This window comes from Cupressus sempervirens, chromosome 2, assembly GCF_028749045.1.
Source record: "Cupressus sempervirens isolate cs-2001-9-10 chromosome 2, ASM2874904v1, whole genome shotgun sequence".
Lineage (NCBI taxonomy): Eukaryota > Viridiplantae > Streptophyta > Pinopsida > Cupressales > Cupressaceae > Cupressus > Cupressus sempervirens.
Window position 1 is genome coordinate 40,100,546 of NC_143119.1, and position 72,089 is coordinate 40,172,634.

At 33.7% G+C, this 72,089-nt stretch overlaps 2 protein-coding genes across 2 annotated transcripts; both read right to left on the minus strand.

Annotated features, from left to right (window-relative positions):
• Positions 1-13,701: 13,701 nt before the first annotated feature.
• LOC149570961 (uncharacterized) lies at positions 13,702-26,789 on the minus strand. The gene is made up of 7 exons (XM_089812508.1): positions 26,334-26,789; positions 15,427-15,507; positions 15,208-15,296; positions 14,888-14,962; positions 14,661-14,722; positions 14,490-14,561; positions 13,702-14,183 (listed from the first exon to the last, which is right to left on the minus strand). Exons 1-7 carry the CDS (start codon positions 26,454-26,456, stop codon positions 14,068-14,070), a joined length of 618 nt encoding a protein of 205 aa, XP_089668634.1. The 5' UTR covers positions 26,457-26,789; the 3' UTR covers positions 13,702-14,067.
• Positions 26,790-43,840: 17,051 nt separating this feature from the next.
• On the minus strand, positions 43,841-51,891 carry LOC149570962 (UDP-glucosyltransferase 29-like; the record flags this gene model as incomplete). Its single annotated transcript, XM_089815663.1, has 2 exons — positions 43,841-44,269; positions 50,589-51,891. Coding segments are annotated over 2 exons (1,497 nt in total), but the record flags the coding sequence as incomplete, so codon positions are not given.
• Positions 51,892-72,089: the final 20,198 nt, after the last annotated feature.

The following is a 72,089-nucleotide window of genomic DNA, read 5'->3' on the forward strand; positions in this document are numbered from 1 at the left end:
AAGAAATTTGCTTGAAAAGTCAATCTTTGCAACTTGGTTAGGGGTAAATAGAATGATCACCCTTAGGCATATTGGAGGATCAAGTGATCATTGAACTTTGGAACTATTACAATCAAGATAAAAAGACTTGACATCTCGATAGAACACTCTCAATGTTGGGCGGATCCCAGAGAATGAGAAGTTTGGAACTTGGTCAAAATTGTTATGGGTCTGATAACATACTCAATCGGAGAATCACCTGACTTGGGAACCATGGAAAATAACCTAAGTGCATGTTTATGGACTTCCAAAATAATCTGATAACCTGGCTCAACATAGAAATTTAGGATTCATGAGTTGACCTTTTGATCAACTGCTAAGTCTATCATTTATGGGGTAAAAATAAAATATTAAAATTGGTAAGGCTAAAATTTGGGATAACACCATGCTCTTTAGTCATCTTAGTTACATTGATCTCTTATTGATACACTAATTGCCTCCTATAAATCAAAGAGACATTTATGGAGTTTCTTCGAAGCCCTTTTCCTAATATTTTGTTCTTTTGGTGAGAATTATTTAGGATGAAGGCTTATTAGTTATAAGGGGTTCTAAAAACAAAAATAGGAAGAATATGAGTTTCTCATAAACAATAATAGGGGAGTTATTAGAATTTGGTAAACTTTCAAGAATTTTTTAAGCTCTAACACACTCCATAGCTAGACCCATACTCTAAATTTTTGCTAGAAATGTTGCAACCTATAAGCTTGGATGTCTCTCAAAACTTTTTATGCTTCCCAAAAATTAGTTTAGATCAATGTATCTAAATTTAGCATCTCTGAATTTTGGTAATGCACTAACCCATTCAAAAGCTCTTTAGAAACCCTTCACCTTACTTTAGATTGAGGTGTTAGAAACCACAAGGTTTCATAAAAGCTCTTTGTGGCTTGATATTTGACTTGTACTTTGATCTTGTTCCTTTATTTAAAGAGTATGTTGTATATAAAGGGTTGGATTATGAAAACCCAAAATCTTCCACCTTTATGAACTTTAAAAGTAAGTGTGACTGACAAGACTTAGCAAGTGTGATTGACAAAATTTCACTTTCAATAAAGTTAGACTTGCTAGAAGTTCAAGAGAGAGCTCAAGACTAATGAAGGATTGAGAACTAACACACTTGTATAAAAAAATTTAACCATTCTTTTGATGAAAATTCTCCCCCTCTATCTATTTCTTTTGATGTAAATTTCCCCTAGAGCTTGTGCATGTTGCTATTCTATCAATAAATGTTGAAAAAACCAAAAAAATATTATCCAAAATCCCTCTTGCATGTCACCACAAATATTAGCATGCACAAGCTTTTATCCTCCATGATTTGTTCACAAAAAAGCTATCTTGATGATGTTTCCAAAGGGCACAACCTAAAGAAACTCCTTTATTAATGGAAGACCTCTCACTATATCAAGCCAAAAAAATATTGATCCCAAAATACTACTCCATGTTGTACATATAGTAAAGATTGTATTGATTTTGTAGCAACATTCTAGTGCTTTCATTATGACAAATGGAAATAGTATTCCATTTCATCTTTAAATGTTCAATGGTAAATCATATGATTATTGAAGCATCAAAATGAAGAGCTCACTATTATCCCAAGACCTTTGGGATTTGGTAGAAACTAGATAGATGCAAATTAGAATACTTTGAAAGCACTGACTCAAAATCAACACAATCAATTGAAAGAAAATGACAAGGACATTACCAACTCAAAATCAACACAATCAATTGAAAGATAATGATGAGGACGACCAAACTCTCTTCACCATCTAATCTGCATTGGATATTTATGTCAAGAGGCGTTCTATACAATGGCAGCACAAGTGCCCAGCACGGGAATATGCCAAGATTCCTTGTCAATAAAAAAGAAAAGGCAGGAGTTACAAACTTCTAAATCATAAAATAAAAAATACTCCCAAAATAATAGCTGGCCGAAATAATAGGATGCCAAATGGAGGTTGAAATAATAGGCTCAAAAAAATAGGGCTCGAAAAAGTAGGACCCGAAAAAATAGGGCCCAAAAAATATGCCCCTAAAAAATAGGGGCAAAACAATTTCAATATGATATTTTTTTTTTGTTAAATATAATATTGCATGCAGATTCATGCTTTCTTTTTGTGGGGAGTGGGAGAATTTGAAATAAATTCGTGGAATGTGAAGAGACGTCTGTTGGGGGAGATGAGGAGTCTCTCACAAGCTATAAAACAAAGGCTCCTCATTTCATTTTCATTTTATGTTTTTGCAGGAAGGAAGAGGTGGAGATTATTGGAGGATTAGATTGAAGTTTTTGAACAGGAATAGATTGAAGTTTTGGAGTAATTTTTTTGCTGGTGAGATTTCTATTTTCTATTTAGATATAGATGTAAACGTAGATTCAGATACAAAATTAGTTATAATATTCTACTTTGATTTAGATTTCAATTTTAATTAGTTCCATTTAGATTTCTAGAATTATATTCAAAATTGTTTATGCTTACATTTAATAGTTTAGTCTTGCATGTTTGATTTAGATTTAGATTTGCATTCAAAATCTTTTGAGCTATATATTTTATAATACTTTTCATTTGCATATTTTAAAAGTACATGTTTCAAATTAGTTTTATATTTGCATGTTTCATATTAGTTTTAGATTTGCATATTTTAAAATAGTTTTAGTTTGCATGTTTTAGATTTGAATGTTTTATAATAGTTTTACATTTGCATGTTTCAAAGTATAATTTTATCATTTATGTGGATGACAATGTCACCATATCAATACAATTTATAATTTATTAAAGTTAATGATTTATTTAAAGTACATGAATCATATCTTTAGTATATATTTTATCATTATTAGATTGTAAAATATAGAAAAATTCTCCAAATAATAGCTAGCCAAAATCATATAAAGCCAAATGGATGCTGAAATAATAGGGCCTGACAAAAGGGGCCAAAAATAGGACCCGGAAAAATAAGGCCAAAAAAAATAGGGCTGAAATAATTTCATTAAATTTTAAATATAAAATATTTTCTTTTTGTTGAATTTATTTTTGCATGCACATTCATGCTTATTTTTTGTGGGGAGTGGGGGAATTTGAAACAAATTCATGGAATGTCAAAAGACATCTATTAGGGGATATGAGGAGTCTCTCATAGGTTATAAAACAAATGGTCCACATTTCATATTCATTTTGTGTTTATACAGGGAGGAAAAGGAGGAGATTATTGGAGTGGATTAAAGTTTTTGAAGAGGAGTAGATTAAAGTTTTGGAGTAATTTTTTGCATGTGAGATTTCTATTTTTAATTTAGTTTTGCATTTAGATTTAGATTTAGTTATGTATTTGGATTTAAATGTAGATTTACTCTCAAAATTAATTATAGTTTAGCCTTGCATGGTTGATTTAGATTTAGAATTCAAATTGAATCAAAATCTATTTGATTTAGATATTTGATAATACATTTCATTTGCACATTTTTAATGTGCATGTTTCAATTTAGATTAATATTTGCATGTTTCATATTAGTTTTAGATTTTCATATTTCAAAATGCTTTTGGTTTTTATGTTTTAGATTTGTATGTTTCATAATAGTTTTATATTTGTATGTTTCAAAATATTTATGTTTTTCATGTTTCATAATTAATTTTTATCATTAATGTGGATGGCAAGGTCACTTTATCAATAAAATTTATATTTTATTAAATTTAATGATTAATTTAAAATAAAAAAATCATATACTTAGTTTATATTTTATCATTATTTAATTAGATTAATTATGTGTCTTATTTAAATATTTTTCACAATATATAAATATTTTTGATTAATGTTTATGTTTGTAATGTTTGAAAAGTGGAAGACAATGCCACCATATTTCAAGCATTACAATCTAACTATTTCATTTGAAATAGTTTTGATTTTTATTTATGTTATTTTAAAAATTATTCATTTGAAAGAATTTGTGTTAATTATGAATACTTTTTCATTGTGATAATTTCTATATGTTGATGTTTGTTTATAAGTTTGCAAGTTACTATTTGAGTTATGAATGCCTCGAACAAAGAATCAAACATTATTTGGTACTAGCCCGACTACTTCAATAACCTCAAATGATTTCTTTGAGACTGAGTTTGACAAATGCCTACAAATAATTAAAGACATGTGCACAACTATAATTAAAGTTGTGGAGAATACAATATTTCCAATTGACTATGTTGGGGAAATAGAAGTAATGCATATGAAAGATGAATAAAAATTCATATGTAACACATCTACAAAAGTGGATGGGTTTCCCTCAATGATGAAAGAAGTCTTTCATGATCATTGTTCAAACAAAGGTCACAAAAGAATCCTAATCATGGAAGAATGTGACATGTATTTACACCATTACAAAGATTTTTATTTTTTGTATATGGTTCATTCTTGTCTCCAATTTTAGAATTTTACTTCTAATTAGTTGTATTGTCAGTTTTGTTTCCCCATCGTTCTATGTAACTTTCACGAAGAAGAGAACAAGAAAAAATAAATTTATTATTGTACAAAATATTTCTTTAATGGATGTGGCTACTAAATATGTTAATTAAGAAAGAAAATCATAAGTCTAAATAGATGTCCTTAATGATAAGTATATTTATTGATTAAAATTCTTAATCATTGCAATAAAAATTGCATTAGCATTATTAAAAATTCAACAATATATAATGATCTCACATTATCATGGAGAAATAATTTCCATAAAATTGATTCTTATATATTATTTCACACTTTTTACATCATCTAAATAGTTGTGTTGGGACTTATAATTTCCCTTTCATGAATTTAAAGGTTTGCACTATTTGAGTCATTTGTATAACATATATCCTAAATTTGACCATAGTTGTACTCCAAATACTCCAACACTACACCTAAATCTCATACTTCCCTTAACCATGTCCCTTATTTTAGTTTAACATTTAACCACTTACTAACCTTAACCATAACATTGAGTGTCATATAAATGAAATTGTAAACCTTGGATCCTAACTCTAACTCTTACTCTATATATGACTGTACTAAGCATTTAGTAAATTATATACCTTAAGCTAACCCTATATGTACTAGAAACTAGAAATAATATTATATTTTTTATAAGTGGAAATATATATATATATATATATATATATATATATATCTCTAGAGAGAGAGAGAGAGAGAGAGAGAGAGAGAGAGAGAGAGAGAGAGTCATATGATGGTGTATCTAGAGAGAGAAAGAGAGAGAGAGGGATTAGGAGTTGTATCTAGAGAGTAGGGGGAGAGAGGGGGGGAGAGAGAATAAGAGGTGTATCTAGAGAGCAGGGAGAGAGAGTGAGAGTGCGAGAGAGATTAGGAGGTGTATCTGGAGAGCATAGAGGGAGATAGAGATTAGGAGGTATATCTAGAGAGCAAGATGAGATAGATAAGAGGGTGTATCTAGAGATTACAGAGAGGGATTAGGGGGTGTATCTATAGACTAGAGACAAAGAGAGATTAGAGGGTGTATTTAGATAGGTGGGGATATTACTATGGGTAGTTAGAGAGTAGGGATAGAGAGAGAGGGAGAGGATGGGAGAGGTAGGGATTACATTATTAAAAAGATTAATAACTTGTATCACAATAGCACTAATCATGGGCACTATAATAGAGCTAACCCACATAAAAATTTAACCTGACAATTACCCTAACACTAAGATAAACTGCAATAATAGCACTAACATCAACTATAATATGATTAATAACCTAGAAATAACCTTAACCACAATAATAACACAAATTCTAATTCTAACTCTAACTCTAACTCTAACTCTAACCCTAACCCTAACCATAACCCTAACCCTGACTCTAACTCTAACTCTAATTCTACCCTTGACCCTAACCTTAACTCTTTATAACCCTAACTCTATACCTAATTCTAACCCTAATCCTAAGCCTTACTATAACCCTAATCCTAACTGTTATTCTAACTCTAACACTAATTCTAACCCTAAACCTAACCCTAATTTTAACCCATATTCAAACTCTAACCCTAACTCTAACTCCAACTCTATCTCTAACCCTAACCCTACCTCTAATTCTAACCCTAACACTAACTCTAACTCTAACCCTAACTATAACTATAACTCTAACTCTAATTGTAACCCTAACCCTAACACTAACCCTAACCCCAACCCTAACCCTAACCCTACCCCTCATCCTAACCCTAACACTATATATAATGCTAATCCTAACCCTAACACTATATGCAACTCTAACCCTAACACTAATTCTAATCCTAACCCCAACCCTAATTCTAACCCTAAATCTGACCCTAACTCCAACTCTATCTCCAATTTTAATTGTAACTCTAACTTGATCTCTAACTCTAACTCTAATTCTAACCCTAACCCTAACCCTAACCCTAGCCTCAATTCTAGCCCTAATTCTTGTAGACACCTAAAAACTTTTAGAAAATAAAGTATTTTTATTTTATGAAAAAGTCTTGATGACATCATCATTTATTAATTAATTATTTATTTTATTTATTTATTTATTTTTATGCCATTAAATCCCTTTATCTTAATTAAAAATATTTAATTAAGGAATCCCTCCCAAAAATGTTTAAATCTTATTTAAACATTATTTTCTTATTTATTAATTATTTAATAAATAAATTGACCAAAAAACCCAAAATAAATAAATAAATTATTTTTTGCCCAAAACTTGGCCAATTTCCTTAAGACCACTAACCTCTTCCAAAATCTTCTAACCCTTCTTTAATTTTGATTAAAGGCTAATCCCATCATTTCCTACCCCTAATCCCAACTCAAAATATTTAATTAAGATTAAATATTAATCCTCATGTTTATTAAAAAAGTTTTAATAAATATCTCCTCAACCCAAACCCTTGAAATAAATAAAACTTTATTTATTTCCTAAAAATCTAATTTATCCTCATCCTAAGAAGTTCTAGACTCTTCTAGAAAGTCTTCATCCTCATCCTAGGAAATTCTAGACTATTCTAGAAAGTCTTTATCCTCATCCAAAGTCTAGACTCTTCTAGAAGATGTCTTTAAAACTAATCCTAATCCCCTCCTAACCTTGTCACATTCCCTAAACATGAGTTAAAACTTCCTAACCCAAGCCAAAGTTAACAAATATCTCCTCCTTCACCCACCCTCATTAAATGCCATCCACTTGCCTATCCCTAAGCTAATCCTAAACCATCCTAATCCATCCTCTAATCATTTGCACAATCCTAAGCAAGCTTAAAACCCTCCTAATCAAGCCCAAGTCGAAATTGCTCTCATCTCCCTCAAAATATCTCAACCATAAAACTTTATGAAGCCCACTAGGCCATAAATGACTCTTCCAAAGCCCTTTGATTGCTCTTACAAGCCATTATGAGGGTCTTTATGAAGATTTTATCCCTTGAGCCTCCTTTGTTGATTCATCCTTCCCCTTTCCTCCATCCTCTCACCTTGTGACATGTGTCACTCCCTGATTGGTTGTAAGGAAGCACAATCCATGTGCTCTCTTCTCATGCAATCTGAGCCTTCCATAAGCTTTTTCCCATCCTTGCATCCTAACCCTTGATCCCTCAAGCCCTTGGCCTATTTAAGGAATCCTCTCCCAAGCCATTTTAACACAATCCATGAAGTAAAGTCATAATGCCATTTTAAGAAGCCATTTTACATCAAAACCATACACTCACACCCAAATTCCAACTCCATATGAAGCCCTTTTTGAAGCATAAAGCTTGAGCATACATCCTATCTATTTAGACAAAGCCACTCAACAAGAGAGCTTCTCATTGAGAGAGTCCATTAATGGCTCATATTCTCAATTGAGAGTTCATCTTAGTCTATCTTGAAGTTTATGAATTTTGTTTAGTTTGTAGAAGCTTTATTTAAATTTGGTTTCTATTAGCATACTAACATTGCTCATATACAATGCTAACACTAACACTAATGCTAACACTAACATTAATTATAACCCTAACCCTAATGCCAACCCTAACTCTAATTGTAACCCTTGTGCTAACCCTAACCCTAATTCTGACCCTAACTCTATCTCTAACCCTTCTTCTAACTCTAATTCTAACTCTAACTCTAGCTCAAACCCTAACTCTAACTCTAACCCTAACCCTAACCCTAATTCTAACCCTAGCTTTATTTGTAACTTTAATTCTAGCCCTAACACTAATTCTTACCCTTACCCTAACCCTAACTCTAACTCAATCTCTAACCCTAATTCTAACCCTAACCCTACTCCTAACTCTAACTCTAACTGTAGATCTAATTCTACCACTAACCCTAACCTATATATCCCTAACTCTAATCCTAATTCTAACCCTAATCCCAATTCTAGCCCTAACCCTAACCTAATTTTAACCCTAACTATAATTCTAATCCTAACTCTAACTCTAATAATAACTCTAATTCTCACCCTAACCCTAACCCTAACCCTAAAACTAATTCTAACCCTAACTCTAACTCTAACTCTAATGCTCATTCTAATCCTAACCCTAACTCTAACTTTATCTCTAATTCTAACCCTAACTATACCTCTAACTCTAACTCTAATTGTACCCCTAACCCTAACATTAACCCTAACCCTGACTCTAACTCTAAACCTACCCCTAATCCTAACCTTAACAATATATATAACTCTAACTCCAACCCTAACTCTAATTAAATCCTAATCCCAAGCCTAACTATAACCCTAACCCTGAATCTAACTATGTAACTCTAACCCTAACCCCAACCCTAACACTAACACTAACCTTAACCATAAACATAACTCTACCCCTTACTCTAACCCTAAATCTAACTCTACCATAATTGGACTCTAACCATAACCCTAACTCTAACTTTAATCCTATCTCAAACCTTAACCCTAACCATAACTCTAACCTTAACCTTGACTCAAACCCTAACCCTATCCCCACTATAACCCTAACCATAACCAAAAGGATAACTCTAACCCTAACCTTAACCATGAGTATTACTCTAACCCTAAACTTGACCATAAACATAACTCTATTCTTAACTCTAACTCTAACTATAAGCATAACTCTAACCCTAACCTTAACCATGAGCATAACTCTAGCTCTAGATCTGACTCTACCATAATTAGACTCTAACCCTAACCCTAACTTTAATTTTAATCCTAACTCTAGCTCTGACCTTAACCTTGATTCAAACCCTAACCCTAACCCTAATCCTAGCCTTACTATAACCCTAACCCTAATCATAATCATAATCATAACTCTAACCCTAACGTTAACCATGACCATAACTCTAACCCTCACCTTAACCATAAACATAACTCTAATATGAATCTTAACCATAACTCTAACAATAACCATAACCATAACTCTATCCCTAACCTTAACCATAGCTCAAACCCTAACCCTAATTCTATCCCTAAGGTTAACATTAAATGTAATGGTAACTTTGTCCCTAACCATATATCTACCTATGACTATAACATTTTACATTACAATATCCCAAAAATAAAATATTTTTTTTTTTATCTAAATTAAACTCCTTATATTAAATTTAAAAAAATATTTGACTCAAACCCTAACCCTATCCCCACTATAACCCTAATTATAACCATAATGATAACTCTAACCCTAACCTTAACCATGAGCATTACTCTAACCCTAACCTTAACCATAAACTTAACTCTACCCCTAACTCTAACCCTAATTCTAACTCTACCATAATTGGACTCTAATCCTATCCCTAACCCTAACTATAAGCATAACTCTAACCCTAGCCTTAACCATGAGCATAACTCTAACTCTAGATCTGACTCTACCATAATTGGACACTAACCCTAACCCTAACCTTAATTTTGATCATAAATCAAACCCTAACCCTAACTCTAACCTTAACCTTAATCATAACCCTAACCCTAATCATAACCATAACCATAACTCTAACCCTAACCTTAACCATGACCATAACTCTAACCCTAACCTTAACAATAAACATAACTCTAATCTGAACCTTAACCATAACTCTAATGATAACCATAACCATAATTCTATCCTTGACCTTAACCATAGCTCAAACCCTAACCCTAAATCCAACCCTAACCCTAATTCTATCCCTAAGGTTAACATTAACTGTAATGGTAACTTTGTCCCTAACCATATATCTACGTATGACTATAACATTTTACATTACAATATCCCCAAAAAAATATTTTTTTTATCTAAATTAAATTCCTTATATTAAATTTTAAAAAATATTTAACTCAAACCCTAACCCTAACCTATCCCCACTATAACCCTAACCATAACCATAATGATAACTCTAACCCTAACCTTAAGAATGAGCATTACTCTAACCCTAACCTTAACCATAAACATAACTCTACCCCTAACTCTAACCCTAATTCTAACTCTACCATAATTAGACTCTAACTTTGGATCTGACTCTACCATAATTGGACTCTAACCCTAACCCTAACTCTAACCTTAACCTTGACTCAAACCTTAACCCTAACCCTAACCCTAACCTTAGCCTTACTATAACCGTAATACTAACCCTAATCATAACCATAACCATATCTCTAACCCTAACCTTAACCATGACCATAACTCTAACCCTAACCTTAACCATAAACATAACTCTAATCTGAACCTTAACCATAACTCTAACAATAACCATAACCATAACTCTATCCCTAACCTTAACCATAGCTCAAACCCTAATGCTAACTCCAACCCTAACCCTAATGCTAACCCTAACCCCAATTCTATCCCTAAGGTTAGCATTAACTATAATGGTAACTTTGTTCCTAACCATATATCTAGGTATGACTATAACATTTTACATTACAATATCCCAAAAATAAAAAATATATTTTTAATCTATGTTAAACTCCTTATATTAAATTTTTAAAAATATTTTGAAGCATAATTTTATAGTAACTTCATACAACTCTAATTAAAAATTAATTAATAATTTTATAGTAACCTTATCAAAATAAAAAATAAAAAGTAAATATTTTTCCTATTGCGCCACGACTGCCACTAGCTTATATATACCTCTATATATATTACGCCGAGAGTAATCGTTCTCGAGGCGCCTTTTTTTTTTTACATAAATCCCAACTTTGATTAAAATAACTTTGGGATTAAATAAAAATAGGCTCCTCGAGAACGATTACTCTCGGTGTAATATATATAGAGATATATAAGCTAGTTCATTATTTCCTCATATTGTTGGTATGGAAAACTCAAAGGACACATGGGAGGCTCTACAGGCTACATACCAAGGATTTGACAAAGTAAGATTTGTGTGTCTATCGATAATAGAGGTTGAATCTATTCATGAATTCATTATTAGGTCTTACGATATTGTAAATCAACTAATAACTCATAGAGACTATCATAGAGCCAAAAAAAATACAATTTTTTTTTTTTTGAAATCTCTTCCTCAAAACTTAGATCTAACTGTGATTGTTATTGAGGTAAGGACCTAACCACTTTAAAATTTGTAAAATTGATTGGTTCTTTGCAGTTATAAGAGCAACATATGCAATGCTCCATGGAGAGCCTTGTGTAGGCTTTTTAGTCTGCAATAAAAATTGAAGATAAATCTATAGCCACTCATATCACTCCTACAACAAGGTGGTAGTAGAGGAAGAGGAAGAGGAAGAAACTCTGCAGATCATAGAAACATCCAATGCATAAAATGTGAAAGATATAGCCACTATGAATCTAATTATAGGAAGGAGTTTGATTTAAATAAATCTCAACAATACTGCAATTTCACTGAGGAACGTGAAAGGGACACTTGTTTCTTAGATAGCGATTGCTCCACTCATATATAAGTGAATCCGATCTTACTATGAAGTTGAATGACACTATAAGAAGTCATATTAAATTTGGATAAGCCATTGAGGTTGATGTTTTGGGAAGAGGTACCCTTGAGGTGAAAACTACCTTTATTCAAAACCGTTCACATGTGCCAAAGTTACAACATAATCTTCAGTATTGCGGTAAAAAATAATTATAAATCATTTAGAAATCATCTTGTAACAAAGGTTAATATGATGCAGGATGGGTTTTTTCTAGCATTAGTTTCTATTCAGATGCATGCCCTCAAGGCCACCACAAATATTCCATTGTTATGCAGCAACATTAAGGTCATCTCAATATTAAATGATTACATTGGCTTCACAATAAGAATATAAAGAAGTCTTCCCTTACAGTCCGTTTGGTTTGTGGAATTTAGAAAACCAAGATTTCTACAAAGCTTGGTTTAGCCAAATCAAGGTTTTGCAAACCTTCTTTCTGATTTTTGGGATTTTAATTAAACCATTTGTTTCACTCGGAAGACGATGTGAAGACACATTTTTATGCATAAGCTTGCAATTGAAGGCAAATTTCAAAAAGTAGTCCAATCTATTGTTTTTAGACTTCTTAAAAAAAAAAACCAAGTTTTGATTTTCCATTCCTACTTGCTAGTAGGAAGTTGGAAAACCTGGTTTTGAGGCAAAATTAGAAGTCAGTATGCTAATTCTATTTTGTCAATTTTGAAACAAACGCAAAAAATTTCAAATCCAATTTTTTAAAAAAGCCAATTCCTGTCATCTTCCAGAACCAAACCAAACGGACCCTTAATACAAGGCAAAGAGAAGGTTTGTTGAAGTTGCCCCCTCGGTAAGCAACATCGAAATAACTTTTCTATAAGCAAATCATGAAGAGCAAAATTTCCCAGTTTGTGGTGACGCAAGAGAGACAAAAACCGCAACGGAAGGCTTTAAAGCTGAATACTTGATTAGGCATTTTAGTCCGATAGGGCTTTTAAAACAAGCAACCAATACCAACAACATTTTCAAGTGTCCAGAAATATCACGGAGACTTAGATGAGTATGAAAAGGCTTGTTGAAGTCTGATGGAAGTTTTGAACCAAAGATTGAGATGACTCGAGTATGGAGACCTTAAGAACGGTGAATGAGCCCTTTCAATATCAAAAAAACATGAGAGATGGTTCAGATTCCGGGATGATATGCAACACTAGAAATTTTCATTCAAAGCAACCCTTATTAATAGTCTTAGTGTCTCGACATAGAATAGAAACGACAATGAAGATTCTCAGTAAGTCCAAACAATAATGATGAACATTTGCGAAGTGCCATTTTATAGAGACCTAAAACACTAACATCGTGCTTACATCTAGTCATTTTTGTTTACTTGAAAGATATATAACGTCTATATATTTAACAAGAGTTGAGCCAACTACACTGTGCTGCATTTCAGGTCCTTCTCTTCTCGTCTCTCTAACAAGTGATGAAAAGACACAGCGAGATGGGGTTTTCAATTGACTGGCATATATTTTCTTTTTCCGTTTGGCAGCTTGGGAGCTTTAAGCAAACCTTTCATGTTCTGTTGTGCTGCTCTCCTCTTTTCAACTCCAGTCTTCTACCAGATGTTGCCTCCCTACTGCTGCCGTATGGATATTTCTATTGTGCTGATAACGGATACAGCTGTGACGAAATTGTGTCTGTTTTCAGATGATAAATGGTAATGGTATCTGGAATATCAAAGTTTAGAATGCTGCCCTCTTTGTCATGCCATTGTAACACTGGTGTTACAACTATTCGTTGATGTTGCTAATGTAGCTTTGTATTTTGAATCTTAATCCAACAAAAGATAGGTTATAATGATATTTAGACTACCAAAAAGACTAATATATCTATCCATTGCTTCACCTCAAAAATTGTATAAGTATTCTATTTCAATCTTTGAAATAGTTAAACAATTATAGTAGCAATTGCACACCCACCAATTTGGGACAGAGCAAGTATAAACTTCACCTTTCATCAACCAAGTTAACACGTCTTGGTAGATGCTCATTCCATGTTAAAACATGGTTTGGCGGATATGACCTATTGTAATTCCCCTATCTCTTTCACATCGTAATTCCCCTATCTCTTTCACACTGCTACAAAAATCATCATTTTAACAAACCTTGACAAATATTTAAACTCTATCCTTGTAGACAAGTATCTGTATTAAAAAAATTGTCAACTTTCATGGGCTTATTCCCTGCCCCTGCCCCTGCCCCTGCCCCTGCCCCTTCCACGAAATATGCCACGCCCTCTACCACGACCAAAACCCACATACCATCCACCACCACCATAGTAATCACCATTCTCTGCAATAAGCAAACAAGAAAAGAATTACCGTTTCAGTGGAAGTCATAACCATAGTTGGAAAACTTGGACATGCAAAAACCCAGCAAGCACAAAAATAAAAACAACCCAAGGCTAAAACTCCACAACTTAAAAATTGTTAAAATTTCGTTAGAAACATTTATTTATTTTTCCAAAAATCAATGACAAAATATATCCAATGAGTACAGAAGTGTTTTGTATTAAATTTGATTCATTTGAGTGCAAATCAAAATGCCTTGCTAAACATTAGTATGTATATTGATAAATCAGTAACTTCAAAATTTTACCAAATCTTCCCCAGCCTCTCCCCAAGCCTCTTCCCCTTCCTCTTCCTCTGCCACGACCTCTGCCTCTTCCTCCTGAGACAATTATGTGAACACTCACTCAGCAATTATCCCTTCATAACTTACAGATAAGTATTAAGAAGTCCGTGTGGTAAAAAATGTTTAAATCCGCACCTCCATAAACGCTGACGCGGGCACTTAGCTTGGTTTGACTGGAAGGCAACGGAGCCTGGTATCTGTAGTCATGAGGATCCAGGTATTATACTTCTCAAATATGCCGATATATAAAAGATGGCGCAGACCAATTGTTATATTAAATCAGGGGTTGTGGAAAATATAGTAAGCTACTGAGTGTAGATATCAGGGACCAAGTAATTTAGATCTAATACGCAACATCATACCCTGCTGCAGTGGAATCCAGCTCCTTGGTTGAGAGAGTAATTGTAATCATTGAAACATGCCTTGTTGTCTCCAAGCTGAAGTAAACGAATAATCACAGAGTCATCAAACCATTCAACCCAAGCAGAAACAGGTATTCTATATTCTAGCAGCATCTTTGGTTTTCAAGGTCCACCATACACATCAGACTTTTCTTTTAACTTCAAATAATAAAAATATATGGAAATAAACAGCTCTATTAAAATCAAATGGACTAGATTTCCACAGTCCATAATCAATCATCTGTTTTTCTGCTGGATTCAACCGTGTGCAATTTACTTACGGAAGCAACCCCTCTTCAATTGGTTCCCAAACATCTGTAATGCTGGTTGAGCTGATTGAAGTAATTTGATGCAAACCAGGCACCCTCCGCTGCAAGTTCAAACATTTAAGATTAAGTAGCAGCACCTGTGAACAACTCTACTGCTGGAGTAACTTGAGCTTCAGCTTCTTAAATATAAAAGATAACATTTTAGCACAGAGGGAGAATGAATAAACTCACTTTAAGTATTTCTGCAATAGCTACAACCTTGCTAATGGCTTGGCCCATTGCCTTCAAGACGATTTCTGGGGTGGTCTTGTCCTGAAAATAAAACATAAAATATTGAAATTAGAAAATCCGGTTTATTTCACACTTCAAAAGCAAATAAAAATTATATCCAGACAAAAAAACCAACATGCATTCACAATCTCATACAGTTGTTACAGGGTAAATAAAGAAAGCAGAAACCACAGCATCTATTGACATAATTAAGTGATAATATTTGTTCATAAAATAATATCAGAGATTCTTAATTTCTTAAGATTGTGTTGATGTCCACAAATTACAAAAGTAGGTAAATGGGCATTGGAGATCAAAGATTGATAGATAAATTATGCTCCTTCAGTAATAATCTATTCAATTTTACTAGGCAGACAACTAATACACATTGGAGAGATTACAAGTTCAGACTGAAAATGAAAATTATGAAGAAAATAGAAAATTGGATGTGTATTAGTAGAATGTTAAAACATGTTGACGTAGGAATCAAGGAACATGGAAATTGAAATCATCCATATTTCCTTATATCATGTTTTATCCCTTGCAGCAACAACCAGATATTAAAAGTCAAAATTCAGGAAGGAAGTTGGAATAGCAGAAGCAATAATGGAAATTCGTCAGTGTCCTGAGGAGAACATAACACAAATAAAAAACAGCAGCAAAATAAACAGGGCAGAAGCAATGATTTTGTGATAAAGAAAAAATGTTAGCAACTTTGAGATTGGGCAATCATAATGACCTCAGAGCCCCTTCACAGTCTTGTATTGTTTCCTTGAAGGAGCTAAAGGCAAACCCAAAAGAAGGGGTCCTTTTACATATATTTCCTTGAATGCATGCAGTCATTAGTTCACTCCTATAAACCTATTAATTTCTCCCAACTGGTATGAGCTTAATGTTGATTGTTCCAACTGATTGCCCCAAAATCCTCTATGAGGTAGCCAATCTTCACTTTTCAAAGACTTGGATCAGTGGCCAACTTGACAAGATGTGATTAAGGATAAAGAGCTAATCACAGTCCTCTTCACTTTAGGCTCTGTGAGACCTAAGTGGGTGTACCTAAACTATGCCCTTATGATCCTGACTCCCTTTCATTCTGTGAATTGCAACAGATATGTTCTCAATGTATGTAATCAAATATATGTGCTATCTCTTACAAGTTTGGCTATATCCCTAATTTGGAAACTCTTAGAGAACTTTAGAACAGATGATTCTAACACTAAAAATTAACATTATCAAACTTAAAACAATATAACATGAAAGGGGGAAAAAACAAATTTTGGATTTTAAGACTATGCTGAAATTGCAGAACAGAGAAATAAGGCCAGTGCTAACTCTATATGGCATTCAGGGTCATTCATGAAGCATAATCATGAAAAGAAGTGCAATTTGATAGCCAGGAACATATACTCCTCACTTGATCAACACCTTGTATCAAGCAAGCCATGACAATTGAGTTACAAGCCATACTTGTTATCCCTGTTAGCACCTTACACAATCTGTGCGAATGATTAAAATTTTTTAATCCCTTACTTTTGGAGAAATCAAAAGCCAATCACACAACTACAACAAAGTACAAAAGATGAAAACATGTAGTCCTTAACAAATAATTTCAAGAAATTTTGGCCATACACATGGAGACAACCTAAAATTCATTCGATTTGATTTAAAGATTTTTATGAGATTATAACATTTTTCAAAATGTCAAATGTCACCAAAAAATTGCATACAAACACATACAACAACGACACCTTTCGTTCATGTTCTGAGAGTCTTATAGACAAAATACAACTTATAAAATGGTATACATGCCCTATAAGGACAACTTACATCCTTAGAATACAGTCTTGCATTCTCTTTTAAAAGATAAGGGAGCAACAAGCTTTGGGATTTTTACAATTTGACAAGAGCAGAAAGTAATCACTTGACTTGTTGACCAACTGAAATCCAAAATGATCACATACCCTCAGCCCCTTGAACTTCTGAATTTCTTGGAGATGCTCTTTATACTCTTCATCATCGATCTTGATCCTTGCGACCTCATTCTTGTCAGTCCTACATCTAACTCAGACAATTGGTTGAAGCATGAATCCAATATCTTCAAAATAGCAGTCTCATCCCAAATGAATATCTACTAACATGGATCCATGATAGCTATAAATTTTGTTCTCCATACTGATTTTGGTCTCAAGACCATTTCTCCTTCTTTATCACATTTCTCATCAATGAACAATGAAGGCATTTGAGAGGCAGTGAGGGCATAAATATCCGAATTTGCGTACATTCTTTGTTTTGTGTACATCCATTGTTTTGTTAACCTTTATGTACATACTAAGTTGTAAACTTTGAATCAACACTTTCAAGTTCCACCTTATATCACTGATCAAATTATACGCATTCTAGGAATGGCCTCCCAAAGGAATGATCAATCCATGCAGATACAAAATAGAACATTCAATACATCTTCACACTTGCAAGTGTTCTTGCTGAAAGTCTATAAATTCCCTATGCTCATCCTAAGTAATCTCTGCATGATCTAAAACAGCAGTTTTATCTAGATTGTAAGAGAAACTGCATCACCTCTATCATTGTCTTTACTTCTGCTCCCCTTATTTCCTTGTATAGTTGATTCATCTTTCCTTTTGGAGTAGAATTTCCCACACTGAACATGGCTAAGTCATTCCTCAAGGCCATCGTCTCCTCTAGAGTACCTTGAGAGGCTACCAAATGATATCCTCCCATAGCATTCAACTATTCTTTAAGCTTTTATTTTCTTCCCTTGAGAATTTATTCTAATCTTGGGTTCTCCTGGACACTTTTTGGGCCATTTCAGCCACATCAACCGTAAGACCATTGCTTGAGTTGTAGAAAGGTTTGAATCTCTTTTAAGGAATAGATTGTCATTAAATTCATCTTGATGGTGAACCATAAAAGGCTTGTTGGTGGGAGGATGCAAAGAAGAGATAGCTAGAATGTCTAGCTTATCATCAAAAGCTGACCCAAAATATAAACTTTGTGCTTGATTAGAATCTATAGTCTCAAATTAATATCATGTCTCCTCCTTAAGCTGTTAAAGGAAATTGCTGAAGAAAGTCCCTATCGTTAAAGTTCTAGGAGTAAAAACCCACTTCCTTTACAATTTGTCTTCCTTCCTCAGGTTGTGTGGCCTCCATTGGTTTGCTGCACATCACAAAACTTCATCCTTCAATTTCATTTTTTCTTCTTCATTAAGACTTTCAAATTAACGACCTTCTCTTTCAACAACTGATCAGTTTCATGCTTAAGCATAAACTATTTACTCTCTTAATAAAATTTTCATCAATCATGAAATCTTCATAAGCAACAATCCTCACATCATTATTGATAACTCCTCCGAATCTGAAAGCTGCAAATGACCTCTCAGGGTAGGTTCTTAAAATGGGACTTCATCCCCTAAACCAAACCTATTTGGTTGGAGAGGTTGCTCCATTTGGGCATCAAACCCTTCATGTGATCTAAAAGGTATCTACCTACCAGAATACACAGCTCGTAAAGGCATGACAGCTCCAGGGCTTTCATAGATGATAAGTTGTTGCAACCTTGATGAGGATTGAGCCTCCACAGTTCTCTTAGAATAGGGAAGATGATACTTGTTCAATGTGTCCTCAAGAACTTCAAAACCCTTCTTGTTCAAAAAGTTGTATTCTCCCATGATTACAACCTATATTGGAAAGAAGAAACACTTCTTACAGCTCCCTCTAACAATGGCCCTCTCTACTGCATATGGTTGATGTGTGATCTCTAAATCACAATTCTATCTGGCATTGCAATTGGTAGATCTCTCGGGACTGTTGTGCTACCAAAGATCCCGAAGATAGTGTTGTATTTAAAGTAGAACCAAGACCCCCAATTGTGATCAATCTTCTTATCTGGATCTAGGTCCTTTAAGCCTTAAGAATTTCTTAGCCCTTTCACTTAGCCCCTATGGGCCAAGTCTTCCCAAGTAACCTATCAGTTTCCTAACAAAATGAGTTTCAAAAAAAAATATAGGAAGAACCCTTGCCATGCATGTCCCAAATATAAGTACACTCTCGAATAAGGACATACTATCCATCAACTTGGGGCTAGACTTTAAGGTCTTCATGCTATACTTGAAGACCATTTCACAACATGATATGCATGAATATAGAATAAATATAAAATGAGTATTGTTACTCCTCTTCATCAATGCGGTATGCAACTTCTATGCTAGTACAACTGCATAATCAAAGGGCCCACAAAAATCACCACCCCACACATCTACACATACAATCAAGTTATCAACATCCAATTAGGAATTAAACTTTAAAAGTTTGGGCATCTTCACCATGTAGTCGACACAAGGCATTATGTGTCTTTTATATATCCTGCAAACACGTCAATGTCATAGGGATGTTGATCCCTTGGAATTAAAGCTCTCTCAACCTTGCTCAAGTGTGTAGGTCTAAAGAGTGAGACCTTGCTCCTGTATTTATTACAATGTTTCTCAAACTGACTAATTTTGCATCAAATGATGGCCAATCCTTATTCTATCAAAAAAGAATGTATTTTCTATGGTCTCCTTGTTGATATGAACCAATCTCTTTCCTTCATGAGATAGAATCTCCCAAGTAGCAAGAATATGCATACTAGCTGATTCCATCACCAAGTCAACATTGATGAAGATATTTGGAACTACCAACCTCCCAAGGTTCAAATCCCTTATGTTTCTACAAGGCATTAGCCTCCTTTTTATAACATCTATTATGCATTGTAAATCCAGTGCACTCAATTAGTCTCCACTAATGCCATTCAAGTCAATCACAAAATCATCTAGTCTACAACTAAGCATAGCTCTCTTTCGTGTTTCTTTGGACCCTAGGAGTTGTGATGTGATCCAATTACTGTATTTCCTCTCTTCCTTAGAAGAGCCCTTGGCCATTATATAACTCAAGTGCTAGGGTTTAACAGAGACTGGGTATTGTAATCAGGGTTTTTGAATGCAACTTCAATTACATCTTACAGGCCCTCTAGGTGGTTCCAAATGAAATGACAAGAGCAGGAAAAATTCTTGGAACACTTAGATAAGAAAAGAACATACAAAATTACTCGCAATTGAAAACCCTAGTTGCTTATAGGAAACCCTAATTCTAATAAATTTAGATCCAAAGAGAGTGGAATTCAATTCGCAATGAAAGAGAACACACTTACAAGCACTTATGAAGCCATTTGCAACAAAAAGTGACACAATTCAGCTCTAAATGCTTGCACATACCCCTAGTTTCTGGCACAAAGTAATTGTTGAAGTTCAAATCCAAACATTTAAAAGATTAGGAACTATTGAGTTGTTATATTAGCGGACAAAAAAAATAGAACACGTTGCTCAAACTCATCCTGTGTTAAGATTGGTGGTTGGTTAGTTCATAGACAAGGAAGTGAACTTAGCTTTTTTATGCATCTTTCCTTTATCATACAATTGTGCTTCAATCTCAATCACTGATTATGTTAAACCTACCCATTGAAGTTCTCAATGTTGAAAATGTAACCACACCCATGTGTCATTAGAAATTCAAGCAACTTAGAAATAATCATGCAGTTTCTCATGCAAGATGAACCATCAATCTTGTGCAACATGGTTACATGTTAAACACAGTGCATTTGAGGCGATGCTGAGGAGTTGATTCCACGTTAAAGAAGAAGAGTGTATAGTCAATCTTTCATTGGAGGATGCTTGTTTAAGAGAAGATGTTAGAAGAGAAAGAAGAATCCATTGGAGATACTACTATTGCAGCAGGGTTCGCTGAACCTTTTTGGCAATCTGAAAAGATAGCTCCTCCATCCAAATCCATTTGTGAGACCAATCTCACAAAATATCTCCCATCCCAAGTGTCTGAAATAGGACTATCTAGGGGTGCACAACAATCTTGCATCACCCATATACAATCATTATTTTAATTTAGATAGGGAGTCCAAATAGTTCAACATTTGTAGCCTAAGCCTGAAGCCAAATGTAATTTTCATGAGTATTACATGCTTTTATCACTTAAAATGAAAGATTAGAAAAAATACCCATCTCAGCATCTCATATGGAAGGTGAAGAGGCAAGGAGAATTGGAAAGGATCCCTTTCTAAGTGTCTATATTGAAAATTTCAAGTCACCTCTTTAGGTGCCTTTTTGGAAAAGTTCTAGGGACTTCTATGGTTTGTGTGTTGAATTTCTTGATCCCCATGTAATGCTCTCAAAAAGAAGGCATCACAAGAGGAGAGGAGTATAAATTGGCACTTAGTATAGTGGTTAATTCATTTGGAGTTGAGTTCTTCTCTTCATAGATAAAGAAAAATAGTAGCTAAGGATTGTTAGTAGTTCGTAGCTCCAGCTAGCAGATTTGTAAACCCTAGTGGTTACTATTTTGCAATTGATGAATTTGTATTTCATTTTATTAAGAAATAGGAGGCAAGTTGTTTCTTGCGAAAACCATTATTCTCTTTGTTATGCTATGCATGAGAAGTGGGTGGAGTAACTCTCATCTAGTGAAACAGAGCATGTGTTTGGGGTGTGGTATGTTAGGGGAGCCCCTTTTACCAATGGTGTCTGAACTGATAGTCCTGAGTGTGGAGATAGAGCAACACATGTGAGGCAAACACCCTCTATGATTGCTAGAGTGTGTGGGTTGTTGCAGACCTGTGTTCCTATGCGTGCAGAACGAGCATCAAAAGAAAGACAGTCTGGTCCATGATCTAAAGTGTGTGAGTTGTTGTAGAGAAGAGTTCACAAGTTTTCAAATAAGATGCTGAACATTAGGAAGTATTGCACCAGCATCTAAGGTGAAGTGTGTATGAGCAAGTTGCAAAATGAGCTATCTGGAGAAGTTGTGAAGCAAGCTTTCCTGTGTGTGTAAACAGATTGGCAAATGTGAAACAATTTACATGATGACTTGAGAGTGTTGAAGATTCAAAAATATGGAGGAAGAAAATGACATTTGTCATTGGATGGATTCTGAGGATTCCCTTTATTGTGAGAAGAGTAAGAAAATTAAGAGATGGGATTAGAGAAAAGATGATAGAAATGCAGTAGCAGCTAAAAGATATAAGACCAGAAATTGAGAAGAGAAATTAGAGAAGAAAAGAGGTGCAAGTGATTTTCTTTCTAATGATGTTTAGGTTACAGGAAAAAAGGATGATATAGCACAGTACCATGCATGTGGGACAAAAGAAGATGTCATAGTAGATGACTTGGAAGGTCTAATAGTTGATGGAGATAAAGAAAACTCTACAATAGAGACATGTCTATTGAAAGGCACTGAGAGCGAAATCAAGTAGGTTGTAGTAAGGACAAAAATGATGGGATTTGAGAATCATTTGCTCAATGAGAAAATCAACAAAGATGTGGATGTCATCTTGAAGGAGATTAGAAGACTCGATAGCTTCTCAAGAAAACGAAACTGAGAAGTAGTAGAGGCGAGTCTTTGCAAAGGCTTCAAGACATTAACAGAAAAGAAAGGTGAAAAAAGCGCTGCTGTAATGGATGAGATCACACTAGTAGAAGCAGGAATTGCTTGCATCAATTGAAGATAAAGGAGCATGTCTTCGAGAAAGCATGAAAGAGAAAAAAAAAAATGCAGCTAAAGGCAATTTTGCAATAAATGAAGATGTAACAGAAGTGATGAGATGTCCTTCCAAGGTCATGAGGCTGATGAGGAGCATGGAGCAACAGAGTATAGAACACTTAGATATAGTAAAGAAAGAAATTATTGTTGATGTTGGAGGAGAGGATGCTAGAGAGCTGTGCATTGAAGTGGTGAGTGCACAGGATATTGCAGAGTGTAATTTGAGAAGGTGGCCAGATTTAGGTGGGTTAATCCCCACAGAGAAGAGAAAGACAAATGCTGATGAGGAGGAGGTTAAATTATGGCGGAAATGATTCCACATTAAGCAAGAAGAGTGTAGAGTTGAGCAGTTGGAGTAGGACAATTCTTGTTCCAGCTAGGTACTCGAAGAGAAGGAAGAACCCATTGGAGGTACCAATTACAGTGATTAGGGTACTCTAAAGATTATTGGCAATCTAAAAAGGTTTCTCTACCTTCCAGATCCATTTTGTAAAACCAAGCTCACAAAATTTTCCTTTCCTAGGCACCTGATGTAGGATCATCCAAGGGTATAGAGAACTCCTGAATCATCGAGAAAAATATTAAATTCTTGTTTAAGGTTAGGTGAATAAAAATAAATGCAAACATTTATAGTTCCCCGTGTACTTTCAAAAGTGTACAAGGAACACATGAAATAATTTAATAAATGTGACCTATGTCTAAGACAAGTTTAATTTCCTAAGCAGAAATATGCTTTTATCATTTATAAGATAAAAATAATAATCATCTTCCCATGCGTCGAGGATGGATAGGCAAGATCCTACAACACAACAGTAAGTTGTGAGCCTCTTTTGTGTGGGAGGTCTTGGGTTCGAGTCTACTCAAGCTTAACACATAATAATAATTAATTTCGACAAACAATAATAAACAATCAAGGCTATGGCCCATTACCTATCAAAACAAGAGTCGAGGACAGATGGAAAATACACCTTTCTAGGTGACCAAATTGGAAATTCAAAAAGTTGCCCCTTGGGCACCCTTTTGGGAAAGTCCTAGGTACTTCTATGAATCATATTGTGTTTCTTGATTGCCATCAGTTGCTCTCCAAAAGGGTTCTAAGAGGCACAAGAGCACTTGAAATGGAGGCTTGGAAAAGTGGTTCTTCATTCGGAGTTAAGTTCTCTTCAGAGATAAATAGGAATAGCTAAGGCATGCAGAAGAGTAGTTTATAGCTCCAACTTGGAAAGTTGTGAAGCCTAAGTGGCTAATATTTTGCAATTGATAAATTTTTATTTCATTTTATAAAATTCCAATGTCAAAATAGCCACAAAAATGGTATTTAGCACCAATATAAGTTTCTTCTAAGAATCAAGTTTTGATCAAGTATTGGGGTGAGGAACAAATCACATGGTGTACATAAAAATCTGTTGAAATCTACGAAATTCCATTGCCTACATTACGATGATATCAGATTGCAGAATATACAAAAAGTTGCTAAAATGGACTATGAAAACCTAATATTCTTGACCATTATCCATAAATTTTAAAGAACACTTTGTCTATGATTTTAATATCTTTTTGCAGACATCAGTGTTAAGATTAAATACTGTGGAGTTTTTAACAAAAACACAAAAGAGAACTTTCCTACCATTACTATTGTTAAATTTAAAAAGGCACATTCAGCTACAGTTTGAGCTCTATTTCTCAATCTCTTGGAATATAATTCTTTACAAAAATCATACTATGACAACCTATGCCAATCCCAAAAAGCACTCTGTTTAACTCAACATAGAAATTGTTTTATGTTACACAAACTAAAGGGAATTAAATAAATCTATTCAACTATAAAACACCATCTAATGACAAAAATAAGAGGACGGCATAATTTACCCAAAACAAAAGTTCATTTATCATGGAGTTGTCAACCAAATCTTATAAATTGATCACAATCAAGCCCAAAAAAGAGGAAGTGCAGTTTTACCAAAGTTAGTAGCAATGCTCAACCCAGGAAACAGGACACTTCTAAATTGCGTAAGCTAGAGCAAAATATGCTCTGGTAAAGGCCTACAAAGTACCTGTTTAGGTAAATGGCCAACAAAACATAAGGTAAAAGGCAGTTTTATAAAGGTAGTAAGAATACTAAGCCACAGAGAACAGGGAACTTCTTCATAAACTAGGCCAAAAAAACATCAGGTAAATGTTCCACAAGTTATATGTTTCGCTATGAAGCCAAGAACCATTTTTTAAACATTAATGGAACCTAAATCATTCAAATATAAAATTGCAGGCACTAAAGATTTACAGAGTTTAATTCATGTAAATATAACATATATAGTCCACTCTAGAGCATACCCTCATGCAAAGCCTAAACTAAATCCCAAAATTCATCCTAATCCTGAGTACACCTAAATAAAGAAATCCACTTTGCTAAGATTAAAAAAGACGCACTAAAACCCAGAAAACAGAAAAATTGAAACTCATAATTCACACTACACCAAAAACAGAAACTTTTAGCTTAGGTGTTATCCAATGTTTTGTAAAACCTTCACTGTGACTCAAGTACGAGCTGGTTCCTTTCATATATCTCAGTCAAGAGAATACCTAAACAGAACAGCTGGACTAAAAAAATCCTAATGCTAAAACAGATAACAAACAAAAGAATCTGAAAACTGAAATCCATGATTCACACAAGACGTAAAAACAATCTGAAATGACTCAAGAAACAATTTACAGGCCTGAAATCCATAATTCAAGAAAAACCAAATATACAAAATGTCTTAACTCAAGGTCATATTCACAAGGATCATTAAACAACGTTAAAAGGCATAACAAAATAAGCTGTGAAAGATGAATCCCGAAGCAATCAAAAGAAACTGATCTGCACAGTTCAGGAAAACCAATAATAACGCATAGTTAAATGCCTAATTGGAGAAGATAAAAAAAGAAGTACAAAAATCCCCACAAAACACACAATAAGAGACGAGTGAATCAAAAACATCATCAAAAGAAGCTGAACTCCACAATTGACACACACACCGGATATGCGCAATGTCAAATCCAAGGCATAATTCTTCAAAATCAACAAGCAATACTAAACCCCACAAACCAAAACATGAAAACGTAATCAAGAGAACCTGAAATCCTTAATTCATTCAAAACCCGCGTACAAGATTTTTCATTTCAAGACTCCATTCATCAAGATCGATAACCATGCAGGCATTAAGTAGATATCTTTATCCATCGACAAGAAGAAAAAGCCAAACCAGAAAGAAAAAGAAATTAAATTACCAGCAAAAGACTGGATGCATAATTGACGTAGTTCCTGATGAGCCCCTGCGTGGTAACACGAATTTCATTCTGATTTATTGCAGTCTCTGTCTTGGGCTTTTCCACTCTCTGATACCTATCCATGGCTACCCTTTTTCCCCTCTTTCTCCAAGAATTTGCACTAAAAACTCCAATTGTGAGCACAATTTGATGATGTTGTTTGAGAAGTTGGAAAGGAAACAAGATAATGCACTCAAAATATAACCAAATGAGTATTTTCCACTTCCCCGACAACAATTCTGAAATGGATGTCAAGAAGCCATTATATTATGTGATTGCCATGCAAATGATGAATCTTCTCAAAGCTTCGCTGATAAGATAAAAAAAATTCTATTTTGGTGGTATGCACGTGTAATAAATTCGAGCAATTGGTACGACACAACGATGCACATCTTCGTTACCGAAGAGCTTCACTGCCTATTGGACTGTCCATTTGAATGTCTTTTATATGTATAATTTGTCGGTACTATTCAAGACATAAGATAAATAATATTGTACTCTTTTTTAATAAGTGAAGTCAAAGAATGCAATAGGAAATCTTCGTGAACGTTCTAGTCTAGTGTGGGTGACACCGTGTAATCATGTTTTTAGTTAAAAATTGAAAAAATTCTTACTTCCTTCAAGTAGGATAAAGTTGATGTTGTAAAGCATTTGTTAGGAATGGATTGTTGTAATGACAATCGAAGTGCAAATAGATTCTTTTATAGCTTATCTTTTATTGGGTTTATAAATTATTATTCCTATATTCCTTTTAAGATGTATTTAATTTTTTATAAGTATAAATATAGACATCATAAATATTTTTAATGAATTATTTTATATTTAGCTATTTAGTACAATTTCTTGTCAATAGTTCTCTAGTCAATTTGTGCAATTGAATGGTTCTAACTGTATCCACTGGGAGTCAAGTCAAGTGCAACACTCCAACATGGTAAAAATTGATGTGGGGATCATGACAACCTTAACTCGTCCTACCTAGCCATGTTGCCAACAATGTATTTACAAAGTGAGTTGTATCTATGAGATTAACGTGTTGATTACTTTCTAACCATTGTATCGGTTAAAAATCATTTAATCAAGGTTGACCTAACAGTCATTTGTAAATCCTTTAATCAAGGTGACATCCTAATGGAATGTTTTAAAGTTGTCTAACAATGTCACTTCTAACAAAGTGATTAAATCCTTTAACAAGACCACAACTAACATTGTGTTGTATAACTTTTGACAGGGTTGGCTCCTAACAAAACACACTTCAAAAGAGTAAAAATTTAGTAGCATCTCACAAGTGGTTTTTCTCAAATTGGGTTTCCATGTTAAATCCTGGTGTCATACTTGTGTGAATGTTGTTTGAAATGTTTTATTGTTTGAAATTTTTAATTCTGCGAGTTGATTATTGTATGAATAGTGAGTTGCATGTTATTGTATGTTATATTGCTACATAGAGACCAAGTTTTTTGAAGATGAGATCTAAGTTGTTTGAAGAGTTTAAAAGTTGAATTGGTACATCTATACCTGAGGATAACTGATTCTCCCTCTCAGTTATTCTAAATCATTCTAACAAACATCAAGATTCAATTGTGTACCTCCATTGATATAAAATTTAGTCTTGATTTTGGACATTGCATTTTTATAACATTTGTAACAATAAACTCCAATTAATCCTAATGTAAAAGAATATTTTGAATAGAAAAATAATTTTCTTTATCTAATACTCTTAAATACAAATTTCATTTTTCTTAAGATAAATAATATTATTGTATTTAATTAGTGATTATTCTTTTCTACTTCAACCAATTAAGTATTTTATTTTTTATTTTAAGTTTTTATTTTTCTAATATTTATATGTGAGATTTTTAAGTTTTAAAATCATTAAAATTATTTTACTTTAGCTTCATTGGCCATATATTTAGGACCCTATAAAGAAGAATTTATGATGCAGTAAAAGATTAATACACTAAATACTATAATAAGAAGAAGAAGATGATGAGTTAGAAAGTATTTTGAATTATAAATATTTTTATATTAAAGATGATTTTTTTTAAATATTTACAATATGTATGTACTTTAAAAAAAATAAAATGATAATTTATTTAATCTTTTAAAAAAGATATTTAAAAGTATCAATATTAATCATTATTAATTAATTAATATTAAATATTATCACTAAGATTAATGCACTAAATATAATAATAATAACAAGATGAATTAGAAAGTATTTTGAATTATAAATATTTTTATATTAAAAATGATTATTTTTCAAATATTTACAATATTTATGTACTTTAAAAAAAATTAAAAATGTTAGTGGGCTCTTGGTCCACTAGTGAAGTTGAATGACTCACAAAGAGTCCACCACAGATCAAGTCTTGTTGAGTGCAAGGCTCTAACGTCATAAAGGATGAGGCTGGGATCGTGCCCCAGGCAATTTTTGACAACGTGGATGCCCCTCAGTCTTTCGCTCTAAGCCGAAGAAGTTTCAGGCACGAGTGGGCCTATATCAGGGCCCTAAAAAGTTTATGTGGTCGCCTTCGCCTCCATTATATATATATATATATATATATATATATATATAATAAAATGATAATTTATTTAATCTTTTTTTAAAAATTATTTAAAAGTTTCATCAATATTAATCAATTATTAATAAATAATATTAAATATTATCACTACAACTAATTCAGTTTTTTCTTATAACTATTAAATTTTTATTTTTACTATTCTACTTAATTAAACTATTGTAACCCACTACTTGACACTTGTTTAATATTCATAAATACAATTTTTAATTTTGACTCCAAAGCAAAATTGACTGACAGAAATTGGTCAAACGAGTGCACCAAAATTGACTAAGTACTATCTATATCTATTAGAAAATAGGAATTCAAAAAAGATGTTACTAGGCTTTTACCTCTATCATCGATAGGAAAATTAAATATCTATAATCAAATAGTAAGCAATAGAATGCAAAATTTGATGTGAATCAAGGCTTGAACTAACATTTTCATTAGACCCCCCAATATCAATTTGATTGTAGAAACAAAATGTTAAAAACTAAAAAATTTGGATATGTATTTTTTAATTCAATTATAACAATCAATTTTTTTATTTTTCATTGGTCAGATACCAATTTCCTAGGTAGTAATCTCTTTTTTCAAATTGAGAAAGCGTAAAAAATAATAATAACTTGTGAGTGTCATAGATCGTCAATTTTATGTTGCTGAGAAATATTTGTGCAGCATGTCAGGAGTGACACCAATGAAAAATATTTACACGACATAGTTTGAGTGAAACAAACCCCACAATTGTATATTGGTAACTTAGCACATAATTCTCTCGAAGGCAGATTGTACTGTGGCATCTTCTATTGATCAACCTTGATTATGTAACGCCCCGCCAAGGGATCCAAAAGAATTAACCTAAAGTTTCACTAAGTTTGCTAAACATTTTTTTTTTTAAAGTAAGAAAGTATAACATACACATCAAACACATAGTAGCGGAAGCAATAACATGTAATCATCGACAAACATACATTGCAAGTTACATTTCTTAAAGATCCCAAGACGTTGAGTCACGTTTAAATTTAATTAATTCTAAGTCTAACAAATATCACATAAATATGAAAGAATAATCAGAAGTCCCATGTCCATTTTATACATTTGTTCCGAATGCTTCTTGGCAAATTAATTCGGAATGCTCAATCATCCACTGTACAAGTCACAGGGTATGAAAGGCTTAAAAGAATATACATATGTAAAGATCAAGATACAACATCCTCAAATCCATGATACAAAGTAAAGTAAATTATATGAAACTATTCACCATACATGATACATCCATAATGATAAAACATCTATCATAAAATCTAACCATCCATCATAATCATCCAAGAACATAGTGAAGGTAAATGCCAATCACGAAATCTCCAGCCACGGTGACCACGGAACGGATCTCAATGGTAAGAGTAAAAGCACTACCACCCGACCGCGTGGAACCTAAATGGTCCACTCCCACCGTGCTGAGGAGATAGTCTCAAGTCCCAAATAGGATAACAAAACCTATAATCATAAATACTCTCTAAGTCCAGGAAATCCTATAAGTATGCTAACTCAAGGGTTCTTAAAAAGATCGACATCTAAATCCTAGAGGTACCACAAGACACGTAGGAAACCTAATATGCAAGCGGGAAAGTGTCATCGCAAAAGTCACGTAGAAGTTACCCGAGCAATCCCTTAGGAATCCCGGGTCCCTACTGATCCTGCGGCCACTAGTATCCTCTCGTACTGACGAGGCATACTATGGAGTGCAAGGTCGTAACCAAGCGTTCTCTCTACCCCATCCTAGTCTGTACTAGCACTCAAGGCATGGGAGAGAACATACAATTATCTTGTTAGGTTCATTTTCTCTCATTTAGTGTAAATGTTTTCACTTATTAAAAATGACTTACAATGGGTTTCTCAAGGCAGCCTCTTAGGGCTCCGACCCCCATTGCAAGCCACTTCCCGACTCTACGCATAGATAACCTACCCTAGGCTCATGAAAACATAAATCAAAGAATCATAATAAAACCACCTCAGTCCTATACAAGCAACTGAAAAACATCATAAAAGATAAGCCACAAAATTACATCAGTTCTTCATGAGCAACAGCTAAGCATCAAATAACAATCATATGATCACGACAATTCTCTATCAGCAACTGAAGGTATCAATGATAGATCACAAAATCCAATGGTTCTCCAATAAGCAACCAGAAAGTATCCCAATAGTAAATTACAATACTGATAGAAGACTCCAAAATGGTCATCAAATATAACTGATCGAGACTTGAAAATGGTTAAGTCAAGTATCTCAAATACGTACATCTCAGCTTCACACAAGGAAACTGGAAAGCAATAACAAACAGTAAATACAATCATGTCATAGAGCACTTCATCACAGTACCATGGTCAGGTTAAGAAAGATCGAAACCAAATCATCATGACATCACATTCACAACCCCGAGCCTCTGGTAACAACCTAAACTGGTCAACGTTAAACCAACCCCATAACATTCAAAGCACAAAGAAAACATCAAAGTCTCAGAGATTGGATTTGAAAGTATATTATTGAGTTAAGGTAAGGTTTATGTTTCAGTTTCCAGTGTTTATATTCAAGTAAAAAGTTTTATAGTTCAATTTGATTGATAATATACTATTGAGTTAATGTGAGGTTTCCATTTCCAGTTGAATGTAAGTTTTAAACAGATAGAACCTTATCCCGTTCCTAACTCCAAATGAAACACCTAATTACCCTTAATTGATTTTAAGTCAAAGTCCTAAAACAATCTAAGGTAATAATTAAATTATTAATAATCCTTGTTGATTATAATAATCTATGCTTCCATCAAAATCGGTGTTATAATATTAAATTTGCTTAAACAAATTTTCAATTTAATTAATCCTAATTAAGTCAAACTTTAAATAAGATTAATTAATGATACATAAAAATCATATTATATTTATTAATAATTTATTTATTTATAAAATTATTAATAAATGATAATAAAATTTCAGTAAAATTTAAAATTTAATAAATTTTAAATTAAATAATAATATTAGTTAAAACAATTTTTTTTTAAAAATAATTTTTAAAAATAAATTCGATATATAACAAAAAGTAAATCGTAATTATCTTTTCGTTTTTAAAAAAAAACTTGGCGTTTTTAAAGGCCCGCCGGCCTGCCGGCCGCCTGCTGCGGCAGCGTGGGAATGTGGGGCGTGGGAAGTGGCGGCCCCGCCCCACTCCAAAACATATATTATATTTTTTTTAAAATTTTTTTTTTATTTTTAAAATTTTATTTCCATTTTAATATATATAACATAAATTATGTTTATTTTAAATTAGTTTTATATAATTTTATTACAACAATTTCCTTCAAAGGAAATATATATATATATATATATATATATATATATATATATATATATATATATATATATATATATATTATTTTTTTTAAAATTAGAACTTTTCAATTTCAAAACAAAACCCTTACCAAATTAAGTCTTAATTTCTTAATCTAGAAAACAAGGGTTTCTAATAACTCTTCCAGTCTCCATGGATATAGAAATTATTGAAGAGCAATTAATAAATTCACAATATTGAACAGTTAAAACTTTCTTCACAGAGAATTCAGATCTACAAACCCCAGACAGGAAGGGATAATTGCATATTTAATGGATAATCAAAAACACAAGACCCTACCTGATCCTGATGCTATTATGCAATCTCCAGGAACTGTATGCGAATTCGCTCCTCTCAATAACCTTCCTCCGGAAAACTTTCTTGGTATCAGCCTTCTGAAATTTGCTTCCAAAAATTGTCTCCCAAAAATTCCTGTCCAAATTCGTCTATTCCAAAAATGAACCCCCAAAGTTGTGATAAGCAATTTCTCCTCAATTCAGGGCACTAATTGTGCGTTTACCCGAGAAGACTCTTTGCACAACTCAGTTAACTCCAAATTAACCTTTATTATCTTTTCTTCTTCTTTTGCATTCAACTTTCATGCACATTAAGTTGAATTATTAAATAACTTTATTTAATATTCCACTTGACTTCTATTCTTAATTAATTTATTACTTTAATCTTATGTGCACTTTTGAAAAATTAAAATAACATAATTAATTTCTATAATTTAATCTTTTAATTTATTTCTCATATTTAAACTCATGCTTAGATCATGCGATCTAGAATTCTTAATAATTTAATATCTTTCAACTTTTAATTTATTTTAGAACTTAATTGATAACATATTTAATTAATTTAAATAACAATAATATTTAGCATTTATTTAAAAATGAACTCCAAATATATTATTATTAAATTAAATAAATATTACTCTATTCTAAATTCATCTTTGAATTTTAATCTCCAAATTTAATTATTTTATTTAATTAATTAATTAATTAAATATAAAGATATTATAATAATTCTCTATTAAATTAAATCATTAATTAATCTTTTTAATTAGACTTAATTAATAGAAAATACACCAAGGACTCATAAAGCAACATACGAAAACCCATCATAGAAAAATACATACCAAATCAAACAAAAGGGTTATAATCACGAAATTACATCATTTGATGCATTTGGAGGGTACTTAACTCAGATACTTGTCCTAATTATCAATTAGGACAATTGGCTAAAGGGTTTAGGATTTGGACTTAAGAGTTTATCTCCCCTCTCTTACCATTGAGACAGTGCGATAGGGTACGCTCATCCTGACAATTCAAGGAAGTTGATACCCAGTACCTGCAACCTGCATAAAATCCACGCATGTACAAACACAATATTCTAAGCTAAACAGACAATGGCAGGAAGTGGTGCATCGTGTAGATCCCGACTAGCAGGTGACTATGACTCCCTTCCTTAACCATATCAGAAACACCATACATAAATAAAACAACACGCACACCATACACATGCAGTATGTGGGGTAAGTATCCATAAGAAGCACACGGAATAATAAACCATCTAACTAATCATCATCGATAACTGAAACCATTGAATAATCATCATACATGCATGAAATATAGAGTACCAAGTAATCTCATCATATAATAAACTGAGTGTAAACATCATCTGATAATCTCTAAAATAATAATACTAATCATCAAACATAAATTGGCCTAAAAGAGTTTGGCAATGATATCAGAAATGTAGCTCGAAAATGTAAACTAGGGGCAGGCACTACAGATTATACTAACAGATTATGTGAGGAATACTGTGGAAATTCTCTGGAAGGCAGATTACACTGTATATGAAGGCAAATTATACTACTTATGTTTTTCAGTAAGCACAATTTTAAGGCACAGGGATATTCATGGAAAATAAGATTGAAAATATTTGAATAAAATGTCATCTAGATCGCTATCTACCTGCCTAATTAATTTTCAGTTTTGACAGGGGATTTTGTTGTTGAAGGAGGACCAATGAATTTGGTAGGTGTTAGCATGATCACACCACTTTTCCATTGTTTGGAAAAATACACAGCAAATGACAAAATGTGAGTGTGGATTTGACTCTTTCTTTGAATCTAAAAATTAAAAACAATATTTACTATGTAAAAAAATTAATATTATTTCTATTAATTTTTCTAATGATTTATATAGACAACCAATCTCTAAAAAGTTCAAAATTTTAAAGTAATGATAAATAATATTTTATTTTTTAAAAGAGAAATTCTTTAAAAAATCCAAGTATAGCTAATGCAAGACGATGGAAATAAATCTAGAAGTCCAACAATTTTTAATTACATGTATCATGATGACATCACATTTAACCATGGTTCAATAAACAAGAAATGAGACGTTGAATGTTAGGGATTTGAAGTGGAAGTTAGTCCTAGAAATTCTACCACCTCAAATTGTGCATGCCCCACACTTGTCTAACTCATTTAAACAGATAAACCATAAAAAAGGAAATAATGTGGAGAAGAGGCAACGAGGCATGGCATGTGGAGAAGAGACCATAAAGCACGCACTTGCAATGTGTCATGCTAATAAGAGATATCATTGTATAGGCTAGAGCACGTTGGCTTTCTAGCAAACACTCCCCTGCACAAGCCCATAATAAGGTAACTCACATTCCTCAATCTCAGATTTTTCCTTATGTGATTGTATACATTCTCATAGGATTCTATAAGGATTTCCTATTTTCTTTCCATGCATTTTTTGCTTTTATACCCTAAAATTAGGCTTGATGGAGTGTTAAGAGGAGATATTTGTAAATTCCAAAAGGACATTTTAGAAAATCGTAATGATCCACTTCTTTTGTGTATATTTTTGTATTTTTTGGATGAAACTAGTTAAGAGCATTAACACCAGATGATTTCATAGTATAGGACGTGGCTTTCAAAACATTCTTTCTATTGTGAAAAGCACATCCTCAGTAGGGATTTTTGATGAATAACTTGCACAGACATTATATCAAATGTTTAGAGTGATCTTTTAGGGTATTTCAAATAGTTATTAGGTATCGTTTAGATTTTCTTAAAGGCGGTGCACAACCTACTAAGGTATTTGATTTCAAATGAATTCAAAATATATTTTACTAAATTATTAATATAACAATCTTTGTCATGTTTGCAATTTCTTCTCTTAAAGAAGGACTTGACAATGTGCAAGATGACACCTATGATTTTAACCGTTCATTGATCGTTAACTCCTTGTCTAGCCTGCCCTCTTCAGACCGGATGCCTCTTTGGCCCTGAGAGGATGTGTTGTCTGTAGCATCAGAGAGTCGTGCCCTTGCATAGCCCTCTCCATCTACTGTCATAAATGGAATTCTAAGTTACAGATACTAGCCCTCAAAACCTAACATCAATGGTTTCAATTAGATTTTGCACATCTACCTTGACACCATCTATTCTTGCTGAAGAAAGATATCTAGGCAAGTCATCGTAAAATTGGGCAAACTTGCCAGGATTAATGATTCCAATTCTCTCTTTGCGTAATATGTTACTACCCATTGAGATGTGACTTTAATTTCCTCAAATATAAGGTGATAATCTAGAATAAAATTAAAGTAATTATCTTTGCTAAATAAAAGAATTGTAATTTCCAACAATAGAGTATGAATGGAGAGATATAGTAAATATAATAACAAACAAAATAGTGCGTATTAGTATTATAATAAACAAGAGTTCAAGTGTTTTCAAATTTCTTTGGATCTTTCAAAATATCCCTTTACAAAAATTTATAGTCTTCTTGATGAAGAGCAATGATGACTATGAAGTAAATAAGCCCTTAATACCTTGCAATAACAAACATCTTTATTGCATAAATTTTAATAAAATGTCTTCTTGACTGCTATTAGGTTATCAAGTGGGGCTCGTGATTGATTTTCTGTACAATTTGGTACTGATTATTTCATGGATCAGTTAGACATGCAAAAATTGGACATAACTCTTCTCAGGCATGTCATGATCCATGAGGTGTTGTTTGTATTTGCTTTTGAGATGGGTTCCAAACTTACTAATTCCCCATTATTTCTTGACAAGTTTATTTTGCACTGAGAGATTTAGCATACTCTGTCTTTGCCCGTGTTGGGCCATATTTGTGTGTGGGGAATATGACCTCATGGGATTCGAACTTCTAACCATTTTTTTTCAATTTAGGTTCTATTTAGAAAAAGAGGGAGTTGTTGTTGATACTTGTTGTGATTATTTTTTATGATATCATATTCTCCTTCTAAGTATTTCATCACGATGATATGAAATGTTGATACTAAAGCATGCACAGGATCTAATTCATAGATCTATGATAAATTCATATTATACTGTGGAAACTTAATGTTTTTTAAAATAAAGTTTCTCTTCTACTTCATTTGTGAAGTATTCTCAATGACCATTTAATCTCTGACAAGTACAAATAAGTAATTGTAGAGCAAGGAATTTAGAAATGATAGCATCCTAACATGCTTTAGATTACATGACAAACAAATAGATGAAAAGCATGGATTTCAGTAATGAAGTCATCCTAACACACTTATTTGTTAAAATGTAGTTTATAGTCCCAATAGTGATTGGAACTGTCAACCTGGGACTTGCATGGTGGTTTCTAGAATCCATTGAGAACATATGCCAAGAGTCTCTTCTCTCTCTAAGTAGTCCCCTGGACATGCCTAGGTGACTATGTATTTTTTGATGCTTCGGTCATATGGGGTCTACTGGTCCTAGAAGAATATTTGATACACTTGGAATTTATCCTCAGTTGAACTGGTTGCTAAATTGGTTCTTCTTAGGAGCATTAGTTGCTCCCATAATTGTTTGGTTGTTGCATAAAGCCTTCTCAACTAGGACATAGATTTCTCTCATCAACATACCAATATTGGTGGGATCAACAACCGTGGTAGGATTAACAACAGTGATGCCTCTAGCTACTAGCCTGAATTATAGAGATGAAATTTAAGGTCTCTCCAAACCTGGCCATGATAGTTATTTCATAACTTATCTACATCAATGTCAGCATCTTTTGTCCATACAACCATTTTGGGCATCTACCTATTGTATTGGAAAGTAATGATGATGGGCTAACCTAGCCAACCCATGAGAGAAATGGGCTACATAGAATGTTTTAGTAGGAAGATGATAAAGGTTGCTAAAGTAATGCTTTTATCATATGGATTCTAAATACAAGACTGATAAAGTCTAGGAAATCTATTAGAAAGAAATTTCTTCCCGATGGGAAGGGAAATATCCCTGATATGGAAGATCACAAAGATCCTGGAGGAAATGTTTCTTCCAATTTGTGATGAAGTGAATGAGTTGATAGAAAATTCCAAAATCGAGTCTGTTAGATGGGAGCATAATAAAAAGTAGTTTGTAGGTTCAAAGAACTTTGGCTAATGAATTTAGTGTCTTGTTAGTCAAGAAGCATGTTCAAGAACCAAATTCTTATTGTAAGGGCATTAATTTTATGGTGAGGTATCTATACTGAATGACCCATCACAAAAGAACTTTAGAGATTACTAGTGGTCATATGCGACCATTGTTAGTGAAATCGTAAGGGTGCTGGTAGGTGGAGATTTGTAAACATATTAAATTTGTAGGATTTTAGACTGTGGCACTGCCTTAAAATTTGAGGATTGAACTAGTGAATATCTCTTACGATTTCTTCTAGGGCTTATGAGCAATGAAGGTCTACACTTCACGATGTTGGTTTGGAGAAAAAGGATATGTTATCTAACTATAGTTCTATAGTAGGTTGTTTCTTTGTTTAAAGGTGTCCAAGCTTTGTCTTTGCTCTTTTCTCTACATGAACATTGTGTTATGGGTCGATGTACAATTTTTCTTTTAGATTCATGTAGTGTATTATGGATTGTTGTTTTCATATTTTCATGTATTTTTCCTTAATGTCTATGGAGGTTGGTAGCAATTCAATTTTGCAATATTGTTTAATATGGTCACAAGGACTGCATATAACACATGTAATCTTGTCACTAAAAATCGATCATTTTTACTACCCAAAAACTTCATTACCTTGTTCCCCTGCATGGGAAAACAATGCAAATTATGTAGAATTACACAAGATATGAAGGGCAATTTTGAACAACATCCATCACAAAAATAATGTCTTATGGGCATCAAAGTTAAATCCTGATAGCACCGAAACCAACGACTCAATAAAAAAAATAGTGTGTCTATACAACATTTATTAAAACATTGTGGCAATACCAAATTTAAAACATTGTATCAATACATAATTTAGAACATGGTGTAATTATGATAGAATACCAAATAATAGTAATTGCAATTGTAATATGCATAATAGTCTATAGCAAAAATATGAAATATGATGGCATCCATCCCAAGTAATCATCAATAAAATAGAATAAACCCTTTTATAGATACTGAAGAATAGCATATACTTGAATATGAAGTTTGGAGTACATTTTCCACATGTATTATTATAAATGAATAATATCCTAGAAATGCAAATACTTCTACCAGACATCCTAATACTTCTACCAGAGACATCCTAGAAAAGAAAATACTTCTGCCATAATTCTCTTTAGTATTAAGAGTGGCTTCTCTTTAGTATTAAGAGTGACATTACTTATGTTAGAGACATCCTAGAAAAGAAAATGCTTTTGCCATCATTCTCTTTAGTATTAAGAGTGGCTTCTCTTTAGTATTAAGAGTGACATTACTTCTATTAGAGACATCCTAGAAAAGAAAATGCTTTTGCCATCATTCTCTTTAGTATTAAGAGTGGCTTCTCTTTAGTATTAAGAGTGACATCACTCCAATAGGTATTGGATTTATAATTTTTTCAAAACATATATTACTTACTGTTAGTGTAAATAATTAATTATTATTATACTTTACTTAAGTTTACTTAGATCAATGCTTTAGCATATTAGTTGTCATGTAGACACTTAGGAATATGCATAGACACATGAGTTGTCTTGTTGACAACATAGGAGTTAGCAACTTATTTGAGCACATGGTGTCTACAAAATCTCTTTATGAGATACACCTATGTAAACGTATCCTCTCATCATCACACAAACTCCTGTGCTCAATGGAGGATAATCCACCTTTAGTGGACTTATGCTGAGTTGTAATCCTTATCTCTTTACTAACTCCAAGTCATTCTAGTTGCCTTTATATACAAGGCACTTCTAGTGTTTATTCATCTCATATCCAATTATCTGATTAATCCATTCTCCTTTGATCATAGCTTGTCTCTCTCGTGCTATCTCTTGAGCTTCTAGATCTTGGCATTTCATTCTTGCCTTAGACATATTCTTACATGGTATTAGAGCTATACCAAATTCTTACATGGTATCAGAGCTATAAGAGTTTCATTACATAGTTATTGGAGAGGTTTTTTTTGCAGGTCAAGATTGGAGCTTGCTAGTGCAAATCAGATATTGGTATTACATTCAAAATGTAAGAAAAAACCCCAAATCAACTTTTGTTTCATCAAAATCGGACATTTGAGGTGAAATCTAGAGTCAATTGATTTTTGGAGGTGCAACAACAGTGATTTAGGAAAAATAATTACAGAGGTGATTTTCAGAGAATGATATCTCCCTCATACGAACTCCTTTTTTCAAGCATTTCATGATCTACACATTGGTGCAAGTTGTTTGTGATCTCTATTTTTGAATTTCTCTACAAATCACAAATCTCAATTTTACAACTTCAAAGGCTTAGTTCGAGCTCATCTAGACACATATTTAGGTGCTATTTTTTTTGAGAGTGCATGATTGTTTGTCTACTTTCCAGATCTAGTATCAGTTTGGAGTAATTTTGAGTAGACATAGTACTTTCAAATTTTGGTCTCATTTTTGGCCTATTGGAAGTTGTAATTAATTAGATCCTTGAGAGGTCTTGTGTCTTATCTTGTTGAGTTTGATATAGCTTCATATTTGTTGTTGTAACCATCAAAATCAGCAGTCCACTTACGCCCTAAATTGGCAAGTGGCCATTGTAATCGCACTAAATATAGAGTACCAAATCATGCATTAGAGGGGGTTTCTTTGATTTATTTTCATTTTGGGGGTGCATACATTATTTGATCTCATGGAGTCATGTCAAAAGTGTCACTTTAGTCTAAGATTCAAATTGACAAAATATAACTATTAGAAATGGAGTGCTTTGATGATTGATCATCTAAGAGAACATAAGGAAGTGTTTCCTTATCTATATTCAAAGATATTTCCACCTAATACTAATTGGGGACATCTTTCTCTTCTTTTTTGCTTTATGTATAACAATATGAGTAAGGAATATTTTGTTCCTCTTAGTAAGACAAGTAGTCCTCATGATGTTTGGATGTGTCTTTGGGAAGCATATGGAGATCCAGGATTCCCTCCATTACCAAAGGACATTTTACCTCTAGTCACTCTAGTTGTGGTACCTACAACTCTAGTTGAGATCATACCTTCTGATGCTCTTTTTACTTCTACTGATCCAATTCCAGCCATCGATGCTCCTAATTCAGTGCAATAGGAAACACCATGTCTTCCTATTTTAGCTTCATCAGATGATTTCCTTCTAGACATTGAAGTGTTGTTTGTGGAGTCTTACATTGAAGATGTGGGAGACACTATTTATGACATCCATCTTCTCTTTGTTGAGGAGAATTCTTCTTCACTTGTTGTGAGGGAACACTATGACCCTCAACCACTTGATCTTTCTTTTGAAACTAACATGATTGTGGACACTTCTTTTCCACAGTTGGAGGAGGACTCTTTTACTTCAAAGGAGACATATTAGTCTTTGGAGATTGTCTTCCAGTTTACTCAAACATCATATCTTTTGAGGATTCTTCCTACTAATTGGGGAGCATTCTCTACTACACCTATGGCACCACTTCTTCCTACAAGGAGGAACATCATTTATTTTTCATGGCGCAGCTTCTTTAGTCATTAAGGAGCTTCTTTCATGGGTGTGCATTCATCATTGAGGGGAGGCTACATTGCTTCTCTTCCCATATCTTCCTATCAGGATGATTCCTTGTCTTTGGAGTTTGATTCAATTTCATACATGGGCATGTTACCTTGTTTGCCACCTTCTTTTGGGCATCCACCACATTAGTTTGTGGCATCTACATTCATCAAGGACTTGTCAACATATGAATAGACTTTAGAGGAAACATCCATAACATACTACATATGGATTCCTTATCCATCTTCCTATCCACAATGGGAAGTATACTTGCACTTGTACTTGGTGTATCTTCTTCCTAAAGGGAGAAATGCCATTTGTAGGCATTGGATACTTTTTTGTCTTTATGACATCCTTGTAGGAGATTATTCAATATGGGGGGATACCATCATGTATTTTTTCTTATGGGGGATATATGCTTGTACATGCATGATGTATGTCATACTAGGGGGGTCTTGATTACTCCAATCTTGCATGCATCTTGTATTTCTTCATCTCTCTTTTTGGAGGAAGATTTTCCCATGAGGTTTTCCCTCCTTCTTTGTTTTCAGAGAGATTTCTTTGCATAGCATTGTATGTAGAGCATTGCATTTGTACACGGGTACCTAACATAGCCTAATAGTTAGGACCCACATTGCATCTTGCATTTAGCTTTGTAAGCTTAAGTGCATTCCCCTAAGTTGCACTTAAGGGGGGGTGTTAGTGTAAATATTCAATTATTATTACACTCTACTTAAGTTTACTTAGGTTAATGTTTTAGCATATTAGTTGTCATGTATACACTTAGGAATATGCATAGACACATGAGTTGTCTTGTTGACAACACAAGAGTTAGCAACTTATTTGAGCACATGGTGTCTACAACATCTCTTTATGAGATACACCTATGTAAACTTATCCTCTCATCATCACACAAACTCCTGTGCTCAATGGAGGATAATCCACCTTTGGTGGACATGTGCTAAGTTGTAATCCTTATCTCTTTGCTGACTCCTAGTCATTCTAGTTGCCTTTATATACAAGGCACTTCTAGTGTGTATTCATCTCATATCCAATTATCTGATTAATTCATTCTCCTTTGATCATAACTTGTCTCTCTTGTGCTATCTATTGAGCTTCTAGATCTTGGCATTTCATTCTTGCCTTAGGCATATTCTTGCATGGTATCAGAGCTATACTAGATTCTTACACTTACTAATCCAACACTTTCTTGTGTTGTGAATTTTTTCAAAAGTGACCCAAAGAGGATCAACTTTTTCAAAACCTATATTACTTACTAATCCAACACTTTCTTGTGTCGTGAATTCTTTCAAAAGTGACCCAAAAAGGATCATTTAGAGTTTAGTTGACATGCTTCGACACTTAAGACTGGCATGCAACCTTTGAGAGATGAAGTAGCTGACAGTGACAGAGACATGATAATGACTTAGACATTGTAAGAGGAGATGCATAATGAAAATTAATTTGAGCCATACTATGGTAAATGAACCGGTTCATTGAAAAAAAAGAAAAAAAAGGTGAGTAGATTCTGTCATTTTGGTCAAAGTGTTTGTCTTGTTCTATTATATCTCAACTAAAAATATAAAGGCACCTAAGGCAATATAAAGGAACATATTTTTCATTCTTATTACATATATTTTTCTATTTTTAATATAGATGGATATTATTCTGCTTGAATGTTTGTGTCAATTTATTTTTTCCCTCTCAACCCTCAGATTTCACTTTACCATGCACATACCACCACCCTAAATATTTAACTTCACCCTACACATACCACCACCTTAATAGTAAATACCAGTTAATGTACTCATAGTGCCATTCATAGTGTTGATTACTAATAGCAATTGTACCTGTCCAAATTAACTGTACATGTAGTTGGACCCTCCTACCTAAATTCTTAATCAATACCTTGTTACTAGTTTTCTTGTCTAAGAGATTGTTGCTTTGTTTCATTTCCTTAGATCAAGTTCTATATAATATAGAAAAAGTAAGTATTTACTCCTTAGGCTATAACCATTAGGTCTTTCCTACTTAATAGTTTTCTCTCTTCTAGTTAAATTAATGATTTTACTATAACAAATTCTTCGTTGTACCTATTACACCCAAAGGTACGATTGCTAGTAATAATAAAAATGGACATCACCTACCTAAACAATTAATTATAAAGATAGTACTATTAATATATTTAATCAAAGTTAAGTTGAGGATCTCAAATTTAGCTCTTTAGCTCTTCAATGGGTGAACCCACACTAAGAATCTATTTAAATTGATATCATGCTTGATTTAATTTTTACTTTTTATGTCATGAAGATTGAGATGTCATTTGAATTGTTCCACAACTCATTTCTTCTTTTCAATTTATTTGAATTGACTATGCTATCAAGCCTTCATTCTAGATTCAGTAAGTTATGATGATTTTTGCCTTCATGGCTCTCCCATTTCATGACTCTCCCATTTCTTCAAAAGAGAGGGACCCCACTCTTGTTACAAAAGCATTCAGATAGACTAAGTCAAACCTATACAAAATCTTAACCAAAACCTTCATAAGTAGCGAAAGCCTTGACTTCATTAATTGATGAAAAGATAATATTTACAATTAGAAAGGAACACGAGGAGTAATTGGTTATACCTGGGACAGAGCACCACAATTTTGATTTACAACACTGCTAACAGGAACTCACATCCAAATTAGAAGAATAAGAGCTGGACAGACATACATAGGTGTACCATTTCTAATAGCCACGACTGAACATGAGAAGAGGGTCAATTAATGGCTTGGATTTTTAATCCATGAAGTAGTTTCGCCAAATCAGCTACATATTTTTTCTGAGATCCTTGGCTTCTCTCATCATCCAACAGTTTCTCCTTGAACAAATCCGCCATTTCTGAAGCTTTAGACCTCACAACTCTTCCCTCCTCTTCATCCATCACCATCTTCACAGCTTTGTAGACATCTGCTCCGCTAACAGTGTAATGCCCCGCCAAGGGATCCAAAGAATTTTACTAAGTTTGCCAAACAATTTTTTTTTTAAACATGAAAATAAAACCATTCATAACATTTGCAGAAGCAATAGTAACAATTCAAATGAAAGTAAACATAACATAGATACATAACAGATTACATTCTTTGAAGATCCCTTAACGTTGTATCATATCTAAATTATCTATTCATCTAACATCACATCCTTAGCAATGTTACATCCAATATTCCTAAACAATATACAAGTGTCTTTTTAGAATTTACATCTTAGTTTAGCTCAATCATCCACTGTGCATGTTACAAGGTATGAAAGGCTTGAAAGAATAAACATCCATGTAAATACAATACATCATCATCCAATATTAATCCATGATGCAAGTAAATGAAACCACATGTCATACATGATACATCATCGCAAAAGATATAAACATCCATCATAAGAGATAACCATACATCACAAACATAAATAACTAAGTGCACGGTTCCTCCCAACCATTAATAGCATCATTAGACCATCGTGGATCCTAGCCATCCCTCCGTGCGTAACATTCCAAAACATCGAAGAGATCATCGGTATTAATATAGTAGGAATGTCACTCCTAAAACATCCTACTAACATGCAAAGTAAATCATCAATATAAGAAACATACCAGTAAATACATCCATCATAAGGTTTATCATTTATCATAATGATCCAAGATCATAATGAAGATAAATACCAACTAAGAATACTCCAGTCACGGTGTCTCAGATGGATCTCAAATGATAAGAGTGAAAAAAACACTACCACCCGACCGCGTGGAACCTAAGTGGTCCACTCCCACCGTGCTGAAGAGATAATCTCAAGTCCCAAACAAGATATCAATTCACAAAACACAAATCTCTATAGTCCAGGAATCCTAAAAGTATACTAACTCAAAGGTTCCATCACACAAAATCAACATTTATTTCCTAGAGGCACACAATGACATGTAGGAAACCTACTCTGCAAGTGGGAAAGTGTCATCGCATTTATCACGTACAAGTTACCCTGGCAGTTAGCTAAACTCCACGGGTCCATACTGATCTCATGCGGCCACTAGTATCCTCTCATACTGACGAGGCATACTACGGAATGCAAGGTCGCAACCATGCGTTCTTACTACTCCCATCCTAGCCTGTACAAGCGCTCAAGGCATGGGTGAGAATATCAAAACAATTATCTTTTTAGGTTCATTTAATCCCCATTTAGTTTGTAAATGTTATCACTTATTAACAAAACTTACAATGAGTTACCCTGGCAGCCACTTAGGGCTCCGACCCCCATTGCAAGCCACTTTCCGACACTACAAGTAGATTACCTACCCTAAGCTCATGGAATCATAAAATCACCACAGTCCTGTACAAACGACTATAAAGAAAATTCAAAAGATAATCCATAAAAAAGAATCATCAAATATCCACAATATAAGCATCAAATATCCATAATAAGAATAATCAAATCTCCAAGATAAAAATCATCAAATCTCCATGAGCATCCAAAAAGCATCCATAGAAAATCATGACCACAACAGTTCTCTATTGGCAACTAAAGGCATCACTGATAATCATAAGTATCAATTGGTTCTTAATAACCAAAATATATCTCAAAATAAATCATCATATACATTGGTTCTCAACAAGCAACCAAGAATATCTCAAAATCATACTGATCGAAGACTCCAAAATGGTTGAGCCAAACATGTCACAACATGACATCATCAACATTTCAGTCCCATCATGGCGACTAGAACATAATCCAAAGATAATTGATCGATGACTCAAAAATGATCAACTCAAGTGTCTCAGATACATAAGAATCTCAACTATAACAATCAGTAAATACAAACATTTCATAGAGCACACAATCACATAACCATGGTTGGGTTTATAAAGATCGAAACCAAATAAGATCAACATGCCAACACATTTCATAACCCCCGAGCCTTTGGCAACAACCTAGGACTGGTCAACACTAGTCAACCCAAAACCCAAAACAAGAAGCATATAGAATACACGATGCAAACACATGTTTTGGTTTACTAGATTCACATAGTTGAATAATGTGTAGGAGTTTCCAGTTTTCATTTCAAGTATACTTCAAGTGTCTAAGTTTCATCATATGACCTACAAGTCAACCCAATTGTTCCCCGATAGCATTATCCTTCCATTATTAAGAATTACAGTCTAATAATAACTTAAGGTTAAATATTTATTTTTTAATTCATTTGACACCTAATAAAATCATTCGCTTTATTTTGCTATGATCCATATTACTAATTGTATAACTCTTCCTTAATGTTATTTCTACATTTCAACGTAATCAAATGATCATTATTCATTTATAAAAGAACCAATTGTCAATCTTCGAATAAGAAGATTATAACTTTATTAAAATGATCAATTAAATGAATCAATTCTCATAGGTGCACAAGCCATGACCTATTATCATTCTAATAGTTTTCAATTAGAAACTTAATTAAGTATTACTAAAGTTGAGTCTTTTAAATTAATCGTTATCATTGTTGACAACCATATAATATCTAAAGTCATACTTCAAGTCATAAGACTTATCAACTTCGACATAGACAATCTACAATCTCGTTAACAGAATTATATCAATTAAATCTCTATTACATAACTTAATTATTAATTAGATCTGATTAACTCTCATCCATTGATTTAATTAATAATTGCATAACCATAGCAACGTTCTAATTAATATCAATTAACTAATAACTAACTCAAATGATCATATTACTAATTCAATCATAATTACTCTATAATGACCACATTCATCATGATAATCATTTCAAGTTAAAACTCCATCACATATAATTATATTGACAACTCAATAAACATTAATGGATTGAAATCAATTATAATCCAAATCTAAAAACCAATGTCTTTACAAAACTTCAATCACTAGATTAAATCTAATCGAATTTATTGATAACTATTTAAACCATTATTTATTAATAGTTTGTTAGTCCCAATAAACATTAATAAATAATAAACTCATCAAAACTATCGATATAGAGAATCTTTACATAAACTTCATTAGTTAGTATTTGACTAACTCTTAACACCATTAAGATTTATCAATAGACTATTTAATAATTCAAACGTATTAACTAATAATACTTCAATCTTAATCCAATAGCATTTTAAATCAACATAATATAAATTATTATCTCATAATTATTTAATATATATTAAATGGTATTTAATATACATTAAATAAAATCAATATTAAAAGTCAACCATTAGACTCCAACTCGCTAATATTTATACTGATAGTGCAATAACTACTTGCATTAGTCTTCTTAATGATAATTCTATTATACTAAATTCATTACTATGAATACTAATGCCTTTATTCAAATCTAATTGACGGATTATTATCAATAATCCATATTTAGCACCATTGTGATAATAATAACCAATGTAACATTTTGAGCATAACATTTAATATTTGTAACTTTACAAATATTAACGTTAAGTCATAACTTTATATACCTATTAAATAATACGTAATAACATATATTGCCATTGATAGCTATATATATTATTAAATATATTCAAATTAATTAATACTTAATACTATTAATGTTAAGTAACAACCTTCATAATATCAATTATAGTAAAATCAAATTAATAACAATATTAAAAAGTCAACTAATGTTAATGAATTACAATCTAATATTAAAGCTTAATCGAAATTAAAACTTTATAATTTAATAATTAATAATCTTAATAATATAATAATTATTATAAACACAAAATACTATTAACTAATTTACATCATATATCAAAATTGAATTACACAATCATAAATTACATAAATATAAAATAAAACTTAAATAACATACACTTACCTTATACATACGAACGCAGGCTTTTAAGCCGCTAACACACCTCATCGTGCGGTCTGCGGGTCGCAGGTCCTCTGCGAACTCGTAGGCCTGCACAGTACGATGCTGCCGGAAATAAGGGAATGGGGGGTGCGGTGGGTATAAACCCCGCCCCCACCAAATGTTTTATATATATATATATTTTTTTTATATAACGTTTTTAATAAAATGTTTTCTTGATGCGAATTTATAAAACGATTTTTACACCATGCGATCCAGATTTATTAATAAGGTTTCTCATTTTAACTTACACAAATATATACATATATGTATATATATATATATATATATATATATATATATATATAGATTTACAAAAGAGCACATTTACTTAGATTAAAACAAAAAAAGGCTTTTCTATACAAGAATTTTTTTTCTTTTAAATAATTGTTCTCAAAACGTATCCATCAATCCATCTAATAGGTTTAACTATAGATTTGAAATCAGCTTTTCTCAATTTGATTCTAATTCAAACCCAGACCCGATTCAAATCTAATTTCCTCCTTAATTGGATCTAGGGTTTTCTAATATTTTCTTCTCAACCAATAAAACATCTAGATTCTAATTTAATTGTAGATTCAATCACAAGAGTACTCAGACACATATAACAGACATGATGAAGACAGGAAGAGTAATAGTGCAAAGACAATATGCGAATATCACGAGTGCACCTAGACACTGATGCTAATTTTGTCATGCCTCAGAAGTCCATAGAAAGTCCCTTCCTTCTCCATCATTCGCAATTCCTCCAAGATCCAAGCCAACTGAAAATCTCCAAGTGACTAGAAGAGCTAGAAGGAGCATAGAAGCATGTAGAAACATATGAGTATATGAGCTTCTCCAATGCATGTAAGCTTTGAAGTTTCCATTTTAGCTTTTGAAACTTGTAGCTTCCATTCAACTTGTCCAAACATACTAAGAGAGCCTCTATTTAAAGGCCTCTAAGATGCATCTAGAGTGTCTCTAGAAACAACTAGAAGATAAGCATGACAACCAAGCATGGGTCTTCTCCAACCTTCTAGATAAGTCTTAAGGCTGTAGACACCATGTGCTCAAATAAAATGCTAACTTCTAAGTGTAAACAACTTAGTGCATTCTTAGAGTGCAAACTCCTATGTTATCTACATGACAACTCTCAAGAATTTGCAAACTCTTATGTGAGCAAATATTAAAATAATGCACATTAATTAATATAATATTTACTTTACTCTTTCCAATTTTATTTATTTATTTATTTATTAAATCTCATGCACTTACTTTAATAATTTCACTTTTCTATCTTAATATATTTATATTTTAGTCACATGAAATCTAGAATCTTTTAATAATTTAAAATATATTTTCTACTTTTATAAATTTCATTTTCCAAAACTTAATTGCTAAAATATTTATTAGCTTTAATAATAATATTATTTAGTCATTTATTTAAAAATGAGCTCCAAATATATTATTATTAAAATAAAGTTGTCACATTCCAAATTTTAACTTTTAACTTTTTATTTTCAAATTTAATTATTTTATTTAATTAATTTCTCAATTAATTAAATAAAATAAATATTAAAATACCATATTAATTTTCTATTTAATTAAACCATTAATTAAATTTTTTAATTAAGCTTAATTAATAGAAAATACATCAAAGACTCACAAGGTAAAAATATGAAAACTCATCATAGCCAAAATACATACAAAATCAAATTAAGGGTTTTAAATCACGAATTACGTCATCTGACGCATTCGGAAGGTACTCAACTCGGATACTTGTCCTAATTTTCAATTAGAACAAATGGCTTAAAGGGTTGGGATTTGGACTTGAAAATTTATCTCCCCTCTCTTATCATTGAGATAATGTGATAGGGTACGCTCATCTTGACAATTTAGGAAAGTTGATACCCGGTATCTGCAACCTACATAAAAACTACGCATGTACAAGCACAATATATACAAGCAATAGCAAGAAGTGGTGCATCGTGTAGATCCCGACTAACAGGTGACTACGACTCTCTTCCTTAACCACATCAGACACGCCATACAAAAGTAAAAACGCAAAGCAAACACACACACCATGCACATGCAAGTATGGGGTAAGTATTCATAAGAAAACACATATGATAATAAATCATCTTACTAATCATCATTAATAACTGAAAGCAATGTAATAATCATCATCAATAATTGCGAACACTAAAAATAATCGTCATACATACATGAAATGTAGAGTCTAAGTAATCACATCATATAATAAACTGAATCCATAGCACAATATCTAATAATCTCAAAAGAATGCTGCTAACCAACAACATAAAACTAGCTCTAAAAGAATTCAGCAACGATAACAAAATGCGAACTAGACGCAGACACCACAAACAGATCCATCACTTCCTCTCTCCACTTCCACACCCACCTTGAATTCATTCACAATGATCTCAACATTCAATCCTTGGTCCAACTTCATAGGCACAGCAATGAGTGGCAATCCAGCACCCAAACCCTCCAGTAATGAGCTCCATCCACAATGAGTAACAAAAGCCCCTGTTGATGGATGACACAGAATCTCCTTCCGAGGAGCCCATCCGCTCAATATCATTCTTCTTTCTAAAATCCTACGTTCAAACCCTTGAGGCAATGAATCTGAAAACCTTCCTCGAACTTCATATGATCCTTCATCGAAGGATATTGGTGAACGGAATACCCACAAAAATGGGTGAAGACTGGCCTCCAATCCTAAAGCTATCTCCTCAATAAGCCTCTCAGACAGAAAACATTCACTACCAAAGGATACATAAACAACAGATCCAAGCTTTTGGTTCTTCAACCATTTCAGACAATCAGGTTTTCCGTCATCAATCTCAATCTGCTTAACAGGGTATGGACGAGGAAGAAGCACACCTACAGGAACCACTAGACTTCCTGTGACCCGCCGGAAATAATCAATGAATTTAGCCTCTAATTCAGAACAAGTTTTGATGGCCACGGCAGAGCAATCATAATAACAGTCAATCAATAGATCTATGTATTTTTCACCGCTGGAGTATGTGAATGTGTAGACGGGAAGCAAAGCCGCCATTGCAGATTGTCGATTTGGAGGTGGAGTAAAGGGGACAGCCGGCGGTTTAAGTAAACCCTCGGCTACGATTTTCTCGGCCTGAGATCGTCTGGCAGGACCATCAACATAGCCTGCATAGGCCGCGCTGTAGGTTAAAAACACTATTGAATGGATTTTCAATTTCCGTGTTACCTTGGAAATCCAACATAATATGTGGTCGAAAATGACAATATCTGGTGCGATTTGTTGCAGTAAGATTTCCAAGGGTTTCTGCAATCCTTTGACTGCGTTGTGGAATAGAAGTGTGAGATGGGTTGGAAGATGAGATTTGTTTTCCACGCCACGAGGCAATCCATCCACGCAAGGCAATTGAAGTTCTAGCAGATTAAGATCTTCTTTCTCTGTAAAGAACAGCTTGATCGGAGCAATATTCAGAGGTGTTGAAATGATTGATATTTTAATACTGCCCTTGTCTAGAAACCTCTTTGAAAGCTCAATACATGGGATGATGTGGCCCTGCGCGAGCCAAGGGATCATCACAACGTGAAGGCGACCGCCATTGCCAGGCTGATCGGACCTGGTACAATTCAGGGACTCTATTAAACTGAATGAATAAATGATTCAATCAATTATTAAAGAGAATGAGAACTTGAAAATGAGGATTGTTTTGCACTTCACCTTCTACCAGGTATTTTATAAGAGGATTGTTTATCCTTTTTGGCATTTCATTGTGTGGCCTTTCTTGCATTAAAAGATGCTTTTAGTGCTTAAACTGCATTATTATGTTTTAAATTTTGTGATGGTCCGATGCATGAAGAATTGTATCTTATTTCTAAGCCCTGATGATTTACATTAAAAGTCTACTTCTTATACTCTTGCATTTTCATGATAGACTATGTATTATGATGTTAAAATCTTATATATAATCTAATTTGAAAAAAGCATCGGTTTCATTTGTTAAATTATGGAAAACTAATTTGACTATTTATTTCATAATGTATTGTTGACATATTTTGACTAGTCTACATCTGAAAAATATGGAAAAAATATTGGTTTCATTTGTTGAATTCAAAAACTTATTTCTTTGTTATCCCATAAAGTTAACTTGAATAATGTTTTGAGTTTTTATAATTTGCTTGATTTCCACTCTCATGTGAGTTCTCGCTATATGCCAAGGTTTTATAATGTAAAAAAACATGCGTTATTGTTGTTTTCATGTGAATATTAAAAAATTCATGTATACTTCAAAATTTCCCTATTTTCATATAGTTATCACCATTGTCGTCCCCTCTTGTCCTTTGCTTCGAAGGGGGAAAAAGTTGTCCTAGAAACTTGTTCTCATTCTAAAAATCTAGGCTAACATAGTTCGTGAGTGAAGTTCAATACACATGAAGAGATTTTGAAAAGAATGTAATTGTTGAAAAACAAAGTTGCAATTCTTGTCAATGCTAAAACAATTACGAAGAAGTTTTGACAAGATTTAGTAGTTTAAAAAATTGTAAAGGTATTATTCTTATCTACTTTTAGGTTCCTATCCTTTGTCTTTGAGTTTCTATTCATACATGGACCAAAGATTGAGAATACATATAAAGTTTTGTCATATATATACTTTAAAAGACTTTGTAATTGTTTTTATACAATAAGTAAAAGATAGGTGAGGGTCTTTTATTTGGTATAAATAGATTTATCCACCACTTTCATAATGCACAATTAGAAGGAATGTGACCCAATAGGCCTCAAGTGTTAAGTTAATGCAATGATACTTTGTTGTTATGATTATGAATTAAATTGATTTGGGAAAATGATGTATTGATGCAAATAAATGATTAAATTGAGCTCTAGTAGATAGTTTAAAAAAAAAACACATTTTGATCTAAAAACAAATAGGAACTTCTAATAACCAAAAAATAAAACCTAAAAACTATACTAATCTAGTATTTGAATTTGAAGTTGTTTTCGGTGGAACACAATGCCCTAGGCATTCTGTTCAAGAGAACACAAACCCTGAGATATTTTTCCCTAGAAATCCCCACAAAAACTTTGATTAGAAATCCTACAAATCCCAACCTTTCTAGATCTATTTTGAAAGTTGCATTGTTTGTACTTGCACATAGAGAAATAAAGAAAAAGTTGTGGAAAATAGTTTGTCTTTGTCAAAGCCCATTTTAGTATAGGAAAGTAATTCTGAATGTAAATATTAGATCTAACTTTCCAATACTAACATGTATTGAGATCACACATATTCATGAAGATGTTTGAATGACACTTGAATTAAAGTTGTTGATTTTTGAAATATAGAATAGAATCAACGATTCCCTACAAAATGCATGGATCTATGAATGTACCTTCTCGATCTTCAAGTTGTTATGCTTAATGGATAAATGATTTCTTCCTTGTTTGAGAATCTCCTCTACTAGGCCATCATGGGAGAGAAGATTGATATAATGGAGAAGATTGCCTCCAAATTTCTTTGGATGCTTGGAGAGAAACTAGATCTTGATGTTTGCCTTTTGAATCTTAAATTCACCTGAATGCTTGAATGCAAAATCTTGATTATGATTTCTTATAATGGACAATGGATTGTGGGTATGAAAATGATGAGAGATGGGGTGGTTGTATACCTCATCACACATTTCAGGATTCAAACTTAAGCTAGGTTGACCAGAGGATCAAACTTATAATTGAAATACTACAATAGAGTTCCAATTTAAGTTTGGGCACACTACTTGGGGAACAAGGAAAATTCACCAAAAATCAAAAGGGAAACTAGGAAGATAGGGTAGATGTCAAATCAAGGGAAACAAGTAGTTAGATCAAGTATAATGAACATGAAATCTCAAAATTATCAAAAGGAAGCCTAATTGAGCATGCAACTATGGATGCTAACATTTTAGGAAAGTACATTCAACATCCATTTTAGTAGGAGTATGAGACAAACTCGTGCTCATGGTAATGTGGATTAATGCATTTGAAAAAATATTTAGCTTTCCTTATGATTGCCTTGGATTCTTGGGGAGAGACTAGATCTTGGATGTTTTCTTTCAAATCTTGAATTTAGTTGATTGTTGTAATGCAAAATATTGATCATGATTTTTTCTAATAGATAATGGATCACGAACACTAGAATGATGAGAGATGGAGTGTTTGATAACCTCATCACACATTTCTACTCAAAACTAAGAAAATTTGACCAAAAGATATTAATCTCTTAGCAAAACAGTGCAACAAGGCTTTGCTTTCACTAGCGAACAAAATACCTTGGATGTTTTGTTTTTAGGAACAAAAAGCATTGGACATTTTGTTCCTAGGAAAAAACACCAAAAATTGAAAAGGAAGCTAGGAAATAGGGTAGATGCCAAATCAGGGGGAAATAGCTAGCTAGACCAAACATGACAAACAAGAAATCTTAAAATCACCATAAGGGACCTAAATGAACACCCAATCATGGGTGCAACTTTTTGGGATGGTAATGTTTTTTTATGTTAACGTAGTTTAAAACTTATGTTTTAATGAAGTATGGTTTAATAAAGAAGTCCTATTCTCAACAAAAACATTTATCTATATGGTTGAAGAAAAAAATGAAAATCATAAGATATACCTTATCTATTGCATTGTAATAAAAACCCTTATAATAAATTGCATCTCTCTCTCTCTCTCTCTCTCTCTCTCTCTCTCTCTCTCTCTCTCTCTCTCTCTCTCTCTCTCTCTCTCTCTCTCCCTCTCCTCGTGTGTGCGTGTATGTGTGTGAAGGATTCAAAAACTCATCTCCTACTTACAATATTAACCTTGAAGGATAGTTTACGAGAAAATTTGTATTTTGATTGTAATTTGGAGATAATAGAAGTGTGTCCACATGTAACCTAGAGCACTCTCCAATCACTACCCCCATCAAGACTACTATTATGCTTAAGAATGAAAAACCCAAAATAGAGATCATTATAGGATTTATTTTCAATTGAACATAGGGTTGTGTGTGTGTGTGTGTGCATGTGCTATTTATAGCATGTGTGCTAGTACACCATCTTTTGGGTTTGGTCCCCACTGAGGTGTTTCCCTTAATTTGGTTTTCCTCAAAAACAAAATACTAGTATTATTTGTCACAATGTTATTTTCTTTGTATTGCATTTAAGTTTTCAGATTTGATAAGTTTTGTATAGTTTAATTTTTTGATTTGGTCACACTTGATTCAACCACACTCGGTTGTATTTGGTGCATTATTATTCCTAACACTATTATTTACCCATCTTAGAGTGTTTTCTAGAGAAAGACCTCATATGACATTTAATGGACACTAAATTCAAATAGAATCCCACTCTAATTTCAGTCCTATTTAAAATCAAGGATAGCCATTATTTCTAAGTGTTTTCTTCTATTTTGCCTGCTATCATATAATTCAACGTCTGCACCCTATATCACTATTTGTGTCCTTTGTGTTTTGTCTTGACCTCAAAATTAGTTGTACTTGATTATCCTACATTTACTGTATCTTGTAGATACCTAATCAAAATTTGGTTTGGTTTTCCTAGGTACAAAATGTATCAAATGTTTTGTGCCTACATTTTTGGTCCAAATTTGGCTCAAAGCTCCATGTTGATGTTTTATTTTGAGATTAGATCTCATGGTTGACCTGTTTGAGTTTTAATCTGCAAACTTTTGCGAGTGTTATATGAATGCCCTAACCCTCCTAATTTTAGTAACCATGATCAACTTTGTCAAGCATTCATATTCATCATTAAGAAGTTATAATCAATATATTAAGTACAAGGAAGAAAATCAAGTTTAAGAGCTACTAACTAGTCAAGTCCAAGCATTCAATATCTAGCATCCTTCTTTAACATTCAAGGTTTTTCTCTTTCTCTCCTTATTTAGATATTATTTTCCCATTAGAGGTCAATCAAAATATTTTTATGTCTGAAGGTATGCCAAATCTGGGAAAACTTCCGAGGAAATATGGGGGAATCCCAGAAGGATCATGTGCCATGAAAAGGTTCGGGCCTGAAAGGCTTGAAAAATCATGGATCCAGTGCCAATAATTCTGAGCACGTTTGCAAAACCAAAAATTGACTTAGGTTGGCCATAGAAGGGGCATTTGGGGTCAGGAACCCCAATGTGCTTGAGCCAAGGCCCCAGGGGAAGACCCCAGATCCTGCGGATGTTGCTGATGGCTGGACTGTTCCTAGTCCACCTCACAATCCCACCGATGTGTGGGGATAAAGATGATCCTCCTCCCTCTGCTGGTACTGCCTTGATGAATAGTTTATAGTTGCTGGCTGTGGCCATGTTGTTTGCTCCGACTTCGGCCGATTGAACTCCTTCGCGGGGTGATCCTGTATCCCCCGGCCCTTTTTGTGAATTGTAATCTTAGTAAATTTTATTAATTGAAAAGGACTATTCATCAAAAAAAAAAAAAAAAAAAATTATGTCAAGGAAGAATATACACTTACCTCTTCAAGTCTTTTTCCTTCTCTCTCAATCAAATATTGCACACTGAGTTACAACATATGTTCCACGAGGCTTTGTCCTTTATAAATTATTTTTAGGCCAAGTTGAATATATTTTATCAACATATTTGATCACTTTTAAAGATGTATTTATGTTATCAAGGCATGATATAATTCATTGATTTGATCTATCCTATACTACATGACAACATGCTTTCTTTATTTTATTTCATTTCAATGCCAATTCCTAAAAAGGGGTTTAACTAAAGAAAGTGCCTTTATCCAACCTTCTTCATTTTTCTATTTGCAAGAACAAGTTCTAGAATACAAAACTATTTTGGATATGGCGGGAGTTGTGAGAGCATGTTTAAAATCTCTGGGCATAAATGCAAGGTGCAAAATGTTTCAAACACCTGATACTTGGGTATAGAATGTTTTAGATTACCTTCCCTCAAATGTGCAACATATTTCCTATTTTGATTCTAAATGCATATAGATCTTTCATAATATGTATTTCTTATGTCATAATTATTTCTTCTTTCGGATTCACACATTTTGGTGAAGGATCATTGACACAATCAACACTTGGAACCTTTCTAACATTGTGGAACATTTTTCTTCCAAATGTGCAACTTTGAAAAGGAGAAGTGATCTACCTCTTTGTGTTGCTTCAATTTTTGTATTGTATGTAGGATATTATATTACATGGAAGTCATATGGATATCATCAAAGCATTAAGATATTTGGTTTACTTGTATGTTTATAATCCTTGCACAATATAATTACTCCTTATATGACTTGTGCATACTTCTTGTAGGAACTTAGGACCCTTCCAGCTTTTATGGCCAATGAACTAGTTGCACCTAAAAAATTCACAAAGAAAACCTTTATTATTACCACCACATCATCTTACTAATACCTCCTTATATTTTGTGGTTTAGCCCATCTTCTTATCTATCCGGGATGGATTAATTCCTATGCCACCTTAGGAAAGAGAAATAAAGACCTTCAAGTACAATCCTTCAAAGAGTTCAAATTAGATCAACACAACCCAAGGTAGATACAAGGGGTGCCAATACCAAATCTAAGTCCCTAACCACAATCTATACTCAAAGGATGACTTTCTAACAATTTTCCTTCCCTTAGTTGGAATAATGTAAATGATTTGAATAAGGTGATTATGAAGTGTTATACAATTGTTCAATTAGATACAAACAATAAACAAACATGTATGATAGAAAAGGGTATATAATGATTAGATCTAAAGCATCATGATAGACTTTATAAAATTAAAAAGAAGAAAATCCCACCTTGGAATTCAAAGAAGAGAATCCACTCAGATTTGAAAATTTATTGTAAAAAACTATCAAAATATGAAACTGTTCAGGATCCAAGATTTTTGGACTAACATAAATGGACTCTCCAAATTTGAGGATTAGACGACATGAATGAATTCTAAGATCTAGGTCAAATGGGGCCAAAAACAACCTGGGTCAGGATCAAGGCCAACCTTAATGGCCATAAACAACCTAGGTTAGGATCAAGGTCAACCTTAACCTACTATGTACGAAAACCCTAAATTCGAGAACTTTTTCTACAACTTAAAAAACTCACCTAAAAATTTGAATCCTACAGCTTTAAAACCTATAAATATGAACTTGAAAGAAAGAGAAAGGTATTTTTTTGTCAAAATATGAAACTGTTCAGGACCCAAGACTTTTGGACTAACATAAATGGACTCTGCGAATTTGAGGATTAGACGACATGAATGAATTCTAAGATCTAGGTCAAAATGGGGCCAAAAACAACTTGGGTCAAGATCAAGGCCAACCTTAATGGCCATAAACAACCTGGGTTAGGATCAAGGTCAACCTTAACCTACTATGTACAAAAACCCTAAATTCGAGAACTTTTTCTACAACTTAAAAACCTCACCTACAAATTTGAATCCTACAGCTTTAAAACCTATAAATATGAACTTGAAAGCAAGAAAAAGGTATTTTTTTGGGGGTGAGGGAGAGGGGGGAGGGCTTTCCTTAGTCAATCACTAGTTGAGGAATCAACCTTAAATGATAAAGTATGTAAAAGAAAGATAAATATTAATATTAACCTCGCTTTTCCAACCTTTATGGATAGATTTGGATCCATTATCCACAAAGATGTATCAATGTTTGTCTGCATATGAAGATAATGTAGGATGTCTCCACAAATGCAAATAAATTTGACAATACCATATCATAGATCCTTGAATGGAGACATTCTCTTGTAATACTCCTTGAAAGCTTTCTTGAATTAATGATGTCTTGGATGAATCTTGCTCTAAAATAGATACTTGCATATGATAATGGATGCCCATAGATAACTTTCACACATAATGGATGGATAAAATGAAGTGAGTAAGCCTCCTTTTATACCCATCTTTAGAATCTAAATTGAAAGGGGCAACTACACTGGGCAAAAAAATAAATTGAAAAACCCAGAAATAGGCTCAGTATCGAATGAAATTCCTTCAAGTAAAGGATAGACTCTCCCCTTTCCTTGGGGTAAGGGACAACCTTCACCCTTATGCTAAGCATTTTGGGCCTCATATTACCTTTTGAGGTCTTGGGAATGCAAAATGGGATGTTAGAAATGGGGAAGAACTCGAGAAGAGGGAGAAATAAGAGCATAACTACCTTCATGAATCTAGGAGATCATTAAAGGGAGGGCTAAAAGGCCTTACAAAGGAAGATCTTCCATTTTTATATGGTACATTTGTAATGCCCCACTTGGAGATCCTTGGAACAAGGATTCAATACAAGCCAAGATAAATTTTTTTTTTAACAATTATGGATGTTCATGACACTCAACATACAAGGATCACAAAGATCACAACGAAAGACTTAACCACAATCCCAACAACCAACAAACCTCCAAATGCCACTACCAAACTGACACACACAAACAAAGAAATGAAGACCGAAGACAACAACAAAACAAAGAATGTCAGATCTATTTAAGCATGGAAAATTAAGAAAACCCAAAGGAGTATCGGATCTATGAATCAAGGCATAGACAATCGAATACCATAATTGCAAGAGGGGTCTACATCCTACCATCTACAACAAAGTAGTAAAAGAACGTATTTAATGCAATGTCACAGTACACAGAAGCAACATCACAATATACAACAATACCCGAACTCATGTGCGGTTCCTTCTAACTATAATAGCATCATGAGACCCTGAAGGTCCTAGCCATTACCCACACGTAACATCCCAAACTACTGACTAAATCATTGTAACTATTAAGAGGACATTGTAGAAGTTGATAAAATCCAACTTCACAGTGCACTAAGATCACTTGCATACAAATAGCTTGCTGAAGATAAAGCAAAGAAGAAAGGAGCAAGAGCTTAAAGCAATTCAACAAATCAAGAAAATATATTTCATAATAAGAAAATGAAATTGCTATGTGAATGATGTGAATTTACAACGAGAGAGTCTGAATATAAAGGCCTTAAGGAGGCTTCTAGAACAAGCTAGAAAGCGCTAGGAGATAAGTGTGACAACTCAACATATGTCCACAAAAGGTGGGACATCCTTGATCAAAGTGAAAGGATAAGTATGACTAGATAGGAACAAACTCCCCTATTGTCAACAACTCTACAACTATTAAATAAATGCATTTAACCTAAGTAAACTTAAGTAAGTGAATATATAATTAATAAATAATTATTTACTCTAATAGTCCCCCTTAAGTGCAACTTAGGGGAATGCACTTAAGCTTACGATAGCTAAGATGAAATGCATAATGGGTCTCGACAACAAGGCCATGTTAAGTACCCATGTACAATGCAAAGAAATGCAACCTCTGAAAATAAGGAAAGAGGGAAAACCTCATGGGACAAACTCTCCCCCAAAAAGAGGTAAGTACAAACATGCTAAAAAAAGAAGGAAGGAAGGAAGGCCTCAACAAGAACCCCCAAGGACAACTTCCACCGGAAATGTTTCAAGAAACTCTTTCAAAACCATAAGTACAACCAGCACCCCAGTGAGAGATAGAAAAGATAGCAAAGCCCCCCAAAAATAATGGAGCCCCTAGAGAAAGAACCAAACCAATGAAACTCTAATGTGGAGGAAACAAGGGAATAAAACAAGGGAACCCCTAAATGAGACGAAAAACTAGAAGGCCTAGCTGATGCTCAAAGGAGAAAATATGAGGATCCTGAAAAAGAATCCCCAAGGCAGGTGTGATGACACTGTCATGAATGTCCACTGTAGAATCTGTAACAGGTGCACCTAGAGGCTCGATGAAAGGAGCTAGAGAAGAATCCTGCTAAAGAGAAAAGACATCAATTGGATGTGGTGTGGAAGTCAAAATAGGGTTCTTAGAAACAATACAAAGGTTCAAGTATCCTAATTGTACCACATGATGCTCCTGCAAAAGAGAAGAAGTGTGCTCTGACAATTGAGATGGTGCACCAAAGTGTGAGAAGGTGTAGAGATGAGTGGAAGGATCAACTACACCTATAGCAATAAGACCTCCTATTGCACGATCCCGAATGAAGACTGAATCAACAGTGAACTCAACTGTCTTCCCTGATCTAGTTCGTGTAATCTAAGAAATCAAGAGAAGGTTTGCAGACAGAGATGGAATATACAATACATTATTGAATATACCATCCTGGTTGCAAAATTGAACCTTTCCCACAAACTGGTAGGGTAGTGTTATTCCCCATGAGAATATGAGGAATGGGAGAAGCCTCAATAGTGGAGAAGACATCTTGAGAAGACGTCATATGGTGAGAAGCACCTGAATCCAGTATCCAAGGGACTTGTGAAGGGGATGCAATGGAAGCCCGTAATGCATGACCCTTTCTAAGATCCGGTGTAGATGTCGAAGAGGTGGAAGAAGCCTGAAAAGAAGACCCTTGTGAGGTAGAAGAGGATGGAGAGGAGACAATGTTCTTCTGAAGGAGAGCTTGCAAATTGGCAATCTGTTTCTCATAGGGCCATCAAATCTCTTCTGAAAACAACATGACTTATCATGAGATCCTTTTTGACAATAGGAACAGGTAGGAGTCTCAGTCTCCTTTTTCTCCTTCTTCTTAGAAGAAGAGGATGTACCAGTAGAGTGCTGAGAGGAGGAATTATATATCTACTTCAACTTCTGCTCCTGTGTATCCTTGGCAAGCAATTCTTGTGATTGTGAACTTGGAAGTGAATCCATCTGAGTGATCTTGGACTATTCCCATGTCAACCGATCACAAAATGTCTCAAAAGAAGGCATTTGATGTCTAGTGCCCAAGGCATCCATAGTGGAGTAGAAACTAGAAGAAAAGATCTGATATTGTCCTCACAACTTGGAGAGTATAAAAAAGATACACTCATCATCTGTTTTTTTTTCCTACATCCCTGCAAAGTTTTAAACTTCATCAAGAATTCTTCAATGGTGGGAAAGCTGTCAGGTGTCAAAGAGGTCAACTCTATATCAAGCTGAAGTGCTTGAAACTCATTCACTATGCGAAACAAAGTTTGGAACTTTAGCCAAATAGCCCTTGGAGTGGTCAAACCATCCAAGTGAAACAAAAGACTATCTGAAATGTTCAATGTAATCAATCCCATGGCCTCATCCATTTTATTCCTATGCTAAAGAACCTCAAAAGGGTGTGTTATGACAAGTTGGTTCTCATCTAGACATGACCATAAGCCTCTTGACATGAGAAGCCTAGTCATTTATGCCTTCCAGGTGTGATAGTTGTGTGGCATGAGCTGGGTCAAAGATGGATCCAACATTGAGAGAAGAAGATAGAAGTAGAAGGGTCTTATTTTGAAGTAAATTACATAAAAGAAAATTCCCCCCAACAACGTATAAAGATATCCCTCAAGTACCAAAAAAATAACTATAGAAACCACAAAAAATGAGAAAAGAACTTAGATTCCAAATGCTAGAAGGAGGAAAAAAAAGCCTCTACTTTGACACCAAAAAATGGGAGCCCAAATGAACTTAGAATGTGATGAAACCAACACCATTGTCTTCATCTTTGAGTTATCTTTTTGGCACTTCTTTTGGATTGGAAAAGACCTCAGTATGCTTAAGTTATGGCCAAAAAACTAATTGTTGCTCCAAAATACTAGCTCACTCAATCACGGCCAAAAATTTGATGGCTGTATGGCTGTCAATTGGACGTCGTTGGGAAAAAAATTTGGTTGCTAATTTGCTGATGTCAGTAGCCAAGAAATGACATCAGCAGGTGGGGGCAAGGGTGATGATGTCAGCCTGATGTCACGTTAGAAAATGTTGACATGGATGCCAAGAAATGACATCATTTGCCAGATTGCTGATGTAATGTTATGGCAGAGTGATGTCAAGTGTGGGGTTTGTAGGTGGCAGTGCTACAGGCGGTGGTGGTGCCCAAGAGGAAAACCTAGTGGCGCTATTGGTTGTCTGCTGGTGGGCTGGTGGCCTGCCAGCGGTAGCAAGGTAGTGGTGTTGCTTGGTGGTGGTGCGATGGCGTTGCTGCCACATTTAATTTTATAAAAAAATTTGCACAAAAATTCTATACAGTCCCTATGACCGGCCTATGAGGGGCTAAAAAAATCTCTAGATGCCATGAAAGCCAAAATCAAAAAGTTTTATATGAATTTTGACTGTAACTGGTCTTCTAAACTTAGTGCAACATCTGTTTAGGCCCAAAGTGCTATGAAAAATCACTCTTCCTCTTGATTGAAGAAAAATGCACAAAAAAACTAGGGTTTGTGTCTCCGAATTGCAACTTCAAAAATTCTTCAACCAAGAAGCAATAGGGAGGCTCTGATACCATGTAGAAGTTGATAAAAGCCAACTTCACAGTGTGCTAAGATCACCTGTATGCAAATAGCTTACTAAAGAGAAACTAAAGAAGAAAGGAGCAAGAGCTTGAAGCAATTCAACAAAGCGAGAAAAGATATTTCACAATAAGAAAATGAAATTGCTGTGTGAATGATGTGAATTTACAATGAGAAAGCCCAAATATAAAGGCCTCAAGGAGGCTTCTAGAACAAGCTAGAAAGTGCTAGGAGATAAGTGTGACAACTTTGCATATTTCCACAAAAGGTGGGATATCCTCGATCAAAGTGAGAGGATAAGTTTTACTAGATAGGAATAAACTCCTGTGTTGTCAACAACTCTACAACTATTAAATAAATGCATTTTACCTAAGTAAACTTAAGTAAAAGAATAAATAATTATTTACTGTAATAGACGTCACTACTAAAACATACTACATCATAAGAATAAGAAAATCTTACATGCTAACAAGTAAAGCATTAGATATTCCAACTAATCAAACTCATCATCTAATCACATGCTAAACATCATAATACTAGAATGTGTCAATTAAACTAACATCATCTAAACATTATATCCAAGCATTCCAATAAAAGCATAAATCACAAGATAATATACTCCGAAACCTAAAGTACCAAGTGACATGACAAGCAATGGTCACATTGGGATAATAGACAATCTCTGTATACCACTCCCTAGCAGTAGTGAAGGTAGCTATGCCTCCCAACCACATGAAACCTGTAGGTCCACTTCTATCATGTTGATGGAGATAATGACCCAACCACACTCACATAAAGAAAACATCCATGACTGACACTCACACCAAATAGTAATGATGACTGAAACCAAGGACATGATACGATGCAAATACTATAGGTCCTACTCAGACACTCAATGGGTTACTATGTAGGGGCTGACATCATGGAGAGTCACTTGGCATTGAAAAGCCCAAGCTTGGGTCATGTAAATTCAACTCCTCAATGGAAGGCTCTATCACAATACTTTTCATTATCTTAAGTTTTAGTTCCCCCCAATGTTTTATTTAACTATCACTTGAGTAAAACTTCCTCTACTAACCCTCTGGGCACAATAATCACCAGGCTATGAGATAGAAGCCCCCTCCATATGCTACCCTACCCTACCCATTCTCATCTAATGATGAGTGCCCATAAGCATGCATATTCCCAACCCAACCCCAAATGATCATAACTCCCAAAAGTACCAAATAAGATCGGGTCTCGCAAGTCACCTAACAAATACACATGTATGTGCTCATGTGTGGCACACCACCATCACAAAGATCATAAGACAAGAACTAGATGAGAACACAATGCAAAGAAAATACTCAATCAAAAACAGACTCGAGAGAACGGATGTGGCATGCATCCCAATGCAACATAAAAGTGCAACTATGATATGACTAACATCCTACGAATGATCCAAGTCCATGATCAACAACATGCCAAGAAAACTTGAGAAAATCGGGTGGCATACAAAACGAGGTTAAAACCCCAAAACTCAAAAACTTTGAAAATAAAACCCATTTGGTCTTAGGGCACAAAAGCCATGAAAAATCCAATAAAATTTGGGTTTAGACATCATATGAAAAAACTTCCAGCATAACGGCTGAAAATTCCAAACCCCCATCCCAAAAATTGGGAAAATGTTCATACCCGACCAATCGGGCAGAACCAACAAACAAAAATGGAGGGAAACACTTGTTCTCAGTCTCCCAACAAAAAACTACTAGAAATAGATAAAGAAACTAAACTAAAAAAAGAAAAAAAGAGAGCCCTACTTGACACCAAAAGGGGCTAAAATAGGAAACAACACAATAAAATAAATCACTCGCAAAAACTATCAAAAATCACAACACAACAAGGTCTCCCTGAGTTGGATCCAATGAGACTGACCTCATAAAGATCCCACTCCCATAGCTCTCACAATGAACAGAAACACTATCCTCCAGAAGAGGATTTTCAAAAAAAGCTCTTAATTTTGTATTTTACAAAAGTGAGAAGTGAGGAATTAATTTCCTCTTGCAATACTTATTTACTTTTTGAGATAATAATCAATTAGGGAAAATAACTAGCCAACCTAGTTAAACCCCGAATCGACCCAAACGAAAAAAGGCTATTCCTAGTAATAGGAATTCACTTATGGGAAAGCTACCAGAAATTAAATTCAATAAAAACTTAAGCCTAAAAATCCAAAATCATAGAAATTTCCTTATCAAGTTTCACGACAATGCAAACCACTAAATGCACAAACACTTTCACTAGTCTAGTCACATAATGCAAATGATTCTAGATTTAATCAAATCACCAGAAGGTTTAATTTAAGCAATTAACAAAGGATACGTTGACCATATAGGGATGACATTGGTAGTAATGAACAACTGAATCACTAATCTCCATTGTGCTACCGCCAAGGATATAAATCCTACACACTAAAACACACGATCAAGTGCAATTGCATATAATAACATAGCCGAAGCAATAAATGCATTAAATCACCTAATTTAACCATTTATTCAATAACACTAAAATAATCCATCTACATCACTCATATTCACATAAAGCATAATGAAGTACGAATGAAGTAAATAACCATAACCATAAATCCATATAACATAATCAAAGATATGTCCAAATACCGAATAACCACATATCATCATAAAACATACTGTCATCTCAAATGGCATCATCATGCAAATATGATCAACTGAATAGCATAAAGATCTAACATCTATGATACTGGAAATCAAAGTATAACATCTAACCATCAGGTCGTCTCAAAATACCAATAATAAGAGTACAAGTATCTCTAGGATCAAAATACAACAAGGTACCAACTAAAACCATGAGAGGCACTACAATATTACTAAAGGTGAATATGTTGTTGTTGTTATTAATTGCACACAAATTATTTGGATGAATAAAATGTTGAAGGATATCAAAGTTTTATATGATGAACTGATTAGTATTCATTGTGATAATTTAAGTGCCATTAATATTTCAAATAACCCTATATTACACTCATGAATAAATCATATTTCAATCAATTATCATTTCTTAAGAGAGATGATGAATGAGGAAATAAGTAAATTTTGAGTATGTGGCTACTAAGGAACAAATCACCTTTCAAAGGATTCCTTTGAGTATCTCATAGGTATGCTTGGGGTGATGGACCCTCCTTTTCAAAATCGATTGATGCAAGATGACATCAATCTAGTGGCCCCAATTGACTTATCATACATTCAGACTTGATGTTTTGGGATATGCTCCCAAGCGGGAGTAGTTATGTAGTTGGATATTTAAATTGTTGAGCTTTGAAAAGGGGTGTTGCCCCTTTACCATTGATATCAAAGGGGAGAGAGAATCATATAAAAAATAGTGTAATTAGAAAGAGTGATGAGAAGAGAAAATAGATTGTACTTTGTGTATTTTAAAAATTGTATGTTTAAATCAATGCCAAAGAGGGAGATTGCTGATTTCTAGTGGTTGATCAAGAAAGTATTGTACACTTTTCGTAAGGTGTGGGGAGATTGTTGATTTGTGGTGATTGATAGGGCAAGTAATGTACTTATTTTTGGCTAACTCATCAAGCATTTTTAAACTATTTTTTCAAGTATTTCCCAAGTTGACTCATCAAGTATATTCAAGGTTAACTTGTTAAGATAACATAATTAATGTAATATTGGCCTAGGGTTAGGGCTTTCTAAAGAGAATATATATATTCTTGCAATGGTATTTATCTATAAGGGAGATTGAAGATTGTAAAAATTTGAATTTTTTGGGTAATAATATTAGACTCTCTATTTGGTGGACATAGATTGGATGAGGCACATTAAATTTTGGTGTCTTTTGTTCAATTTATGCGTTTTTTATTCCCTTTTGTCATTGGTATTATTTTCATGTATTTATTATTTTTTGTCTAGATAATCCTAACAAAGATTGTTGGGATTGTCATTGGAGATATTTTTTAAGAGTGGAATTGTTTCTAGTTATGTTTTTATTAATGTTTTGTTAATGATGTCAATGTATTTGTTTATCAAATAATGTATTTGATGATTAGTGCACACATAGGTTTGGTGGATACATAGTTTGATGAAACTGAGTGTGCATATGCTAAGAGATGTTTTTTAGTGATTCCATATGATATATTTTCCATTATATGTATTTTTGAGCTGATTCAAAGAAGTTATAGAGGGTTTGATGAAGACTAGTTACTGTGAGTATTTGCCAAGAGCTATTTTAGGCAATGGTTTGATTTTTTGTTGGATGAGTTTCAGTAAAGCATAATTTTGGCTTGGAGTTAAAAAATACTTCATGAACACATATATTCTTGTCTATACATAGATTATTTTGAGGATTATTCATTTAGAAGTCAATTTTCTTGTTGGACAATTAAATGGAATTTACTTCCTATCTGACTCAATCAAGAAACATGTTGTTTAGATTGTTATCATTATATATTGGGTGATAGCATGTTAATTTTTCTTGTAATGTATTTTGTATGTATTTTATCCAAAACTTATGGAATCTCATTAGTTGATGTAATTTATTTTGGTATTAGCCCTCATATTGAGTTAACCTAAATCGTGTTTGTGACTTGTATAAGAGAGTGAATTTGAGGTGTGTACTAATGAGAGGATGATATGATGCAAATATATTAATGTAATTTTGGATTAAGAAGACATTAGAGTTTATCAAGAAGAGATATGATTGGAATCTGATCTTGTGCTTTACAGAAATTGTATTGGCATAGTTTATGCCTTTGGCCAGTTCACATTAGTGGATTATTATCCATAGTAAATTGTTTTCCACTCTTTGTTTTGTTTTCCTTTTTCTAATTGGATTTCTTTCCTTTTTCTAATTGGATTGTTATCCAATTAGGGTTGCTTCCCTTGTTGTAATAGAATAATGATCTCCCAAAAAGTTCTTGAGTGCATTTGCATTCTCCATTATACCTTTAACATGGTTTTATATATGCTTGGGTATGATCCCCACATGGATTTTCCCTTAACTGAGTTTTCCTCAATAACAAAATACCGGTGTTATGTGTTATGATATTATTTTCTTTACATTGCATTTAAGTTTTCAAATTTGATAAGTTGTGTATGGTTTAATTTTTTGAGTTGATCATATTGGATTCACCCCCAACTCAATTGTATTTGGTGCATTTTTATTCCTAACAATATTTTGCACCCATCTTAGAGTATTTTCTATAGAAAGACCTCATATGGCATTTAATGGACACTTAAATTGAAACATAAATCCACTCTAATTTCCATCCTATTTAAAACCAATGTTAGCCATTATTTATAAGTGTTTTCTTCTATTTTTCCTGCAATCATATAATTCAAATTCACCATCTACACCCTATATCACTATTTGTGTCTTGTGTGTTTTGTCTTACGCTCAAAATTAGTTGTACTCGATTATCCTACATCTACCACATCTTCTTGACACAGTTCAAATTTGGTTTAAATTTTATAGGTACAAAATGTATCAAACATTTTGTACTTGCACTTCTAGCCCAAATTTGGCTCAAAGCCTCATGTTAATGTTTTATTTGGAGATTAGATCTCGTGGTTGACCTAATTGAGTTTTAATCCCCAAAATGTTGTGAGGGGTACATAAATACCCTAACCCTCTTCATTTTAGCAACCGTGATCATTATTGTGAAGCATTCATATTCATAATTAAGTGATGTAGTGCAAGGCAAGATTATCCCAGAAGGAGATGTCTTAGCCCCTAAAAAATAACCACATAGTGGAAATGAAGCAACAATGCAAGATCTGATACCAATTCACAATACTCAATTCATAAAAATAGTTGATTACATGCAATGTGCTAGGCTATAAGACCTTCCTGGTTATGACCAAATACAAAAAAAATAATAGTTCTGCAAGATCTCTCAAGATCCAACCCAAACCCTAGCTAGTCTAGATCCACACTCTAGTAGAAACCTCCAAGGAAAATCTAAACTTGTGCTTACAAGCCCACCAAGAAATCTTCATGTTTCCCAATTCTCTACCACTAGCTCTTCAAAGTTTTCTCATTTGCCACGTCCTCTTCTCCAAGATGGATGATTATGCCTCAAGATTCTACAAGATCCCCTACTTATACCCAACTAAGCCACTAGTTGGCCTAGCAAGTTACAAATTAAATAAACCCCTTAAGCCAAAAATTAGCTTACAACAGAAAATCAAATACATCTACACAAATTAAATGCTCAAGGTTGGCCCATCGACAACTCGGTTAACAAAGAACCAAAACCAAACCAAGCATCAGAGAAAAATCTTGGCAAGTGTCAACATTCCACCATACATAACTGAGCCCCTTCATTAATTGAGCCAATTGGTCAACACCACAATTGAACCCTGTAGTAAATTGAGGTCCCTAGTATATGTTGAGAAACACCTTTATAGGCCAAGTTCCTCTAGCAACCAAACTCCTTCAAACATTGAGAAACTCGGGCAACATTGTAACCAAGCTTCATCGAGCTCCCAGTGTGTGTCGAGTTCCCACAAGAATTGTCAAGCACCTTCAATGATTGAGTTCCCCAAGCTATGTTGAGCTCCTTTGATAATCAAGAACCTCTAGGATTGCCAACTTCATTCATCCATTGAGTTCTCAACCAAGGATTTCCAAGAGATGACTAAGGAATCTCTACTAAGAACCTCTTCTTCAACTGAGTATCAATCCAAGAACCCTCCAAAGAAACTATTTAGCCTCCTCCCATGAACTCTAAAGTAGTCACTAAGAAAACCCAAGATGCTCTTGCATCAAACTCCCCAAGTAAATATGAAAGTGTATCCCATAGTTCGATGTTCATAGAAAGATCAATGACCATCTTCATCTTCACTAAAGGCTTCCACTCCAACAGGGACAAGAAAACCAAACTGCACATCATCTACATCTACATCATTCTATCAAACACCAAAATCTCAACAGTCCAAGCATCATGCTCACTCCTAGGAACAAACTGAACATAATGCTTCATCAATAAATCCTCATTTTCCTCAACAACTAGTGAATCCACACTAGCAACAAAAAACTGATGGAAGAGCATCTTGCATCAAAAAATAAAGGGGAAAATGTTTTTTTTTTTGTTTTCTTTTTAATTTTAAAAATTTAAAATTAAAAAAAATTGTGGAGGAGAAAGAAAGTGACAAAAATTGGAAGAAAATTAATAAATAAATAAATAAAATTGGAGAAAATATTGAAAAGACATTTAATAGGTGGCATTATTAAATGTAACTTGTGGCTAGAGGGTTTATTTAATGTAACTTGCAAAGCTGACTTGTGGCTTGAGGGTTTATTTAATGTAACTTGCTAGTGGTCAACTTGTGGCTTGGTTTGGTATAAGTAGAGCACTTTGTCTTGTCATTATTCATTCATTTAATAGAGTGAGTCGTAGAGAGTGTGGGATATAGCTTGGAGAAGAGGATAGAAGATGGAGTAGCTAAGTGAGTGAAGCTTTCTAGCGTGTGTGGATAGAGTGATGAATGTGAGGCAGTTTACACTTGGATCTTGGATTAAGTTTGAGAAGGGCTAGTAGTTGCAACTTAGAAAGTAAGGAGATTTCTTGGTGGCTTGCGAGCACGAGTTGAGATCTTTCTTAGAGGTTTCTACTAGAGTGTGGATTTGGACTAGCTAGAGTTGGGATTGGATCTTGAGAGATCTTGTAGAACTATTAATTGCTTTGTAATTGGCCATAATCGAGAAGGCCTTATAGCTTGACACATTGCATGTAATTAGTTATATCTATGACTAAACTATTGTGACTTGGCTTCAAATCTTGCATTGTTGTTTATCTTTCATTGTGTGGTTATTTGCTAGGGGGTAGGACATCTCTTTTGGGGATTCTCCTGCCTTGCACTGCATTAAGTGGTATCAGAGTGAGGGTTGTTCTTGAGCATGTAGACAGATCATCAAAGTTGAGGTAGTTTGCACCATGACCTTGGGAGGACATGTAGATGGATTTATGGTTGCAAAGATGGAAGGTTGATCTTGTTTGGGAAGATTGATCTGTTGGTGACTTTTTGTAGAGGGTTTGTGAAGATCTTGGAAGATGGTTTTGAGAGGATTGGACCTTGGGATGATTTTGAATCTCCATGATATAGTGGAATGGAGGATTAGTGAGGCAATAACTCGAGTGGACGTTGTTGTGGATGTTTCTTTTTTAAAATATTTGAGGAACCAAAGAAGAAAGTTATACGCTACTGTAGTTAGAATCTACCGATCCAGAAGAAAGTTGTCTGGCCGGTTAGAAGACTTGTTCAAGAGAGAAGATGGAATAGAAAGGTTGAGGTGGAATAGGTTGGTTTTGTTGATCAGTTTGTGGAGTCTGATATAGAACCTGTAGAGCAACTGGAGGTTATTGTTGAGGATATTCCTAACCTTGTTGATGCTAGGATGGAGATTGGTTTTCATGATCAGTTGGTTGAGTTTGATATGGAGATTGTGGAGCACTCAGTCATTGATGATGTGGTTGTTGTTGGTGTTGACTTGTATGTTGCAGAGAATCTTGCTGTGAGCAATGAAACTGTTGGTGTTG

Coding starts and splice junctions, on each gene's coding strand:
- LOC149570961 (XM_089812508.1), bottom strand. CDS start 26,456: ATGGATAGGTATCAGAGAGTGGAAAAGCCCAAGACAGAGACTGCAATA. Junction 15,297..15,426: donor CTATTGCAGAAATACTTAAA/GTGAGTTTATTC, acceptor TTGAACTTGCAG/CGGAGGGTGCCTGGTTTGCA. Junction 14,562..14,660: donor CCGCGTCAGCGTTTATGGAG/GTGCGGATTTAA, acceptor TAATTGTCTCAG/GAGGAAGAGGCAGAGGTCGT.